At 43.8% G+C, this 69,663-nt stretch overlaps 4 protein-coding genes across 19 annotated transcripts; 1 reads left to right on the plus strand and 3 right to left on the minus strand.

Annotated features, from left to right (window-relative positions):
• Positions 1–8,255: 8,255 nt before the first annotated feature.
• Positions 8,256–13,423, minus strand: SLC35H1 (solute carrier family 35 member H1). Of its 2 annotated transcripts, none has more exons than XM_085242075.1 (9): positions 13,275–13,423; positions 13,053–13,203; positions 11,557–11,620; positions 11,266–11,338; positions 10,922–11,090; positions 10,556–10,639; positions 10,215–10,279; positions 9,287–9,416; positions 8,256–9,151 (listed from the first exon to the last, which is right to left on the minus strand). In XM_085242075.1, exons 1-9 carry the CDS (start codon positions 13,383–13,385, stop codon positions 9,033–9,035), a joined length of 966 nt encoding a protein of 321 aa, XP_085098201.1. In that variant the 5' UTR covers positions 13,386–13,423; the 3' UTR covers positions 8,256–9,032. The 2 variants fall into 2 exon arrangements, with proteins under 2 accessions (XP_085098201.1, XP_085098200.1); XM_085242074.1 differs by having other exon boundaries at positions 10,104–10,279.
• A 77-nt stretch (positions 13,424–13,500) lies between these two features.
• ELMO2 (engulfment and cell motility 2) lies at positions 13,501–32,045 on the minus strand. 14 transcript variants are annotated; one of them, XM_085242071.1, is made up of 25 exons: positions 31,916–32,041; positions 31,134–31,294; positions 30,576–30,691; positions 26,886–26,968; positions 26,178–26,304; positions 25,636–25,676; positions 25,098–25,170; positions 24,716–24,766; positions 23,718–23,899; positions 23,436–23,535; positions 23,059–23,210; positions 22,148–22,226; positions 21,485–21,520; positions 18,796–18,846; positions 18,349–18,471; positions 17,574–17,708; positions 17,098–17,202; positions 16,911–17,019; positions 16,120–16,256; positions 15,653–15,816; positions 15,461–15,573; positions 15,065–15,172; positions 14,641–14,723; positions 14,241–14,318; positions 13,501–13,829 (listed from the first exon to the last, which is right to left on the minus strand). In XM_085242071.1, exons 5-25 carry the CDS (start codon positions 26,253–26,255, stop codon positions 13,629–13,631), a joined length of 2,199 nt encoding a protein of 732 aa, XP_085098197.1. In that variant the 5' UTR covers positions 26,256–26,304; positions 26,886–26,968; positions 30,576–30,691; positions 31,134–31,294; positions 31,916–32,041; the 3' UTR covers positions 13,501–13,628. The 14 variants fall into 14 exon arrangements, with proteins under 14 accessions (XP_085098197.1, XP_085098185.1, XP_085098188.1 ...); XM_085242059.1 differs by having other exon boundaries at positions 15,065–15,178; XM_085242062.1 differs by lacking the exon at positions 30,576–30,691 and having other exon boundaries at positions 15,065–15,178.
• SNRPB (small nuclear ribonucleoprotein polypeptides B and B1) lies at positions 31,942–34,795 on the plus strand. The gene is made up of 7 exons (XM_085242076.1): positions 31,942–32,183; positions 32,276–32,427; positions 33,061–33,172; positions 33,429–33,581; positions 33,961–34,099; positions 34,252–34,377; positions 34,612–34,795. The coding sequence occupies exons 1-7, from the start codon at positions 32,181–32,183 to the stop codon at positions 34,647–34,649; spliced, it is 723 nt and encodes a 240-aa protein (XP_085098202.1). The 5' UTR covers positions 31,942–32,180; the 3' UTR covers positions 34,650–34,795.
• Positions 34,796–35,498: 703 nt separating this feature from the next.
• DDX27 (DEAD-box helicase 27) lies at positions 35,499–41,464 on the minus strand. 2 transcript variants are annotated; one of them, XM_085242057.1, is made up of 21 exons: positions 41,305–41,464; positions 41,088–41,222; positions 40,948–41,007; positions 40,501–40,657; positions 40,117–40,166; positions 39,872–39,958; positions 39,444–39,549; positions 39,180–39,353; positions 38,659–38,809; positions 38,412–38,511; positions 38,159–38,300; positions 37,931–38,084; positions 37,732–37,813; positions 37,481–37,658; positions 37,241–37,347; positions 36,992–37,097; positions 36,792–36,886; positions 36,562–36,688; positions 36,195–36,279; positions 35,943–36,017; positions 35,499–35,680 (listed from the first exon to the last, which is right to left on the minus strand). In XM_085242057.1, exons 1-21 carry the CDS (start codon positions 41,392–41,394, stop codon positions 35,665–35,667), a joined length of 2,277 nt encoding a protein of 758 aa, XP_085098183.1. In that variant the 5' UTR covers positions 41,395–41,464; the 3' UTR covers positions 35,499–35,664. The 2 variants fall into 2 exon arrangements, with proteins under 2 accessions (XP_085098183.1, XP_085098184.1); XM_085242058.1 differs by lacking the exons at positions 35,499–35,680; positions 35,943–36,017; positions 36,195–36,279; positions 36,562–36,688 and adding an exon at positions 36,697–36,732.
• Between the last annotated feature and the right edge of the window lie 28,199 nt (positions 41,465–69,663).

Consider the following 69,663-nt stretch of genomic DNA (forward strand, 5'->3'; position numbering starts at 1 on the left):
GGCAGCAACACTACCAAAGATTAAGGACATGCTGCTCCCAGCCTTTCCACCTCAACAGCCTGTTTAAAAAGTCCTTTGCTAGCAGCAGGGGTTATGCAGGAGGAAATCCCCATGCAGGTCATCCTCAACTCTCCTCTGTTCCTCAGAAGCACTGCACTAATCCCTGTTGCCTGCCTACATGGGAAACCACGGAGACACAGAATCCAATTAGCTTGAAACCCAGCTCTGGCTCCCACACAGCATCTTCCTTCTAATAGAGCTGTGAAGCTGCAGAGATAAATGGTGCATTAGGATTCCAGTGGGATATGACATGCAAGGATGGCTCTGGAACTGCAGCAGCAGCCCAGGGAATGACTGAGACTCCAATGCACCTCCACCAAGCACCTCTCTCTACTATGCATCACACCAGCTCTTCCTCACTTGTCCTGCAGCACCACGTCAGCTGAACCCAGGTGCACACAGTGAAAGCTGAGGACAGAGGCTATGGCCATGCCTGCAGCACTCACTCTCTCCTTTGCACCCACAGTAAATTACCTGCTTTGTAGTTTGCAGCAACAACTTAACAGTATTAATTTATTGTGTCCTGTCTTTAACAAACACCATTATCATATCACCAGCCAGGATTATGCAAATCCGAGGAAAGGAATTATTTCTCTCCCCAAAGTCACCTTGATTTATCAGCTTTAGCCCAAAATGAAACAGAAGTTGTTTTAATAGTTGTTAAACACATGACCACACCCGAGGGGCTGTGAGAACCTCAGGTGACAAAATGCACATCCAGGCCAGGCACAGCCCAGCTGGGTGACCCTCAGTATCCAGAGACAGCTCTGTGCTGACTCCCATAATGTCTGCTCCATCATTTTTTCTTTGCAAGATCCACAGGTGGCAGAAAAAGACACAGGGGCAGTGAGCAAACCTAGGTGCAGCACCATGGCTGCAGGTTGGTGCACTGAACAGTTTGCATTGAGCAGCCATGCTGTGCGGGTTTGCCTGAAAGCAGCACAGAGCTGGGTACAGACTGATGCTTACGGCACGTGTATTTCACACCACAAACAGCCAAGCTGCAAGGAGGAATGAGGAGGAACGGCCACCACAGTCACAGCCCAAGATGTGGGATGCCACACCTCTGCGTGGCACAGCAAAGCCCTGGGATCAAGGCTGCTTCTTGTCTCATGAGAAGTCAGTCTCTTTCCTGCTGCACGTTCAGACTGGTTTCTCCCCCAGCTCCTCACCACCAGTCCTCCTTTCCAGTTGTGTCTGATGTCTTCTGATCATTCCAAACCTTCTTGCGTGCTGCCCCACAGCAGGCCCTGCCTCTGCAGTCCTTGCAGGGCTGGAAGGAAGCTTGGAAAGGGTCTGCATCCTGGCCTTGGGAGTCCCATGAATGAAGCCCTCCCGATGCAGCCAGCCCTGCCCACAGCCCACTGCAGCACCGTCCCTCTCCACAGACATGAATGCCTCGCAGACAGACACTGCTCAGCTGAGCGTAGGGACAAGGGAGACCAGAGGCAGGAAAGCAAGTGCAAAGCTACAGCACAGGAGGGATGCAATGGCAGAGACAGAAACAGGGAAGGCAATTCAATTTTCAGAGGCTGTCCCACCAATTCAACACAGAGATGATAAGAAACCCATTTCCAGCGATAGGCACCCTAATCCCCAGCCATCCTGCATTTCCATTTCTGAGAGGCACTGTTTCCAACAGGGAGGCATTTTCCCATCTAGGTTTGCTAGAAGGGACAGTGCTGGATTAAATAGCAATTTTCCCAGCACTATTTAACTCCTTCTGCACCCACTCTTGCCACTTATGTGAGCACTGGATGTACGTGGCAGTGGGACAGCTGCTGCAGTCCCCTGCAAGAGACACTGGGTGCCTCTCATGGGCTTCTGCCAGAGCACTGCAGCCTGCAGAGACAGAGCAAAGGGTGAGCAGTGCAGCTTAGGTCAATTTATTACTGCTCAAGGTATGGTTCTCAGACAGAACTGTGGGACAGGAATCCTGTAATGAAGCCTACAAAGGCCTTGCTTCCCCCATGGAGCAGGACTCCTCCTCACCACCTGGGATCCATCAGGCTGCTGCACTCCTGAAATGCCAGCACAGTTTATCCCCAGGTGCTTGCAGCCAACCCTCTGTGCTTCCATCACACAGCCCAGTGCTCTCCCTCTGCAGAGACTTTCCACTTTTCCTTCTTTCCTTACATCAGGGCTCCTACCCACAATCTAAATCAGTCCCTCACTGTACTGTTATTTATTGGATCAGAAATGACAAATGGCATCAGAAAGGGGCTGGGCCCAGTGCACAGGGAGTGCTGATGCAGCAGTAGCCAAGGGAGCTGTATGTAAAGGGGAGAGACCCACAACTGGTGACGCGTGGGGCTAAGGGAAGAGCCAAGGACCAAATTCCTCTCACACCTTCACCATTCAAGGTAAGATTTTTAGCAGAAGCTTCTGTAAGAAACATCCACGTGACAAAGAATAGAGATGAGCACTGCGTGAGCTGCGCCTGTTCTCTGTGCTCCTGAGAAGCACACAGCTACACTCCCCATGGAGCCCTGGCTGGTGCCACTGCAGATTTGAGGCACAAGAAACAAACACCAAAAATGCTTCAGCCCTGGGGGAAGAGGAGCACCTGCTGGAAAGACAGAGTAAACATAAGCATTACCACTCCTCCCCCTTGTAATCTCCCAGCTGAGGAGAGTTTGAGCTGCATTCAGCAGTAATCTAAAGCAGGCTCTTTAGTGCAGGTGCCCATTACTGCCTGTTAGTGTAAGCAGCTCTGATAAAGCAATCACCCAGTCCTGCAAAGCTGAGAAGTTTAAGAGCAATTCAGATAGCAGGGATATGTATGCTAGAGGGGGGCTTATAGGACAGTTCTGTGCCCCACCAAAGCCCTTTCAGTGCTGGACAGAATGAGTTCTTGCACTCATGCCCTCTAGCTGTATACCCAACTGCATCTCTCACCATTCTCATCCCTTGTTTTCTGTGTCCTTTTCTGGTCAGACGCCTTCCCCTCCTCTTCTCTGTTTAAAGCCTCCATTTGCTTGCTTTTCCATGGAAGATGTGGCAGTGGGGAAAGCAGCTAAACCAAGGGCCAAGTACCAATGATGCAAACAACAATATATACAATTCCCAGCAAAAACTCACTGTTCTTTGTTCTTTTATTCTCCAGGACCTGCCAACCTGGTGGAACGGGCCCTTGGAAGAACCCCAGTAGGCAGTGACAGTGAGATTGACCCACCTGGGCTAATATCAAGTAGAGGGGAAATCAATCATTCATGGACCACAGAGTCCTTTTTTGCTCTACACAGAGCACTCTGTCTCCTGCACACGCTATTAGTGGGGAAAGCAGAGATGTGGATGGTTGTGGTGAGTGGGATGGCGCTGACGATCCGTTCTGGTGCCCACATTTCTAAAGGGATTTTGAAAAAAACATAAAAAAAATGTAGGATGTACAGAAGAATGACAAATGTGATTTGGAGGCTGGAGAAAACATTTGCCAGAGACAGAATGAAAGAGTTCAGTCTGTTATCTCACCAAAAAAGGGAGCCTGAGAGGTGATTTGATTGTAAGCACTTCACAGAGAGAAAATACTTGGTGTGAAAGAGCTCTTTAACTTTGTGAAGAAAAGAGGCTGGAGCTTGTAGTCAAGCAAGTGCAAATAGGAAACACGGCACTGGGCCACGCTACCAGGGAAGTGCCATCTGCTCTGCCTCCTAGCATCCTCCATCCTGTCATGGGAAATACATCAGCTGAGAGATACTGAGTTCATTACAGGCTAAAGAAGATAATGGCATTTCTCACTTGGAGTTACACAGGGCCCCCGGATAACTGAACAGTCACTTCAGGCCTTAAAATCTATGAAGCTGGCAGCTCGAGGTACAGCAGCACTGTGTGAAGAGGCACTCCACCACCTGCAGGGAGCTCTCTGAGCCACTGGTCTCACCTGCCACCCGGGGACGGACCCAGGATCAGTGCCTACCTCTGCCCAAACCCACAATGGACAGCACTACTACCAGGATGGCTACTGGGATGGCCAGGGTCACCCCTGGTGGGAGCAAGGCTTCCTTTCTGGGGCTGCTGCGGGGACAGGTAACAAGAATATTCCTTCAGGCCCTCCCCCCACACATCCTCCTTTCTCATCACACTGTTCCTACCACCCACACCAAAGCCCATCAGACTGCAGTGCAGAACTGCCTCCCCTCCCTGTGCCAACAGCAGGGGAGTACAGCTGTGGGCTCTGATAAGAGTGTTAACAGGAAGGGCGAGGCTGCCGAGCATCAAAGAATACAGATGTAGGGAAGAACGAGAGCTTCAAGGGGAATCCTGCAGGCTGCACCCTGCACAGGTAGGCGGTCAGATGCTGAGGAGCACTGGCAGATTGAGGACAACTCCCTGGAGGGGAGAATGTTAGCAGTGCACTTGTGTCCAGGAGGCCAAAGACCTGTCCCAGGGCAAAAGCTAAGCTGGGTTTGCAGTTTTCTCTCACAAGAAACAACTCTGGAGGACAGTGTTGGGCAGAAAGAGCATCCAGCTCCATAGAACACGCAGAGGACGAGAAAAAGTTGAGGATCTGCATGTTTTTGAGAGCAGGGAATAGACCCTGCCTGCAGAGCTTATTAGCAAGGCCAACCTGCACCTGTCCCAGAACCTGGACATCTGTCAGCCATGCCAGCGCAGTGACAGCAGTATGCCACATGCTCTTGCCCATCCCTCCTCTTTCAGGCCTGATGCCAATGTCACTGTCCCTGTCTTAACAATTTTGCAAGTCAAGTCCTCCAAAACCACAGCTTTTAAACTCACACTAGCAAAGGGAATCCCTGTGGTATCAGTGCCACAACAGCAGCCTGAAATACCTATCGGGGCAGCCTAGTGCTCTGTCCAGATGCCTCTAGGATTACCCCTGGCTCTCCAGCTCCTCTTATGAAGAGAACCAGGGCATCTCTGGAAACAACACCTTAAATATGAGCCAGCAGCATGCACTGGCATCTTACTTGCTAGCTACACAGCAGGTGATAGGTCAAGGGAAGCAATGATCCACCCGTACCCATATTTTGTAAACCCTATGAAGAATACTGCATCTAACTTCCCCCCAGTACAGGAAAAGACAGAAAAATTGAAGTGAGTTCAGTAGAGAACCAGCAAGGTATTCAGGGATTGGAATATCTGCTCTGGAAGGAAAAGCACAGGGAGCCAGGTTTGTTCAGCCTGGGGAAGAGATGGCTTTGGGGGCCCTCAATGCAATCAGTACCCACACAGAAGCTACCTGAGAAAACAGAACTGGGCTCTTGGCAGTGCTGCTTGGTGAAAGAGTCCAAGAAGTTCCTGCTTGGCTTGGGCTGATCCAGCTCATCTCACAGATGGAGAATGCAAGGCTGCAATACCCAGCACCAACTCCAACACCTTCTCCACAGATTGTTCCACCAAAAACTTTCAACATCTGAAAACAAAGGAGCAGCTCTACATCAGCTTCCACACTTATCACATCCACCAGGCAGGTGGGTCTGCCTCACACAGGCGATGCAGAAACATGACATGAGAAGAATTACTAGGCTGAGATCAGGAGAATGGCTCTTGGCGCATTCATGAGGATGCCTCCAATTAGTGCAATTACAGGCCTTGGCTCCATCTTCCTGCTTGTGATTTTCATTAACAATTGCACGGTCAATTCTGCTACTTTTCACTGGGCAAGCTGCCACAAGGCAGCAGCAGCAGCTCTGCTCCCAGCAAGGTCCTGAGCAGGGCAGGCACCGGGTGCTGCCTCAAGGCCAGGCAGGGCAGCACAGCTCCAGGCAGGCACTCAGACATCCCTCCCTGCTCCTGCCAGAAAGAAGACCACCTGGGAGAGGGAAGCAAAAGCCACCACCACTTTCTTAACTCTCAGACAGCCCTGTTTTTGGCTACATCACCTTTCCTAATGCAAAGACAAACAATTCTGCCCATAAGGCCATTCCCAACCTACCTCTCAGGTAAGCGTGACTGCATGAAAAGGTGTCATTTCCATGCATGGGGTGCAGACTAGGAGCAAAGGTTCTTCACCATCCTTGGAGTGCAGAGACTTGAGGCTGTGAACTTTGTCAAAACCTCAACACCACAGCGCTGAAAGGGAGAGCCTCAGCAATGAAGCAGGGGCAAGAATTTGCCATGGCAAAAACCACAAATGCACATGAGCCCTGACAGTAAGCTTGCTGATGAGACCTTGTTTTCTGGGCAGAGAACTGGAGAGTGCAGAGGGGTTTGCAGGCACGATTTCTCCTTGCCCTCAGGGTGTTTGCTGCATTGAAATACCAGCAGGAAAACAAGCAGCTGTTGCTCAAGTAAAGAGACCTCCTGGGGGGAGGCAGGGAGCGAAAATCAGCGTCCATGTAAACACCTGGCCTTACAGGCAAGGACAGAGCTTATGGAAGGAGTGCAGCACCTCTGAGATCCATTCAGCTTTGCTTCCACTCGTTAATTAGTTCAAACATCATCAATATTCAATCACAGCCCTCTATTTCCTGTGCCTGGCTGTGTGTCAGTGTGTGCAGACCTGCACAGACCTCCCCAGCAGGAACACGTGTGCATGTTCTCCCCACCTCAGGTGCTGGCATACCCATGCTGCCACACACACACAGCTCTCCTCACCACTGCAGTGCTCGTGTGTTCCAGCACGTCCAACCTTCACACTCTCCCATTGGGAAAGAGAGACGAACCAAACTGTGCCACACAATGGCACAAAAGATGGTGACCTCCCACCCTCTCAAGCAGCTCCTGACTTAGGACAGGTGAGAGAAGGGTCTGCACGACCACCTCACTCCTCTCACTGCATCTACCCAAGTCTGCAACAGCTTCAGTGACAACAGGAGACCCTATCTGTGTTCCAAAAGGTATTAGCAGCACATATAACTGGAATAAATGTCAGTGGTGCATTTGTCACCAAGAAGTTGTACCTAGGTCAGAAACGCAAAATGTTGGATGTTGGGCTGCAGGGCATCAACCCCTTCACCTTAAAGAAGAAACTCTGGAAGCAACAGACTGCAGAGCCCTACAGCTCCCAAGAACCTGCACAGGCACAATTAAATTTTATCTTTCAGCACCATATGGGATGCAAATCTTTGTGAACAAAGTCACCTTACCTCAGATTTGCAGGGACCTGAAATCCCAGCCCAAGAGCTACGCAGCAAAAAGAAGCCAAGAGTAGAAAGTTCCAAGGAAAGTGAAAAGTGAAAGGCTAAGAGCAGCTGCAACACTGCTGACAGCCCACGTGCAGAAAGCATCACTGCCCCCCAGTACATAAAAACAGTATTCAGTGCTTCGCAAAAGAAGATGGTGCATACACCTCTCAATAGGGCAAACAGGTGAACCCCGGTGGAAGCACCAGGAGCTCTAACTATTGGAAAATCCAGCCAGTGACAGAACAAACCATTCCCACTCTAGGACATGTCCCACTTGGCACACAGGATCCCCTGGGGTGCTGCCGGGCCACCAGCACTGCTTCAGGAGCTTTACATGAGGTAGCTGCTCCACCTGCTGTCTGCTCTAAAGCAAGGCACCAGGGTCCTTTAGAACACGATGAAAAATGATCAGCATTAACAAAAGTCTTCCTCAAAACCAGATTTTTTTTTTCCCCTCCAGATATGCTCCTGATTAAAGACTCCAAGAAAGGCCTCCTGTCTCAAAGCTACCGAGCAAAATCAATGGAGGGGCAACCAGTCAAGATGTTTCAGGTTCTCAGAGTAGGAGAAATTCACTTAAATGCTCAGCTCCTCTCAAGAGAAAGCCCGCGTCGCTAAACCTTTGGGAAATGTTCTCAAAGTCATTCCCACCCCAAAAACTCTACAAGCTCACACAGCAAACAGAACTGCCAGAGAGGTGAAAATTCTGCCAGGCAAAGAAAATAAAGAGCTGCTGCCCAACCCCACTTCAGGCTCAGCATAAAGGAAGTAGATACTCCTTAAACCCTGCACTATTCCATTTCCCCAGACAAAATTTCTGCTCTCAGACCCAAACCAATGGGGCAGACATAAGTTTCCAACAGTGAAACAAAATACTACATGTTCTTAGGATATAGGTTCTTGTTGCGACATCAAGGTAGACAAATCCTCCTCAGCTGGTACATAGGACCCCTAATCCTAGAGGTCAAGCAACCCGTTGATGAGCAAGTATTTGTCCAAATCAATTGGGCATGCAGTAGAAAGGACGCTGTGGGGTCTAAGAGAAAGTTCAAAAGAGAAATGATCTCTCCTTGCTGAAGCACAGCTACATAATGTGCAGACAGTAGGGAATCAGAAAACTAGTTTATTGAAAATAAAAACCAAACCGCCAAAACCAACCAACCGAACATAAAAAATACTCACATACTTTCTGAAAAGCTTACTGCACAAGCTAGATGCACCCTCTCCCCCCTTGGTTGTAGGGCCAGCAGGACTCCCTGCACCCTCGTTCCTTCTCTGCCCAACATAATTTAGCTGACTCTGATTGGTCCCAAACACCAGCAGGTAGGTAAGTACTCCTCTCTTACATACACACACGAAGGTCACCAGGCACAAAGGCCCTTTCTCACTGGGACGAGTCTTGGGAATTACATGCAATTATCTGCTCCCACAAAGACAGGAGCTCCCATTTGCCAGAACCACAAAACAAGCACAGAAGATGCACCTACCTTCCTCTTTGGAGCTAAAGCCTAAACACCACTAAAACCATCCTGGAACCACTCAGCCTGCAGTCCAGACATGTCCATACTTGATCGGCAGCTCATGGTCTACAATCTCAATATAAAGCCTTCAGGATTCCCTAGAAAGTTTTCTATAGCATTTCCCAGTCTCACCATTTACTTCTGCTGAACTGGGATTCATCTTCCAAGTTTGCTCTCCAGCAAAGGGTATTCCTTGTTTTCTATGCAGCATCCATGGATTCACACTGCAGTACAACTGCAGGACTCTCGCTGGACCCTCGTTCCCCTTTGGAAAGTCAAAGACAGAGAATCTTGGACCTTCTTCCTAGGCAGTTGTCAGACAGACCTGGTAAGAACAGAGCAGGGGACTCTGCTTCATGTTCATTCAGTGTTCTTGTAAGGTTCCAACATCTTCTTCCTCCTCCCCATGTTCAGCGTGGTGCAGCAGCAGCTCCAGGTCAGGCTCAGAGTACGTCTCTTTGTGTAGATTCAGTGTTTTCTCACCTGCGTGCAGACAGCTCATTTACTAACAAGCCAGCTCAACCCTGCTGCTGGCAAGCAGCTGAAATCAGGTGCAGCTCCTGGTGAAACTGCAAGAACGCCTACAGAGAAACACAAAGGTATTTAAAACAGAATCACCTCTGGAATTTACAGCTTTGAGAATGACATGAAGGGAGATTCCTGACAGACAGACAGCAAAGCCAAGCCAGTTCAAGAGACTGAGGCGGTCTCCCAGCAAGTGTGTGGCAAGGAATAAAACACAGATTTCCTGTGAAAAGAAAAAACATGACATGTGGCAGCACAGGACCTGACGTGATGTGAATAAGTTAGTTTGCAGCTCAAGCCTAAATCAAGATGTCAGGCTGCTGATTTCCACCAAGTGTTCTTCCATGTGTAGAAAGTTCTAAAAACAGATTCCAGAATCAGAACGACCTGTCAAACTGGGACTGGGGATTTCACATCCCCTGATTGAACCACTCATCTGATCTGGAAGTTATAGGATTACTACATAACTGAGTTTCACATGTCACCAACTAGCTGAGAAGTACACGCACTGTACTCGTCAAGGAAGGACAGAACACGCCAAACCAGGGTGAGTTACCTCTAACCAGAGGTTTATCCTTATCCAGGTCTGATGCAAGAAAGCGTTCTTCTTAACTCTCCTCCCTCCCACACCATCCACCACTCATGAGGCCCACATGTTCTAGTTTCTCCCAGATCCCACCAAGCTTTGGATCTTAACAGTATTTAATTCCTCTGCCCTTTGCTGTCAGAGCAGCAGGGACCACAAGCCCTCACTGCAGAGACAGCAAGTCAAAGCATCAAGCTCCTGTACAAGGAGAATAAAAATCATAGGAGATGACTTCTGAGGCTGTAAGGAAGTTCCCACCACATTAGGCTCATTAGGGGTGATTTGTACCTGCCCTTTAGTATTAGAACAGGAACCATGCCTTACCTTAAAAATACCAGCAATAGAAAGGGTGAGGCTAGATGTTCTGGAAACCAAGAGGAACTCAGAAAAGCCTAGGCCAAAGGCAAGAATTCCACCCAACAACAGCTTTCCTACCATACAGAACGTCACTCCTGCTTCATGGAAATGGAAGAGCCTCTCTGATACGGACAAAGGCAGGCCTAGGAACAAGAAAGTGAGTAGCAGAGAACCCTTCCCAACCCCCAGAACCCCCCACAAGACTCAGTTGAGCTGCTCACATTCTGGTATTCCCCTTACTTCCACAAGTGTGGCTCTGTGATATTCTACTTCAGTTATATCTTGGTCCTTGTAACTCCAGGACTGCTTTGTAAAGTTCACAGATGTTCACTTCTCCACATGAATCATCTTGAATCAGCTAAGCAAACTCCCAACCGCTCTGTTAAGCTACCCCTGCTTTTCCTAATTAACTCACGCACCCTCAAACACTGCAAACAGAGGGAAGAGCACCAGGAACATGAGTGGCTGCAGGTGAAACATGATATCAATGGGGTTCTGGAGCCCTGCAAGAAGAGAATCAATAATGGATCAGGTAACAACAAGCCAGAGAGTAAAAAGTTCCTCGAGCTATTAGTGCTACATGTAGGTATAAATCTTCTCTGCAATGCCCAGGCTGATGCTGCTGCAGAGGCCAAAGTACCCTTATTACCCACTAACAGATGATCCCCATCCCAGGTTTCAAACGCCGTCCCTTACACAAGAGGTTTTGTCTCTGCAGTAAGTTACAGCCCCCTTATTCCCCACCGTTCGCCAGCACCGCCTCCCAGTTCCTGCTCTTTACGTACCCAGCTCAGCCTTCTGCATAAGGATCTGTGTGAGAGTCCAGCGAACACCCCCAAGGAAAGAGGCACAGAGCACCAGCATGAAGCCCTGGGTGTTGAACTGCGTGGACTTGTAGGTGAACATGAAGAGCCCCCCAGCGATGAGCACAACCACCAGCACCAATGCCACCCTCTGGGTGAGAGCAAACGCAAAATCACTACAAAGCCTCCTAGAGCTGAACAGACAGTTAACTCTTTCAGTCATCCACGCAATAGCATTCCTCCTCTGATTATGTTTCTGTGCGTGTATTTCATGCCTCCCTGTGCCTGAGTTTCAGCCTCCTCAAAGCACTGCACCAACCCCTTACCATTTCCTCCAGCTTGAAGAGCAGTGAAAACAGCAGGATGAAGAGAATGGCAGAGGATTTGGTCATCGTGTAGCTGTAAAGACCAAAATACATTATCGTTATCTTCCAATGCAGTCCTTCCCAGCGAAGCACTACTGGGAAGGAGATCAGTGTTATGCAGCTGCCAGACAGCCCGACGCAGCTCCTGCTTGCCAACCCCCCAGGCCACGTGCAGCTCCAGATGCTGACCCCAATGCAGCACTCCCCAAACCCCACCAGAGGACTCTCAAGGAAGATGAGATTTGTACTCACAGGGAGACGGTGACATACAGGAAGCTCCAGTTACTCAGCCCAATATCCAAGGAAGTTGACAAAGCTGAAGAATCAAAGAAAATGTCCTGAAGTTAATTGTCTTCCACCCCACAAAAGAAAACTCTGCTAACTGACCACAAACATAGAGCACAGCCAGAAAAAAAAGAAAAAGAAAAAAAAAGCTCTTTTCTCACTAACTTTTCAATACCAGCACAGCCTGGATATGCTCAGCTTTGTTTCTATCCTTTTCCCTGTGACTCAAGTTGGAGCCAAAGACTAAGTTCCAATCAGAGAATGCTGCTAATATAATAGAAACACTGGGCTCAAAAGAAGACTGGGAGGAGCAGCTTATTTACCAGGGGCTCATACAGCCATCCAGAGGGATCCTAACAGGCTGGGGAAGTTTACAGACAAAAACTTCATGAAGTTCAACAAGGAGGAGGACAGGGAGCTGCACCTGGGAAGGAACAACCCCAGGCACAGTACGTACAGCAAAAGGCTGAGATTCCCAGGGAAGGTCACAGCTATTCTTAAAAACCATTTCCAGGCATGTGAAAGAGAAGAAAATCAAGTGTAGTAGTCAGCAGAGATTCAGCAAGGGGAAATCCTCCTTGTCCAATCTGATAAGCTTCTATAATGAAATCACTGTCCTGATGGATGAGATGGGAGCAGTGCATACTGTCTTCCCAGACTTCTGACTCCCAGAAAATACTCACGGTGAAGCTCTTGAAGCATGGGCTGGATGGGCAGTCAGCTAGATCAAAAACTGTCCGAACAGCAGGGCCCAGAGGGCAGCAGTAAGTGGTACAGAGTGCGGCTGCGGGGCGGTACTGAGCAGGATACCCCAGGTGTCAATACTGCACCCAGCCCCGCTCAGTATCTTCATGAAAGATTCGGGTGGTGGGGCAAAGTGCACTCAGTAAATCCACGTGAACCCAGGGGGAGCTGCTGATGCACCACCAGAGGGCCAGGCAGTCACCCAGAGGGATCGTGCCAGGCCAGAGAGCTTTGCTCACAAAAACCTAATAAAGTTCACCACGGATAGGGGCAGGTAATCGTACTCGGGAAGGAACAACCCCAGCAGCAGTGGTGCTGGGCCGCCCAGGTGGAGGGCGGCTCTCCAGAAGAAGACCTTAGAGACCCAGCGTGCCCCCCCTTGCTGCGAAGGAAGCCATCCCTGGGCCACGTGTCACCAGCAGGTCAACAGAGGTGATCCTCGCCCTCTGCTCAGCACTGGTGGGGCCGCAGCCCGACGCCGGGCCCCGGGTACAAGGGAAACACGGGCAGGAGCACAGCACAGCCCCACACACAGCTGAACGGAGCGGTACGACTCCCACGAGGAGAGGCCGAGGGCTGGGTCTGTTCAGCGGAGGCTCAGGGAGGTGCTACCGACGTCTAAACACCTCCCCGGCCGGAGGTATTTGCTGTCAGCCCGCACGCAACACAACCACGGCCAAAGCCGCGGGCAGCCCGCGCCGCCCCATCCCCGCCCGTACCTGCGGGCGCGGCCCGGCGGAGCCACTCGGCCCAGGACAGCGTCGGCGGCGGCCGCCCGGAGCGACAGCGCAGCACGGCGCGGCACAGCGCCGACAGCGCGAAGATGAGCAGGAGGTGCAGCAGCGTGGCGAGCAGCGGGAACGGGAAGCTCTGCGGGACCGACAGCCGCCGTCACCGCCGCCGCCCGCCCGCCCGCCGCCCCTCCGCCCGCCGCCCCGCACCTTCATCAGCCACTTGTTGTAGAAGGTGATGCCGATGGAGAAGCCGTAGTAGAGCAGCACCAGCGCCGCCACCAGCGCCGCCCGGCCCAGCGCCGCCGCGCCCGTCCCCATGCGCCCGCCCGGGGCCCCGCGGAGCGCCGCGAGGAGCAGCGCCGGGCCGAGCCGGTGACGACGCGGCGGAGGGCGGGGCCTGAGGCGGGCGGAAGGAAGGAGGCCCGGGAGCCGCTGCCGTGCTATTGGTTATTATTGGAACTCGTACAAAAGTCGCACGGCGGCCGAACGGCGACGTCGGACCGCGCCGCCCCGGGACGGCCGCGCACCGGGAGCTTCCACCGGGCCGGACCGCAGCCCCCGTCAGCCGTAGTGGTACACGAAGTCGTAGCTGCTCGGCTCCTTGGGGATGGGCGGCGGCGCCTCGGGGATCTGGATGTTCTCCAAGTCCAGCAACCGCAGCTTCATCTCCATGCTCAGCAGCGTGTCCAGGTCGCTCCTTGTCAGCTCGCTGGACATGTCCTTCCCCAAGAGAGCGTTAAGCCCATCGATCCAGATACAGTACTGCGGAGAAGAGGACAGTTGACAACTCCAGGCATCACTGATTCCCCTACACAGCTCCAAAACAGGTAACGTGGGGGGCAAACAACTGCAAAACCCAACAGAAAAACAACAAAGCGGAGCGCACAGATTCCAACTAAGTCAGAAACCCAGAGGTGCTAAGTGTGAGCCTAAGGCCTCTACAGGAAGTGACAAGAGCTTCTAATGGGGCCTAATGGCACAAAAAGCAACCAGTAAAGAAGGAGCAAGGGACACCTGCTAGAGTTCAACAACTCTGGACAACACTCAGGCAAAGGGTTTGAGTTGTGTTGTTTTTCCTGTGTGGAGCCAGCAGTTCGATTGGATGGTCCTTGTAGGTCCCTTTCAACTCAAGAATTGCTTTATGATTCTATAGTTAATTGCTGTGCTTCTTACCTCATACTTATTAGGTGCGATGAAGTTTAAGGTCTCATCTGGGTCATATAGAATCGAGAAGGCCAATTCTAACACTTCCTGAATAGAAAAGAATCTCTCACTCATTGATGAAACAAAGCATTGCATTGCTTTCAGAATGCTGACACAAGAACAGCAGTCTTGCTGCAGCTCAGTACACCTTCCTATAGCAGCATTAGTGGCCTACAGAATAAGTGGCATAAAAGCTGACAGCACACTGCAATCATATGGAACAAGTCCAGATATTGTTTTGTTTTTTGTTTTGAAACAGGGCAATGAAAAGTTGCCAACTGAAAAGACCAATTGCTCTTCATGTTTGCTTCTGGCCTTCATATCTCCATAGCTTTAGGTATTATTTATAGGCAAAAAACAGAGCAGTTACCTTGTTCTGTTTCAGTGCACTTTTCTCCTTCATGTGTGGACAATCCTTCCCTGTGACAATGGCTTTGATATCTGCAACTGGAACTAACAGTGGAAAAGTAAAACTCACACAAAGGAAATGCTTATCGGGAAGAGACAGCACTTTGTTTTGTCTTTGCAACTGAGCATTCTTCCTGTTTTCTAACTCATTACTGCAGTTTTCCAAGACATATTACGAGCAGCACATCCCTACAGTTGTCTGTTCTAAGAAATGCCAAGCAACTGACAGAGCTCAAAGGATTTATGCAAGGGTCAAATACGTATCTCATGGTCGTTAGGAGCTTCAGCCACAGTCATCCTTTTTTTCTGGGATGGTACTCCTTAGAGCCACTAGATGGCAACGCACAGAATATTACTGTGTTCCGAGAGTGGTAACTGGGACTTACTTTTTTCCTGCAGTGATTCAAAGGTCACTTCCCCCTGGGCATTATCTTCCAGATCTCCATAGTGTAGCACTTTGTGGTTCAGAGCAAGGCGACAATACCAAAATCTTTCTGGAACTCAGAAAAAGTAGAGCAGGCTGAGCAGCATCATTCACCTGAGGTCTCACAGCCACTGACCAATCCCCTCTACTCCTCCAATTCCTCAGCATTACTTGCTGTTTATGAGGAGATGGCTGTAATCTCAGAAATGTACATCTCTTCTATCCCAAACTACTAGTTGCTACAGACAGATCAGGTTGCCAGCTTCCCTTTCTGGCAACACGCTGCTGACAAGTTAATCCATTAGGTATTTTTTGCCTATAGCTCATGGGAAGAAATGCAATACACACTTCACCTCACCTTGTCTTCTGCGATTTCCAATTTTTCGAAAGCTGCTTCCCTCACAGAGCCTGTTCAGGCGCTGTTGCTTTATCAGCTCCAAGATCTCAGGCTGGATTTTCTCTCTTAGCTCCCTGGCAATCAAACATGGAAGAGTAAGCAGGAACTAGTGACAACAACAGGCACAGGCAGTTGTTCTTGTTAGGCACTTACACAATAGGTGGTGACTGGAAGTCATCCTGGCTCATTCTCTCAGACTGGCGTAGTCGCAGAATCTCAGAATAGCTCAGGCTGCGCAGTTTGCTCTTGAACTGGTCCAAAGAGTTGGGTTTGGAGGGGAGAGCCCGTGTGATCTGTTCCCTTACAACCTGCATAACCTGAAGTAGGCAGGGTGAGAAGTAAGTCACGCTTTTGCTGTTTAATGGCAGCTCAGTGGCATCAAAAAACATAGCCGTGGCCAGGAGTGTCAGCGTACTAGTGGCTTTGAAGATCCAAAACAAAGAATGATCTTAGGTCATACCAAATAAAGATTGGACTATCCTCCTTTACAGTCCACATCAAAACCCTGACATACTCTCCACCCCCAATTCTTTATCCAAGTGTACTTGTCACACAACCAAGGCTGAGTGAACACAACTGTTCTGCAAACAATTCTACAAGAACTCCTCGCTCTGACAGACCTTGTTAAAATCTTCTGCTGTTGCTCTCATTTCTTTCCAGGTCTTGTTCAACAGCTGGATGCAAATGGCAAACAACTCCTCAAATGCACGGTCGTGAGTGAAAAACATGGGGTGATAGTCATTCCGGCCTTCATTAGCTTCAGGAATAAAGAGAAACCACAATCTCGTGACTATACAGAACAAGAGCTAACAGAAGTAACTAAAATCCACCACAGTGACAGAAAGGCAGTGGTGTACAATAGTACTTACTCAAAGAGATAAAGACAGTTCAATGCTTTGTCTCCCCATAGGCAGTCTGTTGGGAATGGCAACTATCCCCAGACTTCATCATGCAAGCCTCTGCAATGGATGTACCCTTTTTGGACTAGTCTCCCCAGATGACTGCTTGCAGTTGTTTCCCATTTTCCTCTAACAGAATTTCTTATAGTTGCTAATTGCTTTAGAATGTTTTTGTTTTTCATTTTTGAGACTGTCACAGCTACTTGACTTTTAAGTTTATGATGGTTTCTAGAATGATTTTCATACAGCATCCTAATGAAACTTCAAAAAGCTGGAGTCTTCCACTTGCTTCAGTTTTTTAACAAGAACCAGAACACATACAACAAATTTTCTTATTTAAATTCAATACTAGTATTATGGGGAAACTGACAATGCAATTCCAAGCCACCCCTATCTTTACAAGGCAGAAAAGAGACCAAAGTACAAATGCTTGAGAATCTTCACCAATCTGTATGTTAACCCAGGAAACATCAGCCCAGCCACTCAGGAGACTGCAGGGTAATGTTACTTACGGAGTTCTCCAACTTGTAGGATCTCACACAGCATCCTGGTAAGCTCAATGGCACTGCGTCCAAAGGGACACTCATGCTTATCTTCTCGACTGCTGTTCTCCAGAACGATCTAAAGGAAGAGGGCAGAAGAAATAGCCAGAAGTGTTGCTGAGGTGCTGCTACTGCAAAGAACAGCAGCTTCACTTACCCTGATATAGGTGTCCTGATGAAACTTGGCCAAGTACAGCATGTTATCCAATGCCAGCATCCCTGGAGGAGTCTGAGTAAAATCCATAGCTGGATTGATGTGATTCTGCAAAGCATGCAGAAATAAACCAAAGAAATTAGCCCAAAGAAGTGTTGTGAGACTCTTTCCCAAATTCATTTTACAACAGCCTGCCTATCAAGTACTCCCTCACATCTAGCCAACAGGTAACCTAGGACTCCTGCTATCTAAACTTTCTAGAAGAGAGGCCAATTCTGAATGCTTCAAGAATAAGTAAATATCTTCAGAGGACGTGCCTAATGAGCCCTTGCACTTATCCAAACAGTGAGTTCATAATAATCTGTTCTGCAAATAGGAATTTAACTGAGCTTCTACAAGTCAGATATAGAAGCATGGTGAAGCAAACAGCTGTTTCTGCTCCTCCCCCCACAACCTCATCCCGCTCTCTAGGTGCATACAGTGAATCCCAGCATCTTGTAGTCCTTGGTATACATGGCTTTGCGTTTTTCTGTTCCACCGCCAGGGATGGTGTTGCTGTCAGACTCTGCATCAAATGCAATTCTTCTCAACTCAAATATGATGTCTCTCTGTGCCTGAGGGATGGAAGGGAAGGAAATGGTAACATGCAAGCAAGCAATAGGGCAGTGTTTTCCCGTAACACACAAACCCAACTCTCTCCAGAGTTCACACAGTGAACACAAGGAGGTGCCAAAGGTCATTGACATTACATAAAATGAGGTAACCCAGTTCAAAATGGCAAGTTTCTGTATAATGGATATTACAATGTGTTCATTTGTGTTATCCTTTAACTGCCCTAGGTTTACTTACAAGCAATCTTTAAGGATTCAGATAATGCTAAGGTACTTCTTGTTTAAGACTGCAATGTATTTAATTAAGTAATGTATGTAATTTAGTAACAGAATTCTTAATAACTGTCCAGCTTCCATGCACACTGCAAAGAAAAGTATCAAAAAGGACATGCCCTCCACTGAAGCAGAGGAATCAGTTTGTCAGCTAGCATCACAATGGTCAGGAAAATACATGTCTTCCAGCAACCAACTGTACCTGTAAAAGCCCCACAGCACACAGCATGTCAGTCATGACCATATGAGAAGCTCAAAGACCACAGTGTGAGCAGCATTCTCACTTTATGTACAGTCTACTGCAAATTCAGTAGAGTAAAGCATCTCAGGAATAAGGCCCCTTCTACTTTCTATCAGCTCTAATAGTGACCTGATCATTGGGATCCATCTTGGTCATCATTCTCTCCTCCAGAAGATTAAATGTCAGGACCTGCAGCACATACAGCTGATGAGCCATTTCTGTTTTAATTGGGCGGTTTCCTCTGATCACATGCTGCAAAAAAAAAAAAAAAAAAAGAGAAGGGATGGAATGAATATAATATAAATGGACAGTGAAGTATGAGCTGCAGGCATTATACCAGGTTGCATCTACATCTCTGCATATGAAGGTTCAACTGTTTAACCTCATATTCCATCAGAAGCATAATGACAATGCTCTCTAACAGCAGGAAGAAGCAGGCTGATAACTCCCTTTTGAACAAGTAGATCCAATTTCACTTTCCTGAAGTGCTGTGAGGGTAGCAGACTTTAAACTGCCCAAGTGAGACTTTTATTAAGAAAACATTAGAAAACGCTCAGCCATTTCAGACATACTCACATTCAGGATGATAGATCTCAGGTGCTTCTGGGCAAATGAATTAGCCATTTCCTGTTGGAGATTCAGAGATGAAATAAAAATGAGTGAAACATAAGCAAGAAGTCCACATCACGCAGAAAGGAGAAAAAGAATGAAGCCTATGAATCGGAGACAGCACTGACAAATGACAAAGTGCTTTCACCACAGACTGTCAATTTAGCATGGGGTCTCACCACAAAGCAAGCAGTTAAGTTGGGATGCAATGGTCATCTTTACCATGGCACAATTCATGGATGGCTCCCATACAAAACATCATTAATGTGGAGGAAGGCACTAAGGTAAATCAAGAATAGAAGAAAATTTAGCTTAACACTGAACATCTAACAGTACTTGGGTATCAGGAGATATGGCTGCAGGGAGCATACTATGGGTTGCCCTGAGAACCTGTGATCTACAAAAGGCTCCTTCAGTAAGTATTCTCCATCTTTCTATACCTAAGTTCATACCCAAGATAACAAGGACCAGAGGACACAGTGTTCAGTTCTCATCCATCTCAAAATGTGCCCTCTAAAATGTACACTGCCTTTTGTTTCAGTTCCTAAAAGGATGTTTAGAAGTCAATTTAAGGACAATCTGAAGAACTGCTCCAGTTTACAAAAATAAAAGATAAATAAATGTCATGTTTAGGGGAGAATTTTCTATTGCTACCTTTACTGTCTGGCTTCCTTCCCCGGAAGAGGAGAGCTTCTCAACCACCAAGCCATGATAACAAACAGTTACAAGTATCTGCTTGCTGTAAGCCTTCAGTTCTGGGACCAACTGCACATACACCTGCAAAAGCCTAACCTGCACTTTCCTTGTGAATTGTGAAGATTCACGTTCTGAAATACTGGCAATCTCATTCCACATGCTAGGAGAACAAAACAAGTGCTAATGTCAAGATGGAATGCTATCAGAAGCTTGCTGATATAAGCAACATCTTTGAGTGAGAAAAATCCATTAATCCATTGGGTGATATACAACCTGGTCCAAAAGGACTACCAGTCTCACATCTCTTCACAGCCCTATGCAATTCATGTGGAGAATTGGAAGCAAATGCAGTTTTAATCAAATACACTCAGAATGTACTATTGATTGAGGAACAAGACTGTTCCTACTGCTCATATCAACCCTGTTGACAGGTTGTAGAAATAGTATGGTAAAATACATGTAATAGCCTCATTCTGAGTCCCTATTATCACTTCTGCTCCAAGCAGAAGCCTGCTAAAACAAGAGTGCTATGCTGACTGATAGCCAAGCTGTAGCAGCTCCAAGTCAAGCAGCACTCATGTTACAACCAAAATAAGCCACTGCTTTTGTGGAGGGTATCTTAAGAAGCAACTAAATGAAGTAGGAAGTGGTTTCAGACTGCCCTCTGAGTCATTATTTTTAACTGTGACTCAGAAGAGGTATTACTCTACTAGAATAAGGGCTGCTGTTAAAATTTTTTCGTGCATGCAATACAAAGAATTCTTACTCAAAAGGAATTAGTTTGCACATGGGAGAAAGTAAGAGGTGACTGAAGCACAGAAACAGTGGGAAGGACAAAGACAATTAAATGATTCTGAACAGTATAGTAAGAAGCATGAGCACGCACACAGCCTGGCCACTGCCAAAGGATCTGTGTTCAGCACAGAGTCCAATAACACCCACTTCACTGCCTGATGGGGTCACAGCATTACCAAATCATTCAGGTAGAAAGTGACCTCTTGAGGTCATCTAGTCCAATCCACCTGGTTCAAGCAGCATCAGCTAGATGAAGCTGCTCAGAACAGTGACCAGTCAGGTTTTTAGTATCTCCATGGACTACACAATCTCTGGGTAACTTGTGGCATTTGACCACTCTTCACAGATAAGTTTTTTTCCACTTATGTTCAGACAGAATTTCCTGGGTTTTAAACTGTGCACATAGTTGCTTGCCCAGTCAGTAGGCACTACTGACAAGAGTTGGTCTCCATCTTCTTTACTCCCTTCCATCAGATATTTATACACGTATAAATATTTATACATCCACCTAAGCCTCCTCCTCTTCAAGCTGAGCAACACCAGGTCACTCAGCCTCTATATGATAGATGCTCCACTCCCTTAATCATCTTCATAGCCCTTCATGGCCTTGTGTATTGTATTCAAGGAAAGAAAAAACTAATACATCTCACAGAATTTTGTCTGCCATGAAACTAACTATCCAGGCTAAATTGCCTACAGAGGAATATGTTCCTCCTCATTTTCACATGTTAAGTGTATCAATTAATTTCAGATGATAATGCAAAATTTAGTGAGGTCATTGTTCCCCTTCTGAAGGGGCTACATGTTCAGCAAAAAAAATGAATTATTTAGGCTTAAGGAGACACAGATTTCTAAAGAACTGTCTCCAGTTTTAAACTTGTTTCATCTGATTAGTTTTATAGTATCAATTTTCAAAGCAAGACTTGTATGATACATCATTAATATCTTGTGCACATGCCAAGTCATGCAGTTTTCTCATGCTACTGAATCTTTTCTCCCCTTCATAATCTGAGTACGTTCCCAAGAGTGCCCCCATCTTTTTCCTTGGTTCATTCACTATCTGAATCTTGTATGCACTGTCTCTAAGATACAAGGAGGCATAACTAGAGAAGAGCTACCATGCCTACGGTTCCGCATGACCAGCCCCCAGCCTTGAGTTACTTACAGTGATGGGCAGGTCTAGCGGGTTAAGCAGCTTGTCCTGATGGCAGAAAGCAAAAAAAGGCACAAAGAGAAGCAGACAAGATTTAGCTCCGAGTCCAGAAAAATAAAAACACAAACAGGGCACTGGAGAAGAAAGGCTTAACACAGCAAAGCTACACAATACAGACATACACACATTTTGCATGTAGTTGAGATGTCACAGGGTTTCTCAGAGCAGGTGCTTCATTTCTCCCATTTGCCATCAGAAATATCCCCATATGACTTCAGAAATGTATTTTTGCTGGCTTTTTTTGTGTGTGTGTGTTAAGTAAGCACATCCAACATCAAGGACACTACCCACGACCTCCCTCTGCCTTCCACTGGTCTCCCATACAGAGTGCAGTTTCTTAAGAAAATTAATGCTGTGCAGATTATTTTCTGTCTCTCAAGGCCTTTCAAATTCATTTCTGAGAATCCTTTACGCACATACGTGTCTCCAGAACAAATGATTATATAGGACAACATTTTCTCTCCATAAGCAGTTGTTTCAGAATGGCATTAAGTTCTTAGCAAGGTCTGAAGCCTGCTTTAGCTAAACAATGCAATTTCTAAGGCACAACAGTCGAGCAGTAAATCTGAAGTAGCTTAGTAAGCATTATTTGGGTTTAACTAAGCAACTACAAACCTGTCTCTTGTCCTCAGGTGCCTTCAGGAAGAGGGCATTGATCAGGGCAATGGCATATGTCTGAATCTCTTGGTTTGAGCTGCAGAAACAATAATGGGAAGATCAATGGAAGAAGAGAACAGGTCCTTTGCCTGTGTGTAAGAACATTTCCTGCTCTTTTGCATTTCAGTGTACAAGCAGGATTCAGGTAATCTACTTTAATGTCATCCAATTTTTCCTGCAGAGCTGCAAAATCTGACAAATTACCAGTAAAATAAAATAGGACAAATCAGTTGGGAGGGACCTACAAAGATCAAGTCTAACTGCCTGATCAGTTCAGGGTTAATAAAAAGTTAAAGTATACTATGGAGGGAATTATCCCAATGCCTCTTGAACACTGACAGGCACAGGGCATCAACCACCTCACTAGGAAGCCTATTCCAGTGACTGATCAGTATATAAATTTTTCCTAATTTCTATACAGCTCCATTATTAAGAAGGTTGTGTGGGCTGAAGCGTAGCAGACCTCTGAGCTTAGCACGACAGTTTCAGCAGAGAAAGGCATCACTATAGCCTAGTGGTAATGCAGTCTGTTATATGGCTACAGCTAGAAACCTTACTAGAGAAGTCCTTTTGTCCTTTTTCTCTCCATGTCAGTGGAAGCCACTGAACACTTTCATCTCTGCCAATGGAACTAATGGGGAAGGATTACTCCAACCCCAGCATTTTGGCTCAACCTAATCATTTTCTTGTTTTCACTGAGTTACAGTAAATTTAAATATTAGAAATCCTCAATTTCAAGTAAGACATCATATCAGAAGTACTTTAAAGATAGCATCTTTATATGTTTTAAAGATAAATGTATTTATTTGCAAATTAACAGAGATTCACAAAATTGATTCAGATCACACCATTGTTTGGTGGGTACTCACACTTGCAGATGAGAAATGAGCTGCCCCACAGTGATCTCTTCTGCTATCTTCTGATACAGAGTCTGACTGTTCAACACCATACTTTCTAGAATGGCTAGGGATCGTTGGAGGATGGAGACATCTACCATAGGCTGACTGACATATCCTGCAATCTAAAACCAGATGAACCATCAGGTCAACAACAGATGCCCACCCAGCAAACCTTGTGGTGAATGAGACAAAGTAAGGGAAATATGACTCAGAAAGCTGAGATGGAACCGTATCGCACTGCGCTATCGGTTCGTATTCAACTTCTAAGAGTCATTTTGCTGGTCCTGGAAGCTGTGTTAAAGCACAAAAAGAAACAGTATCCACTCACCCCCTTTACCCAAACTCACCTGTTTAATGAAGGTTATTGAGACCATGTCCCAGGAGACGATACCATGGTCCATGAGCTCCAAGAAGGCAGTCAAGGTGAAAGCCAACATCTCACTGTAACTAAAAAAAAAAAGTCACCAATACAACAGACAAGTAAGATTTTGTCTCAATTATTATACTAGCATTTGCTATAAAGTTAGCTGCTTAATGTCACTTCAACAAGCAAAATTTGCCTCTACTTGAGGCCCTGTTTTATTAAATCAATACCCCTGTTCCAGAGTTATGGAATACAGGAACCTTACTGGGACAGAAGCTTGGTCCCACTCTCCACAAGCCGTGTCAGCACTGTAATCCCTTCCATGTTGATGAACTCTGTGGCAAAGGTCACATCTGCTGAAAGTTTAGCCAGTTCCTTCATGGCATCGAGTCGGACTTCCATACTGTGTGACTGGATCCTCTCCATTAGCTGGCGAGCTGCCCTAGACTGGGAAGGAGGGATGATGCCATTACAGAGTGGAGACTGAGTCCCGTCAGTATCAACAACATTCTCTGATATATCCACAGACAGGAAAAAGCTAGAGGGATGCAAGTATTTGACAGAGTAAGTAGCAGCAATCACCAGTTGTAAGATGGACTAAGAAAAGGCTGCTTTTGGTGACAGGCAGGCGAGTAAAAAGCATTTACCCTAAACGTGTAAAAGAAAATGTTTTTATTCTTGGTGAGGTGAGTGGAAGTGGATATACAAATCTAGACCAAAAACACTAAAGCAATATGATGTTCAAAAAAGCCCCTCCAATTCAAAGACAAGTACATGCTCATTTTATGTATCCATATGACATTCTCTAAGATTTCCCAAACGTGGTTCTATTACATCTTCCCAAGCATCTCCTGCCCAAGTAACTTCTTCCTGTTCTACACGTTTTAAACTACATGCCATGACAGTTGCCCAAGATGGTTTATGAATTTTTTTTAAAAGGAAGCTACAGCAAATCTGCAAAAGGTGACTACTGAGGTTACAATAACAAGAATTCACTAGGAACAACTCCTAGAGGATCAAGTTTATCTACTGTTTTTCTTTCTACATGATGTTATCAGTACTCTCGCTTTCAGATAGATACCAACTGCACTTGAACTGAGAAAATAAGAGTCAGGTGCTTTACAACATACAAATCTAGGATATGCAATGAAAATGCCTGTTTGGATTTATCCACAGAAAGTTAAGGGCTCTACAGTTCTGGAGGAAAGAGGAAGAAATAGGCAAAGAAGAGCCTATTACACTAGGAGAAAAAGGAGTACTTACTGGGGAGACTGCCAGCTGCAGAATCGTTCCATTCTTGATGTCACAGCGAGTCTGAAAGACAAAAGAAACAAACTACAGAGAAGTGTCTGAAAAGTGATGCAACTGAGTCTACAGTGCACATTTGCATGCAGAAGTAAAGGGGTTCCTATACCATAAACCCTGCTAAGGTTATTGAAATTGAGCCATTGGGACCTTGCACCAACAGGCATGCAAATGGAGAAGTGCAAGGCTTTTCACTGCAATGACACCTTCTCAGTGAGTACTTTTGATAGCAGAGATACTGTCTCTCAAGGATTAGTAACAGTATTGCTCCATGATGCTAGCTCAGGGCATCCTCCACTCTTGCCTGGGACATCAACACGTTGCTGTCTCTCAGACTGACCTGCTCTGTGATGTACAGTTGAGGACCATCGGCATACCGTAATGTGTAGTATTCAGGGTTTGGCAGTGACCACCTGGAAGAGGAAGAATATGTGAGCCTCTTCCTCTCAACTAGGAACAGCAGCTTGATCACAGGTGGGTGGAAAAGAACGTTCAAGCAAAACCTTAGCACGGGTAACTAAATCTCCCAAAGGTAAAAGACTTCTCCTCAGCATGAGGGATTTCAGCCTATTCTAAGTCAGTTCTGTGGAATTCGTCAAGATGTTTGCACTTCCAGAACAGCAAGAAGATTGCCAGGCCTTAAAGATGCTGAGTGGCTTTCACTGACACATCCTGAGAAGTGAAATAAAGATGCAAAGCCTATTTTCTAGAGCTTCTCTTCTTCCCTGACATAAACGGAGGCCCATTCTGTGGCTAGAACTGCAACAGGCAACATGAATGATGCTGGCTGTGCACTGACAATCAGAAGACTTTCCACAGTACCTCAGCAACACCTGTCATGGGGACAAAAGTTTCTGCACAACAGAAACTAGACTTACCCATCACAGACCTCCTTGATGATGGATGCAAGAGGCCTTTTCTAAAATAGAGAGAGAGAGAGAGCTCAGTAGCCATATTATACTCTCAAGCACAAATAAACCATTTCTGTGTTTCTACTGTAGCAGTTGGACAGATCAATACAATGGGAAGGGCGTTACAACAAAGGTACGATAATGGAAGGACCAGCACAATAAAAAGGTGCTATAAAAAAAAAAAAGAAGAAGATTGCACATCCATATCAGAAGATTCCAGGTTCACAGGGGAAGCTTCACCAAAGAGGGACCTCTAGAAAGAGATCCTTCCCCAGTGGCAGTCAGCCCTTAAATGAGGTCTAAGAAAGGTGCAGCCAGGCTCCACCCCTCCCAGTCACACAGCTGAACTGCCTTCACCTCTGCTCCCAGGGCTGAGTGGGTCTTTTCCCCAGATGCAAAATCAGTGGTTTAGACCAGGACTCAGCACTTCCATACCTCTACATTCCAGCATGAAAGTTACAGTGCATGGAAGAAATACCCTTCTACTCCATTTAGTTACAAGATCTCACCTGATCTATTTCCAGCAGCTGGGCATTGGCGCCTGGCCACTCTACAGCTACTTTCACAATGTCTGAAGGTGGTGGCATTGCTCCAGACTCCTGCAGGTGCTTTCACAACAGCATGCAGCCCCTACACCTGTTAGGAGAAAAAAAAAACAGTGAGCAACTCTCTGAAAATGATTTGAATTGTTACATTTCATTTGACATCAAGCTTTGAAAGAAGACCAGCCTTACAGACTGCTGGGCATGTTCAACATAGACAAAACATTTGGTATGTCAGGGACCAAGGCATCATACTAAAACAACAGACTGAAGTTTTATGCCTAACATTAATCCCTAAGGTATATTTCTAAGAGCTTGCTAGAGTACTCACACAAAAAGGAGACTAACACTCTCGTTTAACATCCACTCTACACTGTAAGGTCAGTTTTTAGGACTAGTAAAACAAGAGTTCCCTAGATTTGGCTACTACCAGAATGTGAAAGCAGGGGCATACTGACCAGATAGCCTCCCTCCCATGGGCTGGTGATTACAGATGCTGTTATCACATTTCAAATATCTCAGTCTATTCAAGACACTCCTCTGCAAAGTAACCACAGTTAGCTTTATTCCTCTCCCTTCCTCTAACACCCTAATTTCAAAAGATGAACACCCATTACAGAAGAAAAGACAACTCAACATCTGTTCTGGAAGTCTACCTTTCACTCCTTTATCTACCTTAGAGCATAAGCTTGTGTTCAGGGTTTGGTCCCAGACAGCTGTCAGACACGGTGGTTTGTGCTTCATCTGGCAGTAAGAGGCTGTAAAGAAATGTACTTGTTCAGTTCCTTTTCAACCCCCTCTCATGTGGAGAGACTTGCCCTACTTTCTCCCATAGAGACATGGGGAGAAAGTCACATTGAAGACTGACACTCTCCCGCCAGCAGCTCTCAGATACAACAGCTTCATGCTTCCAGATATGAGATCTGATATGCCAGTCCTGCCCTTAAAGACTCTTCTTTACACTCAATTTCCAGAAAATCCAGAAAGAGCTAAGTAGATAAATTACAAATCCCCAGCTCACACGGCACCTCCTGCTGGGGCAACCCAATTCAGCTTTCCCAGAGAGAAAGAACAGAGGTGAGATGATGCAGAGCAGGGAAGTGTTTCATGCTTAACAAACTTGTCCAACTTCCCTGATCAACTGGGAAAGAAATGCTAAGACAGGCTAAGACCTGAAGGGAAACCAGCCACCTTAGGAGCTTTCCTGATGCAAAGAGAATGACTATAAGAGGAAGAATAGATGAAGGACCTTTCCATGGATCAGCAAAGACTGAGCAGCTGCAGAGGTACATTGCACAGGAAGTTGGTCTACATGACTGGATTGCCCTTGGACACAGTATGGCATGAAATCTGCTGAGTCTACCATAAAAGATGTGCGTGCCTGGCCTGTATAAGATGTTGGCCTAGAGAACCACAAATGATCTCAACAAATAAAGCTTACGTGTCTCCTCCTTCCCTAGCAAGGACTGGTAAAACCTCACAGACACATAACATCTCAGGCACACTAATTTCTCTGCTTCTGCACACATACAAGCCTGCAAGCATCTTCTCACTCTGGTTTACTCAACTTCCTGACTCAGAATTTTAAGATGATGCACAAAACGCAGCTTTTATTTCTCTGGCTCCAAGCCTAGAAAAGAGCTGAGACCTCCTGGGACAACCTTCTGACATCTTCTCTGAACCCAGAAAATGACTGAGACCAAGCAGATGCCATGCAGAAAAGTGGGATTCAAGTCAAATTACCCATAACCCACTCAAGACAGGTTCAGCTTTGCCAGTTTCTCAAAGTGATGTCTCCAGCCTTTCAGATAAGCAGCACTGGATTAGTTTAGAATAAAATCCCCAAAGAGCTGCCCTTGGAAAAGCAACAGACTCAGGGCACCAATCAGGCTAAACATGCATTGAGGACACTGAGAGGAAAACATTTATATAATGATTTCTATTGTTTGTGCAACTGGTTGACTCTAATACGCAATTTCATACAACACCTGATACTTGACTTCTTAATCCTAGAGGAAAGACAATCAAGCTTCATCCCTCTTCAAAATCCACTCTGAATCAATAAATTACCTCTCTCTTAACAAGTCTGTCCTCTGAGAATGCACAACAGGTAAAAAAAAACTCCAACTTGAACAAGGGGAGGTCACACAAAGGAAGACTGCTTAATTACATTAGTATTAGCCGAGAGCTCAATTAGATTAGTATTGCAAAGAAGCCTGTGCAGCCCACAGAGCTAGCTAGGCTCACTTACAAACAGAAAGCACTGAGTTTATGCTGCCTTCTGCAAACACTGTCTCCAAACACCACAAGCACATAGTAATATTCCTGCTTCTTCTCAAACTTTGATTATCCTTGTTCCAGTCTCTCACTCCAAGGAGGGATTTATTCAGGCAATTTACTCTTTGCTAAGAGATACAACATGCAGCACATATGTTTTCAAAGAGCTTATAACCCTAAACTCATACAAAGCTGCTGTTGCTATTTTCAAACCCACTGGAACCAGTAAACTGGACTCTACTCTTTTCTTTTACACTCATTCAGAGGCAAATTTTGTCCAAACTAAATTAAGAATTAAGGGAACACAGTTCTGTTGGGGTTAGTATCATAGCGACCTATGCTACGTCCATTTATCCTCAGTCCCTTCACAAGAGGAAGCTCAATACCTGCTACTTCCAAGGGCAGAAAAGATCTCCCAAGTGTGCCATAATGCACATCAGAAGATCCTAAAAATACAACATCTCTAACATCCAAGTATGCCGTAACAAAACAAGGCAAAACAAGAGGGCCCACCAAAGCAATGAATTCTGTAGCATCGGTCATAAAAACTCTGCACTTATCGGATCATTTTGTCTCAAAGATGAGCCTAATAAAACTGGGAGCCAATCTTTCTTGCTTCCTTTCCCTTAGCCATACACACACAAAAAAAAATCATTCAGACTCTCCTAACTTTTGCAGCAATAGCCCAGAACAGGCATAGCTCATCAACTAATTCTCTAAGCCCATTATGGCAATTACTATCATAGAAGTAGTAGCACAGCACCGTTCAGATTCTCCAGACAAAATGCCAGTTTGCACGACAGCTCCAAATGTGCAGATTGCTATCTATCAGCTACAAGTACAGACAGGCCGTTTGCACATTTCCACTCACCGCTCTCCATGCTGCAACTAAAGCTTGTGATAAACTTCAGAGCCTGAAAAAATCACAAGCATGCAGCATAAGCACACACCATCTCTAACGCTCAGATCGGCTTGCAAGAACACCAGCTAATTACTTTTTCCAAAAATGAACCAGCTAATGGCTAGAAACCATGTCAACCATCCAGCATTCAAAGCACTGCAAATAAACAGTAAAGAGATGAAGCTCAAAGACCGTTAAGAACAGGACCTGCAATGCTTTACTATTACATCCACAATTAATTAGCATGTAATTGCCATCTCTCCCGTCAGCCTCTTACCATACAGTCTTCTGCATACACTTCAGCTTTCATTGTGAGTTGCAACTGAAAGCATCCACATCAGGAGTTTAACTTTAAAGAAAGGCTGTTCCAGAACATGAGGAAATAGAGCATTTCACACGCCAAAGCAGAACTGCCCCCAGATTGCAGCAGGCAGAAGCTCTTACAGCTCTTTACAAAGTTTGGCTCCTCCCTTGTGAAGAACATGATCATTTGAGGACATATTAAAGACACTGATGTTATGGGAAATTCTTCACACAAATTAAATCTCATGTTTCATCTGATGAAATACCACGGGGGCTCACTTGCAGCTCCCACGGACAGCACACAATAGCCACAGCTCCTCTGATATCTCACCAGGAGAGCAGAATCCAACCAAGTCCTATTGCACTACTTTCAACACTACTCAACAAAGTTTTCTGCTGCGTACAAACTCAGAAAATAACAGACTTAGCGAATAAAACACAGCTTCAAGACTATTTCATTCAACAGCAGCACCACAGAGCAGATAACCAAATAAGGAGGAATTAAAAACTCAAGAAGGTAAAAACTCTTCAGTCAGTCCGGGACAAAACAACACCTTGAAGCACCTGCACAGATCAGTGCCTCAGCAGCAGCAGCTCTCCATATAGGAGAATAAAGATTGGACTAAGAATACAAAGAGCACCTCATGGCAGTGTCTTAACAGGAGATGGTCTGATAAGTTCTTCGAAAAGATTTTACTGTGTGTCTGCAGCCACAAGATGACAATGCTAAATGTCAGAAGAGATTTTGCAGCACATCAGTGATGTATCTGATAAAACAACTGTTCAAAAGCTTTTGTGAAGAAGCAGTTGCCACAATTTCACATAATCACTGTGATCAGTTTCTTACTGGTCTCTCACAGCATATTTTATTCAAAAAATCTCACCTAAGCAATTCTCAAGACTTTATGCAGGGAGAAAGTAGCCAAGCTGAAATCCATCAGAAGCAAATTCACTCTGTTTTTACAGAGTGAGGTCCATCATATGAATCAGCAATGCAGGGCTGCAAAGTAAGAAGAAATCAGCAGAGCCACTTATAACACACTATTCAAGAGACTTCTGAGAAGCTGCAAGCTAAAACAAATGGAGTATTTTAAACAGAATTTCCCTATTCACAAACTCAATCTTCTTTTCATCACAGATAGAACAAATTGTGCTGCACGCAGAATAAAAATGAGGAGGATGAAAGAACATTCAATGAAAAAAGAAAAGCTGCCTGGTAGGATCCCTCAGTTAACCAGTGCACGGCCACCACAGCTTCTGAAAACATGAGAGCCAATTCCCAGCGAGCCCCCAGCAGGTGGTAAGGACAGCCCAGGCCAAACGAGGGGAGGTGCCGTTAGCAGAGTGACCAGCTGCAGAGCAGGTCCCTTCCTAACCCAGCAGCAGGAGAGGGCAGCAGTCAGCAGTCTGACCTGAGGGCCACATACAGCCTTCCAGGTTACCTCACACACAGCACAAAGAAACTCAATTCGCTGCAGAAAGCGCTGAACCAGGCGCTCAGATCTCTGCCTCTGGTATCCTAAGGCCAGGGCCTCCTATGGCTGCACAAAGCGGAGCAGGCTGCGGCACCAGGCTCAACGTTCAGCACAGCTGCACGGACTCCCTAGCAAACACAGAAACGTGGTAACAGGCAAAAAGAGAGAAGGCTTTATTATTTTTCATCAGTCGAGCGAGCTGAAAAAGGCTGTAACACCAGTCAGCGACAGCCCGGGGCGGGGCAGACCCCGACCTACGGGGTGAAAGATTCGTTCTGGTGAACCGCCGTCCAAACGTTCAGCCCCGCTCGGCTCCGGCAGCGGTTCGGCCCGGCACGGAGCGGGCTCGCAGCCCCAGGCCGAAGCCTCACGGCGGAACCTCCAGGAGGGGAAGGACCGCGGGCAGAGAGGAAGCGGCGGCGCCGGCAGCCGGCCCAGCCCCCGGGAGCGGCTCCCGGCCCCGCTCACCCGACCCCACCACGGCCACCCTGCACTCCGCCCCCGGCAGCTCCAGCTCCAGCTCCGGCCCCATGCCTCTGCCTCCGGCCGTCCCTCCGCGCGCTGCCATAGAGACCGCGGCCCGGGCCCCGCCCCGCCGAGCCCCGCAGGTGCGGAGCGGCCCCATCAGCGGCGCTGCCGGGTTCCCCCCGCGGACGAACGGAGACTCGCCGGCCCCGGAGCCCCTCCGCCCCCTCGGCGCCGCCCGGCCCGTCCATAAGGACCGGCGCATCCCTCCCTGCGGCGGTTACCGGCGGGGCCCGCAGATAAGCGCCCACATCGACGCCCGCGCCCTGCGAGCTCCGCGCTCCTGCCGACGCCCCGCACCTCCTCAGCCGCGCAGCGCCGCCCCCGCCGGCGGCGGAAACTCGTCCTTTGCGCGGCGGAAGGGGCGGGGCCGGCGGCAGGGATCCGCGTGCGGGCGGGCGGAAGTGGCGGTGCGGTGCGGGGGCACTTCCGGTAGAGCGGGAGGCGTTCGTGTGGCGGCAGCGGGGGACAGCGCCGAGAACCGCAATCATGGTGAGCCGTGCGGGCGCTACCGGGCCGGGTCGGGCCGGGCTGGCTGAGCCGCTGCCCCCGGTAACGCGCGGTGTAACGGCGGTCTCTTACAGACGGTGGGAAAGAGCAGCAAGATGCTGCAGCACATCGACTACCGCATGCGGTGCATCTTGCAGGACGGCCGCGTCTTCATCGGCACCTTCAAGGCCTTCGATAAGCACATGAACCTCATCCTCTGTGACTGCGACGAGTTCCGTAAGATCAAGTGAGTGGCAGCTCCGGGTCGGGCGGAACCCCGGGCGGCTCCGAGCAGCTCCGCCCGCGGTGCCATCGCAGCCCGTTAGGGGTGCTGGGAGAAAAAGAGTCACGGGGATGGTGTTCATCTTCTGTTTGGGCTTCTCAGCGTTCTTAACCTGGGTGGTGGGTAGGTGTTAATTTGTTTTCAAAGCAGATTCTCAGCTATGGAACAGTTAGGCTGTATCTTTCAGTATTGTAAGAGATTTTTTAACGTTCTTAAGATCCTTACTGTAAGAAAGAAGAGGATGTGAGCTCTTCAGTAGGGCCTCTATGATAGGATAAGGGGGATAGTTTCAGTCTAATAGATGGGAGATTTAGATTGGATGTAAGGAAGAAAGTTTTTACAGTGAGGATGGCGAGGCAGCGGCACAGAGATGAGGTGGGTTTCCCTTCCCTGCAGGCACTCGGGTCTGGCTGGGGGTTTGTGAGCACTGATGGAGCTGTGAGTGTCCCTGCACACTGCCGGGGGTTGGAGTTGGTGACCTGTACAGGTCCCTTCCGACTTGACCATTCTATGATTCTGTATTCAGGTACATGTTCGAAGAACAACATGATTTTCTTTTTTCTGCTTTGTAATGTTTTCTTTCTCTTTTCTCACTAGACCTAAGAATTCAAAACAGCCGGAACGGGAAGAAAAACGAGTCCTTGGACTTGTGCTGCTGCGAGGAGAAAACTTGGTGTCTATGACAGTTGAAGGGCCACCTCCAAAAGATGTAAGGAGAATGAGTGCAGAACTAAGGAGAAAAGGAAGTTTGGTAGATGTAGCCTTGCAAGAGATGGCTGTTATGCCATGTTCTAGACTTCCAGGTGCTGTAGTGACTGTTGTAGGCACAGCAAATTCCACTGCAGAAAGTTCATCTGTTCACCACCTCAGATATTGACTGGACAGAAGAGGGCTGTGGGGATTCCTAAAACCTGAGGACTTCTGCTTTGATAAATTTTTGAGTGTGTGTGCATGTCTGTTTTCAGACTGGAATTGCCCGTGTGCCTCTTGCTGGAGCTGCTGGAGGACCCGGAGTTGGGAGAGCAGCAGGAAGGGGAGTACCAGCTGGTGCACCCATGCCCCAGGCTCCAGCAGGATTAGCTGGCCCTGTCAGAGGGGTGGGAGGACCATCCCAACAGGTGAGATACCCATTAAAAAGGACTTGTCTGGTATATTCTGAGGTGCCAGTGTGATGCAAAAAATTGGCAAAGTGAAAAAAATAGTAATCTTAACTTCTGGTACCAAGATGCTTGAGCTTTGGGCTTTTGTTGGTGTGGGCTTTTCTTTTTATTTTGATACCAACCCCACCTAGCTACCCTGGATCTCATGCTGAAAGAAAAGTTTTCCTGAATTCGAGTGGTATTCAGGGAATTGTATTACATGGTTGTAGCATTATTTAAAACATAAAGGGGAGACTGGGATAGTTTTTGGAATTAAGAATATAAGTTTTGGTTATGATAAGTTATTAATATAAACCAATTATACAGTCTTCTGTGAACCTGTTTATGTTGTTTGCAGGTGATGACACCCCAGGGTCGCGGAACGGTTGCAGCTGCTGCTGCAGCAGCCACTGCTAGCATAGCAGGAGCCCCAACTCAATACACACCAGGGCGTGGGGGTCCTCCTCCACCCATGAGCAGAGGAGCCCCTCCTCCAGGTAGGATTTACTGCAGAGTGGAACAGCAAGGAGCCTGCATTATGGGGCCAGATGGGCAGTGGAGAGCTGGGTTTGAGGATTATATTCTGATATACCATTAGGGCCTTTAGCATTCAGCTGAATTTATGTACTTGTTTTTTCTCTGCTTTAAGGAATGATGGGACCTCCTCCAGGCATGAGACCACCTATGGGTCCACCAATGGGAATGCCACCTGGCCGAGGTGCTCCTATGGGAATGCCACCACCAGGCATGAGACCACCACCCCCAGGAATGAGAGGTGAGTGGAAGTTATCCTACCTGCATAGAAGCTATAATGTTAAAAAAACAAACAAACAAACAAAACCAATCCTTGGAGAGTGGTACACTTCAATGGCTCCCTAGCTATGCTAGCTGCCAATAGTGTTGAAAGAGGGGCCCAAAGCCACCTTGTGCACAGGGAAAAGATCTCACAGCTTTATTAGCTTTGTTCCTCTGACCTCTTCAATATTCAACCCTCTTTCTTTATTTCCAGGACCCCCTCCCCCTGGCATGCGTCCACCAAGGCCCTAAGATCCTCTACAACATACCTTGGAACTGTGAAAAGCCTAATAAGGAAACATACTGAGCAGTATCGCTTGTTTGAACTTTGCTATGTATATTTTCTATTTACTGCTTGTAAAATTTGCCCTTTTTAATAAAGTTGGAAAACAATGGTTTATCAGTAGTGTACTTATCTCTTCAGGACTGCACTCATTACATTCTACTTCTGCACTTTGGGTGTGAAGGAAGAGCATGTTTGAAGCCAGAAGAGTTATTCCCATAGACACAGGAGCTAGCTATATTGACTCATATCCTTTTTAGGAATTGAGGGATACTACAGGAATTTTATCAAGTAGCTGATGAAAAATAATTGATATGGAGAATAAAAGAGTAACAACAAGAGATTAACACTGCACAATTAGGGGTTACTAATCAGAATTCTCCCTTTTCTTTGGAGTACAATAAGGACAGTGCTGCTTGTATTATTAATAGTAATCACTGAAGCTCTATATTAAGCTGCTGTTTTTTTAGCTTGCAATAAGCCAACGTGATCTTCATATAGAAGTGCAATGCTCCTAGTAACAAATATTGGTATTCTGGTCTTGCCTTATGCTTGCTTCCTGTTGGTTAGGAGGGACAGTATCCTTTTAGAGGATCAGACTACCCCTTGGAAGGACATCTAGGGTACTCTACTTAGAAACAGATTCTCACCTCTATAAATCCTTTCAACCACATTAAGTAACAAATCACAAGCACAAGAACTAAGCATGAAGAGTGAGAGAAAGAAGGAACTTATCCCAGATCTCACCTGCTTGAGCTGTTCTATAAAAAAAGAATTTTTTCTTTTTTTTTTTTTTAGAAAATTTATTATATTGGCTGAAAATATTTTCACATAGTGTTCAACCAGCTATAAATGAACAATCCAAAGCTATTCTGAGACTTGATGAAGATCTATTCAGGTCCTCCCCGTGTGAAGAAATCCAGGCCCTGGAAAGAAGTCTGAAGTGTCCAGATAGCCCGGATTCCCCACTTGGTAAAACAATTCTTATTTCCTCTTGTACCTGAAAGAGAAGATCCTTGAAATCACATTGCACCAGCCCACCTCAGTGATAAATAAGGAGCAGCACAGTGCTTTCACTAGGCAATGCTCTCTCATGCTAAAATGCAGACGTATGCTACCACACAGCCAGTCTCTGATTTCTCCGAGACCCTGCAGCATCAGATTAAACTGCTGTAGAAGCATCAGATGTCTTAGAGAGGGCCTTTCAACCATTACAGTAAAAAGAAATCAAGAAAAACTTGGAATAGAAAGAGGAGCTATACCTGGACTTGGACTTAAAGTTTCCTCCTTTCCTTCGTTGCGCCATGCCCAAGCGTTTCCGATCCTCAAATGACAGACTGTTACAGAGAGAAAAACAAGGAAGTGTCACATGTACTTCTAGAAAGATACCCTGCTCTGCTATGCCCATAACATAACTAGAACAGATCCTTTTACCCAGTACCCCGCAAACTACTGCTGAGAAAGTTCAGACACTATGGAAGGTCTATGCTAACATACTGCTGCTAAGCCATTACCCTGCACGATACTGCTTCAGAGCCTTCCTGCTTGTGTTGGTAAGCTCTTCATCAAACACAGACACCTTTTTCTTCTGCTTGGGGCCTAATACAAGGAGACAATACAATAGTCAGAACATTGGCTGTAATGAGAAGGTCAGAGCATCATCTTGTTTACTAAAGCCCAGTATTTGTGACCACTACAATTAGCATCACCATCAGGAAAAGCAATGACTCTCCCCTCTGCAACTGTGTGCCCTGGCCAGCGCCAGCGGCCATTCCTTCTAATTTGGTGCTTCCCACTACACAACTTAGTTCATTTCACCCATACGCAACAAAGCAATTGATATAAGGTTTATCAGCTGTGAAATAGAAGTGCTTTCTCCACCTTTTGGTGCTGTTGCTGGTTCCTCTTCTGGCAAAGCTCGGGCCCGCTTCAGTCGCCGATTTCTTTTTGCCAGCCGCTCAGCATACATTTGAGATTTCAAGATTTCAAACTGTGACCTCTCCTCTGGCTAGAAAGTGTAAAAATGTACATTTACAGCAATGAGAGGTTTTGCTGAGGAAAAAATGAGGATAATCCACTCCAGGGTCCCATTTGTCCATAATTATACTCACTGTCATTTGGACTTTTCTCTGTGTGTCCTGCATAAATTTCTTCCTTTTTTTTTTGCCTCGTAATGCTAGGTCAAACTCCTGCAGTGCTTTAGCCACTGGAGAAAGACAGAGGAAATCATGGAATAAAGACCTCTCAAAGGACAGAGCACATTCTACTTGCAGCTACAGAATTTAGCATGCCCAGCAGTGCTACAACTCACATTTTTCTTTCTTCCTCTCCTCACGGGTCTGGAACCAGCTCCGCTCTACGCCCTTGGTTGCAGTCTCCTGTTTTCCTTCCTCCAACTGCTTCTTTGCCTTATTGATCTGAAACAAGTCAGACAAGACGTAAGCTCATGGTTGTCAAGGAATATTTACCAATTTCCCTTCTAAAGTATGCAGGTTAAGCACACTATGGTCATCTCATTCTGCATTATGGACTCCAAGTCAACATCCTATACAAAACTTACCTGGGCCTCTGACTGCTGCATTTCACGTTCCTCACGCTCCAAGCACAGAACTGCATACACATCTTTTTCCAGATTCTCAATCTTTTCTCGGAATTTCAATATGACATCTGAAAAAGATCCAGCGTGAATTATATCAGAAGCAGCCTATTTAATGTCCACTTTAGCATTTAGCATCTCTTTTAGAGTCTCTTCTCTGTACAACAACTTGCCTGTGGCTCTCTTTTTCATCTCTGTGCATACCTTGAGGGAGAATTCTGGCTTTCACTGGTGTTTTGGCAGACTTCACAATCTCCTTAAGCATCTTCCGCTCTTCCTCACCCACGAGTGAAACTGAGCGACCAGCCCTACCTGCTCTTGCTGTTCGACCCACTCGATGAACATAGTGTTTGGTGGTGTTGGGCATGGTAAAATTGATTACCTATTAAATAAAGTGTTAGTAGAGAATTTACATTGAAGGACTTGTTAAAAAGATCAGTGTTGCAAATACTCACTGTTTTAACACCTTCTATGTCAAGTCCTCGCGCAGCCACATCTGTAGCTACCAGAATATCAATCTGCTCATCCTTAAAACGCCTGAACAAAAATAGCAAATATATTCGTTATGAACACAGAGATTCACTTTTTCTCTAGAACTTCCTGCTTTTAACTACTTTGTTTCTTCCCATGATGGCCCAGTAAGCCCAGTAATACCTGAGTGCTTCCAGTCGCTGTGCCTGGGAGAGGTTCCCATGAAGCTCCCCAACCCGCAGACCCATCAACCCAAGCAGGATGTGCATACGATGAGCTTGCTTCTTTGTCTGGGTGAAAAGCATCACGTGATCCGGGAAGGTCCGTGTCAGCAGAGCTGAAACAAAATCCTCTCAGCAGCTTGCTTCACAGTCACCCAACGATCCCATCTTTTCCTTGGTCATTGCTCACCTGACACAATGGCCTCACGGTCTCCCTCTCGGTTGGGTCTGATCCGGATGAATTCCTGCCTCAGGAAAGGGGCAACATCTGTGTTGCTGTTCACAAAAATTCGGGTGGGATTCTTCAGGGAAACAGAAGCCAAATCTTTCACCTATCAGAAAATATTAAAAAAAAAAAGTTCAACACTTTCTGGTGAAAGATTTAATAGACAACCATCTATTCAACCATCTGCCTGAGCATGTTTCCCAGCAGCCTGTTTTACCTCCTCTGTCATTGTGGCAGAGAAAAGCATTGTCTGCCGGTGCTTGGAACATAACCTGATTATTTCCTTCATCTGTTCCTCAAAGTACTCATCCAGCATCCTACACAAGAGAAACACAGCGAGATCATACAACTTTATCTAGTTCTAGCTGAGAACCATTATGTAAGGCAGGGTAACAGAGATTGCCCTGTATCCCGGGAAAAGGAAGCCGCCATCACATCTTTCACCACTGTTCTGTCTAGCCTACCTGTCTGCTTCATCCAAAATGAGCACTTCTACACTGCTCAGGTGGAAAGAGGGACAGTTGTGGAGATGATCAATTAGTCGCCCAGGAGTCGCAATAAGAATGTCCGGCCCAGAGCGCAGAGCTGCTTCCTGAGTCTTCACATCTAGGCCACCTGAAAGAGAGCAAACAGACTGCTGAGTCTGAGCATGATGCAACATAGTACATCTATCCAAATACCCTGAGAAATGGGAAAAAAGCACAGATTAATTACACATTCACAACTGGAAGTGACCTACCTTTTCTTTTTATGGAAAACAACAATAAAACCAACAACCAAAATACCTGCATAGCATTGGAAAATGAGATTCTACCACACCTTCTAGAAGCATGTTTGCAACAACCACAGTGTCCAGTTTTAGAGCACAGCATTTCCAGTTCCAGTTTCATCATCCAACGAGTACTGGGACTCGTTGTCCTCTTCTTCCTCTCTACCAGCAGTTTATAGTGATCTGTGCAATCCACATATGCAACTTCATACTCACCTACAGCAAGGCAGCTTGTGACACTGCTGAACTGTGCCAGCTGTTTTGTGACAGAATGCACTTGAATACCCAGTTCTCGTGTTGGCACAAGAACCAGTACCCTCGTTATTGGGGCCTGACGAGGTTTGTAAATCAGGCGCTCAAGCACAGGCAAGATGAAAGCAGCTGTTTTGCCTACAGAAGAAAAATTAAGAAGAATTACCAAGAATTATGAGTTACTGCAAATACTCTGAATTCTCCACGTCCCATGGCTGAAGCCCTCACCTGTCCCAGTAGCAGCACAAGCACAAATATCCTTCCCCAGAAGACCCACTGGGATACAAGCCTTCTGAATTGGAGTTGGCTGCTTGAAACCAAGAGCTGTGATTGCCTTCAAAGGAGACAAAACAGTTTAATGCTGTCTCTACTCGCTTCTACTGAGGCTACATCTGGAATACTTTCTCCAGCTGTGGGCTCCCCAACACACGTGGAACTACTGGAGCGCTCAATAAGGGCCATAAAAGTGGTAAAGGACTGGACCACCTCCCAAACCAGGAAAGGTTTGAGAGAGCTTACTATCATACCACACCCCACCTCATTTCCTTTTCAGAGAGGTTGCAAAGAGAAGAGCAACGCGACAGCTTTGAGTGGCGGAGAGAGGCTGTCCAACAGCCTTTACAACAATACATGTAATAACTAAACTAGATAAATACCTTAAGCAAAGGTCGGGAAAGATTCATGTCCTGGAATGACAAGCTATCATCATATTGAGAGGCATCTTCAAAAAAGCTTTCTGCTTCCTAGAAACAGCAACAAAAGCAAAACAAGAAAACCACACTTGGCAACACAACATGCAGTCACAGGGCTCTGGTTTGCTCTGTGACCTACAGTTCATTATGCTCTTCCAGAAGTTATACTGACAGGAGAACAATCTGGTGCCATTCTCTCCATCACTTACTTTTTGTCCTCCTTTTTTTGATCTCTTCCTTTCCTTCACTTTAATTGTATCTGCAAAAAATTACAATAGTCATTTTAGTACAACTAAACATATGACAACATATTCTGTGTGCTCTCATTTGGCGTTTTTTGCTTCTAAGAAGTTATTGATGAAAAAACCTCAGAAACAAATATAGACAAGCAGTGGAGTAAAACACCAAGCTAATCTCCTCATTCAAGAACCACCCCACCCAGAAGTACCAGAGCTACCATTCAAAATGAGCTTGACTGATCACAGAGATCTGCAGACAACACAAAGTGAGAAATTCTTGTTCATTCCCACCAAGACTTCATTAGAGACTGCTCTCCAGCAGATCAGTGGCCTGTCCATGTTTGTTCTACGTACCTGCTTTTGTGAAGATAGTTTCATCATCCAACGAGTACTGGGACTCGTTGTCCTCTTCTTCCTCTCTACCAAAGTCCTCACATTCCCTCTTTTCGGACTGATTATCCTCAGTTCCTGCATCGCCATCTTTCACTTTTGCTTGCTTAGCTTCTTTTTCCTGGACAGAAGTACAAAACAAGCCAAGTGGATAAAGTGAAATGGGCAAAGAAATGGGATGGATGATGTGAAATGGATAAAGAAGGAAACTTTACTCCTTGGAGAGCTTTTTTTTGGTTTGTTATGAGCCCACTCACACCCACAGCTTCAATATAAGCGTTAACAGTTCTGCATACAACAAGGCCACGCAGGTGTGGCTGAAAACTGACAGCCGCAGCTCCAGCACCGCGTTCGGAGGGACCAAACTCATTCCAGACCGCGCAGCAATGTGGCACTTGGAGAAAGCCCGACCTGAATCTTCCTTTTCTGCCTCACTTTCTCGATCTTCTCATCCAGCGTGGTAGCCGATCTCTAAGCAGGAAAATAAAGGCGAGGAGATGAGAGGAGACCGGGAGAGCAGGCGGCGATCCGCTCCCGGCCGCAGGGCTCACCTTGCCGCGGAGCTGACGCAGCGCTGCCGCCCAGGCGCCCTCCCCGCCGGCCTCCACCTCGCCGAACACGAAGGCGGAGCTGAAGTCCCCTCTCGCCGCTCCCCGCCGCCCGCAGCCCGGCGCCGGCCGCACCTCCTGCAACGACACCCGTGAGCGACCGAGCCGAGCCGAACCGGCCTCACGTCATCCAACCCAAAGTGAGCCGGCCCGGTCCCACCTCTTCATCCTCAGAATCTCCCGACTCGCGCTCCTCGGGCCCTTCGTCCCCCTCCGCGATGGTTCCCACCAGCCCCAGGCTGCTCAGCATGTCCGGCGCTCCCAGGAGTCCCGCAGCACCGCGTGGCCGCGCAGCAGCGCATGCGCAGTGGGGCGGCACGGGGCGGAGGGAGCGGCTGCTCCGCCCGACCGGGGAGGGAAACTGGAAGCGGCGGCGCTGGGAGGATAGGGGGCTGTCGTTCATACAGCACGTATCTGCTATTTGCAGCTCGTGGGCTCGGAGGAACGATCTGGGGTTTTTCAGTGGCTTGCTCTCAATCCCCCAAATATGTAGATTTTCCCCTTTGGGGGATAGATAGACTTGGAAAAATGGCATTGATACCCAGTAGTCTTCTTAATTGATGGCACAGTTTTGTGCACAACTGCTTTCGTAGAAGGTTGAAATTCAATATCGCACACTCGAATGCTTCGTTCATTCTCAGAGCGATGCTGTGCAGGCATGCAAGCCTTCCTGGCTGATAGGAGCAGCAGCACAGCAAGGATGGGTTTGGGGATGTCAGTGAGGCATGAGGCACAAAACATCTGGAGATGTAATTAAGCCCAATTTGTGTTCCTTCATTTGCTTCTGCTGAAGGGAACTCTCAGCTAACTAGAACTGCCTTTCCTGGCATAACCCTCTCAGATGGGCAACGATTAAGATCTTTTCTTATCAGATCAGTCCTTTTGGGAAACTTTTTTTGCCACTGTCTACATCCCAAAGTAATGATTGGCCAGTGATAACTGCATTTACATCTATAAAACAAAAATAATCTTTAAAAGTGATAAAACCAAGGTGAAAGAAGCTGCTGTTTGGATAGCAGCATAACTGGCAATATCAGTTCACCCAGTACCAGCACTCCAGAGGTCCTGAGAACGTCATCAGTGTCAGAAGCAGTTCTCAGTTGCACCAGCATCCAATTATTTCCCAACCCGCTGTGGTTTATGATTGATATGATCATGTTGATAAAGAGCTGCTTACCACTCCATTGGTAATTGTTCTTCTCTCTCTTGATATTTTGATGGCTGCCCAGCAGATCATTTCATCAAATATTCTGCTTCTTAAAAAGGTGTTGAAGGCTAAGGAGAGCGATTGGCAGTACGTAGTAGTAAGTTAAAGGTCTTGAAGACAAGCAAGGAAGGATTCAGCACGAGAGGAAAAAAAAGATGTCTTTGCAGTTATACAATACACTTTATGGATACGTTGATAGGCTCTTTGTGTTATCCCTTCAGTCTCTGCAGCCACCACACAGCCTCCTTAAAAGTAAACTCCAGGTCTGAAAGGAGCTTTCTGATTTAAACTACTTCTGTAAGTCATAGTCAGCTCTTATCTAATCAAACAGATTAGAGAAATAATTTTACAGTGGATTCAGTCCTTGAGGTGATAGGCTCCCAGTTTATTCTCACTTAAATGGTAAACATTTTACTTTTAAATATGAATACATTTAAAACACCAGCTCAGATCCCTTTCAATTAACAGAATTTCAACTTCACTTCTACAAGTTGCTGCCAACACACAGGATTACTTGTGCTGCAGGTCTGACGGTCTCTGAGGGAGGCAAGGATCTCTCACTCAGTCGATGCAGGCTGAAACCTGAATATTTTGCTTCCTGCGCCCGTTTTAAGCCCCGGGTAGCATCCTGACCGAGGAACCACCAGAGGGCAACGTGTGACCGTGCCTTGTCTGAAGGGACAGCGGCCAAACAGAAAATAAGGCACGAAGTTAAATAGGAAAGGTTTTTACACGACATTTCGAAAGAGTCCTCTTTAGTTTTGAACCGAGTACGCTAGGCCGAGATTTTAGCATCTCCGGCATTTCACTTTGCACAGCAGTTTCTCCGTGTGAGCAAATCTTACATCAACATTCACTTCTCGCCCTGTGAGGATTTTTACAGCAACCTGAAGCGCAGCCAGGAAAAGACCAGGGCTGCAATGAAGGTTTTCCCCTTAAGACCAAATAAGAACTCTTTGGTCCACGGTGTTGTGTTGAACAGACGTACCTTGCTTCCCACTAAACATGAGTCAATTTTCTTGATTAATAATAAAATTAAGAATCAGAAGCCCCCTAAGGAGATAGATAATCCCCACTGCACTGCGGTTATGAGACTGAAAACTCGCTATCTCTGTGCTATACCATTTAGGAATGATCAAATGCCTCTTCCATTACCATTGTGTAGTGATAGCAGCCAACAAGCAACATTTCAGCAGTGCTATTTGCAAGACTGACACAACAAGTTAGAAGATAAAGCCATTCTTCTGTGCTTCCTGATGTAATGTTACACTGAATGGGTGTTATGTCAAAGGAATCGCTACTGTTAAAAATGCAGGATTTAAGACTAAGTACTATATGATGTTCCTAGTTCCTTGAAGCCTTTTTTTCCCCCCACCCCTCTTTTTTTTTTTTTTTTTTTTAATCTACATCCTCAGTATGGACTAGATTTAGCCATATCTCTCAAGAGCTGTGTGGGCAAACAGCAACTTTGTAATTTGTGCTTGTAGCAGCAATGCTGAGTCATGGCCTGAAGCAGTGATGGAGCACCTGGTGGGAAGGCAGGGCCAACCCAGGGGAGCTCAGGTGTAAGCAATGCATCTGAGTGATGGAATGGCTGGAGCCAGGATCCACTCCTTCCCAGCCCTCATTTAAGGCTGGCAGTGGAGGTGAGGGGAATCTTGGTGGAGATTCCTGTATAGTTGTGGTCTTCTGAAGGTAGGCAGCTTCTTTCCTTTTTTCTTCTTTTCTGTGTTTGTGATTGCTGTATTTGTTCTTGATTGCTACAGCCTAGGGTTGTGTTATAAGATTCTATGATTCTCTGCTGCTGTAATTTTTATTGTATTGTAGCATTACTGTGCTCATTCCAACATAGTTCTAAGAAATGTATTTCAGCTGTGCAAGGAACTAACTGGCTGCTCCTCTGTGGTGGCCTGTGCTTGGGATGTGGTGAGTCATTGGTGCTTCTGAAAAAAAAAAAAAATAAATAAAGAAAATAGTTTTCTGCTTATAGCCATTGTGCTCTGACCTCTCCCTTAGCAACTGAAATGTCTTGGTTCTATAGGAGCTAAGAAAAGGTAAAATGGGATGTGGACCTTTCCAAGACCTGCTGTACTGGCAGCAGGCAGCTGCCTTAGGCAGGACGTACTGATGATACACTGTCAGATCTTACTGGCAAGAGGATTAGATGTGCAGTATAAACAGCAAAGAGCTGGTAAGGCTATGGTAGAAGAATGAATTTGCAGGGAGGGGTTGTACTTGAGCCTGATGCGAATGCTTTGGCAGTTCTAATTCTTCAAGCAAAGAGGAGAGTAAGAAGCTTCTTAATGCAGAACTGAAGCAGCGATTCCATGCCAAGCTGAAAAGTGGTTTTGGAGTATAAAGGATTGGTGATTATTTTTATGAGGAGTATGTATGCTATCATTGCATCTAAATTTTGAAGCCTTAAATTTGAGGTAGTGTTAAGATTGTGTCAATGTGATTCTAAGTCAGGAGTCCCTCTGCCTTTTAGTTGTGAGGTCAGCTTTACTTCTTCCTGTAATCATCTCTCTGATTTGGATCAAGTGGCACCTGGATCTAGCATTAAGTCTTTATAGTTTCACTTTTTATACCATACCAACATGTTTGTATAGAGGAAAAAAAATTAAAAATCAGCTCCTGTAAGATTTTTTGAGAGAGAGAGCTAGTGAATAGCATATAGTAAATGTAATAACTAAAGAAGTGCAGTTCTGTGGCTGTGTTGACAAGAGAGCTTGTGTAGAACAGGCCTCTCCCTGGACTGTCTGTTTCATGCTATCAAGCATGAACTTACTTACAGCAAAGCTTCAGGGTGAGTTTGCATGAGGGTTGAGTAAATAGCACAGAAAGGCTGGAAAAGAATTTGAAGTATGGTAATCTTTTAAATATGTTTTAATTTCATTAAGGGTGATGTTTTTACTCTCGTCTTTTGTCATCTTTTGATTTTATATATATATATATATATATATATATATATGACTAAGTACCTAAATTGTTGCTGAATTTGTGAGTTTTGTTCCTTCTCTTATATTTTATTTGCATTTGGTTTCTGTCTGGGTAGAATCAAAACTAATAATGATATACTTGTAAATAACTTGGCTAAGATCTGTTTTGATGTCTCCAGTTCCCTTATAAAATATAATTTTTAGATTAGAATTTATCGTACTCTGCTGTAATTGAGAAGCCTAACTGGTATAATTCAGTGTCCAGAAACCAAACTACATGTGGATAAGCATGGTTTAGCAGAATCAACACTTGCCAATTGTTACACAAAGGAGTATCTCTGTCCAAGTGTGAAACCATGGTAATTTCTGTTAAATTTTGAGTGTGATAATAGCTCAAAATAATGGAGGCATAAACCAGCAAGAGATGTGATTGCTGTTTTAGTCAATTTAGCCGTGGCATGGCAAATTCCATTGATTACTTCCTGAAGGTTTCTTCATCATTTTATAATTTGATGTTACTGTAAAACAGAGTTAGCATTTTAAGTTGTGGTTTGTAAACTGCTGCTGTCAAGTTCATGAATCTGGTTGCCAGCCTTTAACTGGAATGGAAGTACTTCTAGAGAACTGTTTGTCAGCATTCCGACTTCTCTTTTGGCCTTTAAAGAAACTGTTGCATTCTCAACTCTGATGCACAGGGAATTTTTCTTCTATAAACCTTTTTCTTGAGTAATGTCTTCTGGCTTCTTCTATAAGGCTTCCCTGCTCAGCTGGTGGTCTGTTCACAGTTCTCATCTCGTCTCTGTACCTGTCTGTCTTAAGACAGAATTCTCATTGTGTAAAATTTAGTTTGAAGTGGGATGGCAACATTCCTTTTTAATGTCTGTTCTCTCTGTCCCAACATGGCTTGCCTCTGGCTGGAGTTCTTGCATGTCTACAAGGATATTACTAATCCACTTTGAAAGAGAGTGGATATTGTATTATACAGAGATCTAAGTCCTTTGTTCCCAAATGAGTTTAATTTCTATTATTATTCTTGGGGGGGAAAAAAATAGTCTTATGTTTAGCTGTCATAAGAAACTGTAAATAAAAATTCATATCAAGATTAACAGTGAAGTTCTTAGTTCTTTTTGAATGTCACAGGATTTTGGGGGGTAATATGGGAATTAGTAGTAGGATTTTTTTTCCCTTTAGAAAAGAGAGATGAGAAAAGTCAGTAACAATTTTTTTTCTGGTGCTTTAAATTTAGCAAAATGACAGCAAGTCCTAAAGAACTTCCTAACTGGGTATTTAGCCTTGGTCTAGTTGCCTAACTATGGTTATATATTTCTAATGTGATTCTACTTCCTCTTAACCCAGCCTGAGACAGTTTCACTGCATGTTTTACCAAAAGCATCTATTTTTTTTTTCATATCGTATATTTTCTGGAATAACTAAGTTTCTCAGATGTTTCCTATTTGACTGAGAGACACTTTTCTATGTCAAAGAAAGCTGTACATATCCAAGCCTTGAAGATGAGTGTTCCAGCTATTTCTTCCCAAGTAGCACTGGCACTGGTTTATCTGGTTTGTCATAGTAATTGTTGCCTTGGAGGAATAAAAAATAATGCATCAATATTATTGGTCAATTGCAAAACTACAGCAATTTGCATTGGCTGATAATCTGCTTCCAAAAGTGTTGTATGAATCTGCACTTTCAATCTTGGAATAGTAAAGTCAACAGCAATGTTATTTTTCCACTTCTGAATGTATTTTGTATTCTCAATGCAGAAGGCAGTTAACAATGTTTCATAACCATGGGAAGCTGTATCCTGCAGGTGTTATCAAACGCATTAATTAACCTCAGTGAAGTAGCTCAAATGTGCTATTCCTGGTGTGAGTGTGACTAGTTAGTGCTGTGGGTGATGGAGAAGAGTTCCTGATTAGGAAGCCTGTAGGCAACTAAAGGTAGAAGACAACCAAGTATGTTTAAAGGCAATTAAAAACATGGAAAGTGACCAACCTACTTTAGCCAGAAGCTGAGAGATTTTTCTTCATGTTTTAAGAGACTGTTTATTCATAATAGCTAACCCACATGAGTTAGAGAATATAGACCCTTTCTGCAAGAATATTGATTGTGTAAGAAATATTTTGGCACATTCCCTCTTTTAGGGAGTATCCAAAAGAAACAAAGAACCAACTCGATATAAAAACCCGAAGATGGGAAAGTCCAGGTTAATCATGTCTTAAAAACACTGGAAACACAAATCTGTATGAAGAGTGTGTATGAACACTTGGCCACGCACTGTGAGCTTCTGATACTAGGAACGAGTTAACATCTGAGGATTTGATATGGGCTATTAAAGACTGGCCTCAAGAATGTCTCAGTCATCAGTTCTGGATATTGAATCCTGCTCTTCAAGACTTACTTCTATTGTACACAGTGTTCTGCAATGGCATTTATGTGAAGTTTTCAATTAGTATTATTTTGGCTACAGTGGGGAAAGAGAAACAAAGAAATGCTCCCAACTAAAAGTGACTGGGCAATGGTTGCCTCAAAACTGGTGAGGGAATTGATGTTATGCTGTGTGTGTGTCCTTTCTTTTGTGGGGTGACTGGAGATGAGGAGAGCCGGAGGTGGGAGAGCTGTTAGGAAGGAACTGCAATATGCAGAGGAAGGAAGCTGAGAGGATGTTTGTTCCACGTGCAATATGTGATCTGTAAAATACAAGTGAAGACTCACTGATGTGAGATGTGCAAAATGAGAAGCAAGGGTCAAGGTGAGCACTGGAAATCTCCCAATCCTCTGTGGAATTGCAGCTTTCTTTCGTGAGAAAACATCACTCTGCCTTGTGATGCTGGAGAAAAAATACTTTGTGTTTAAGTAACTTAAAGATCTGTAGTGTATCTGTATTTTCTGTTTGAACAGTGGCTGGGCCCATTGAATTCTCGTTAGAAACTTATGAAATGGCAAGAATTGGAAACAGATTCTTCTATATTAGCAGAATTGTGGTAGTGATATTCTGAATATAGAGCTTGGGAATCTTACAGTCAAATAGGTGGGTGTTTAATTGAAGAAATGATGGTTGGGTGAAACAAGAAAGTTAAGCAAAGTTGGATTTATTTCTACATGCTTCCTCTAATGATCTGTTGTTGTTACCTGTGGGATGCTACAGATTGTAGGCTGTCAGTATTTGTGGCGCTCTGGCCTGGATGCTGTAAGTGTTCCATAATTAATTCTGTTTTCAGTGCTGGAATGGAAGTGCAAATAAAGCTGTCAGAAGTGAAGGCTCACAGGACTTGTCGTGCCCTGCCATGCATTTCAAGGATAAGTCTGGTAGGCACCTCTAGTTTGAAATGGAGGTGGTTGGCTTTTATGCTCTGATGGCACTCAGCCTGACTTTAGTGTGACATGTGGAATGTCCTTCTTTCCTGGAGCAGCCAAGGCTATTCCCAGAATGAGCTCCAGCACAAGGAGTTGTTCAGGCTGGGGCAATTGGCTGCTTAAAAGATTTTTTCAAATAAAGCTGAAGCCCTTCAGCATTTTCTGAAGCTGTATTTCTCATAATGGCTTTTTTAAATTGGAAGTAAGGGAGGAGGCAGGAAGGGTGCCCTGCCCTCTCTCAGGTTGTGCTGCTGATTCAGATTTCCACACAATGACAAATTTAACCAGCATTCCTGGCTAATAAGATGTTAGCTTTAGATGTACAATTACAATTTCCTTAAGGCACCAAACGACCGATGCTGCCTTTGAGTCCTCTTTTTTTTTTTTTCCTTCTCATTTTGTCCTGAGAGCAAATGTTGATATTCTGTAATGTAAGGATAAGTACAGAAGTGTTGCTAAATATACCCTGGGACTTGCTTGTGCTATGTTATGATAGTAACCTAGTATGCTATTTGTTGGGATTACTCATGCCTCACAAGAACAGTGTGTGCTTTTACCTATGTTATTGTTATTTTTTCAGCTGCTGCTTTTCATTTAAAATCTCTCTTCAATCATCTGCAGTGTTGCTGCTTTTTATAAAGTAACAAAACACGATGCACTCTTTGATTAATTTAGTTGTTATATGCATAGCTGACAGGCTAATATCTCATCCTATCATACTTAAATAAACATCTTTTCCTCCCATCAATTTCTCATAAATCCTATACTTGTTTTGTATATCCAGAGGAGTCCTTTTGAACCTTGCATTTATTATTTTAAAATATAAGTGTGTGTTTGTAGGGGACAGTGATATATTGGTAAGCCATTTTGGCTTAATTGATTTCACACGAGAGTCATGAGATCTAAACATGCAAACAGACAAATTTTCTCGATTCGTGTCCCACAGAATTGAAATGCAGGAGGACAGATTTCTAGATCGTGGAATTGAGCAACTGTTCTTCTATTTTATGTTGTTGTATACAACTGAATTATAGATTGTTGTCTCAGTGACCTTTGGAAAAATCACAGAACCAAATTGTTTTGGCTTATGAATTGCTATGCAAATGTAATTATGTATGTGTTGTGCATTCATTTTTTTTTTTCCCCTCCAGTTTTAAGTCAACATTATTTACTTTGTTATGCTTCAGGTTAGGCTGCTGGTACTACATTTGGTTCATTAATTCCTTTCTTGCACAACAACATGCAATTCAGTGTTTACTAAGGTTTTACATGCTGTGGCATCTTCCCACAATCCAGACTTCACTTTTTGTAATTGTTAAGGATAAAATAAAGCTGTAAAATAAACCAATTGTGATTAGCTATAAAAATGCTGCTGTGAAAGAATGCAAACAACTATTGACCTCTTCAGTTTCTTTCCCCTTTTTTTTTTTTTAAGACTAAGACAGGAGGAAATAAAAAATCCATATTGTCCTCATGCCAGTTGCTGTACAAGTTGACAAAATATTTAGACAGCTTATTCCCAAGAAAATACACGTGCTAAAAAAATCAGATGGAAGTTGTGATGTATCTGATAATGAACATATACCAAGATCACAAATTGCTGAAGGCATCCAAACAGCTGTCCAGCCAAACAAGCTGCAGCACAGAGATGAGCAATGGGTTGAAACTGCCTGGTGTCCTTCTCTCCAACACCTTCCAACAGCTGAAGCTGCTTGTCCTTTCCCTGTAAACAGCAGGAAATCAAGAAAATTCTGGGTATCACTCATGGCAACTGGAAATTTCTTGATATTGGCTTAATTCTGCTTTGCCTCTTAGAGCTTTTCGAGTTGTTTTTTCAACTGTAAATGAAGAATGACAAAAGCAGTAACTATAGTAATCTAATTGTATTTAATATGAAAGCAAGCTAGTAGATATAGCAGCTGATCTGATTTGTAGAATTTAACTCAATGTAGTTGAATTTGAAGTGTTTTCTATAAATGTGTTGACTGCAGACGTGGTTTTGGTTTGCCCTAGTCCAATGACAGGGATCTACCCCCATGGTGGTTTAACTGCAGGGGAATGGCATAATCCCTTCTGGAATGTCCAATAGGTGCTGGGGTCTGGAGGCAAAGGGAAACACTTCTCTGGTTTTGTTTCTTGAGTATTTTTTCAGTGCAGCCTTTTGCAAGTCCATATTTTCCCCACCATCAAATAAATCTATTTCATGTGGTTTTTTTTTGTTTTTTTTATGAGGTCGTTTGGTTTCAGCTGAAAATCTGTAACACTGCAGCAAAAAAGAAACCAAGCTCCCAAACTTTTTGCTCCATCCGTGTAATTTTTTTAAATTTTTTGGGGGGAGTGAAATTTCAAGTTTGAAAAGTAATGCTGTTCTCCATGTAACAGTATTTGTCTTTTAATACACTCCTAACTGAAACATAAGGCAATCATATTTCTCTTCCCTTTATTTAAAGGGATTGCGGAGGAGGAAAAGTTATAAAATCTGTCAGTTACACACAGGTCTGTTGTCACAGCACCACATTTACCAGATTTGGGAGTTTATCACTTCAATTATGGAACACAATTTTAGTATGTAAAATGTTTTGCTTCCAAGAATGGTAATTTGTGGGGTTTATAATCCAGGGTTTTATACTTCCTCTGAAAATCTTTCCAAATTGTTCTGAAGCTTGATCAGTATTAGTTCAATCAATAAGTATTTTATTAATCTGACACAAACTCCTCATGATAAATCCAGCCAGAATGCTTAAGTTTACATTGTTTTAATTTAATTTTTCTCTTGCTCTATTTCTTCTTGGTTTGAGTTACTGTTTTCTGCTCCAGTTAGGTAACTTTTCAGGCTATTTAGCCACTCTGTCTGGGCTTTCTCTCCTGTGTAAACAAGCACAATACAGCTTGTGGCTTTTGATGTAATAATCTTTTTTCATCAGACACAATGCATCTTCAGCTACCTATGGGATTTCCACTGCCTTAGTGCACAAATGTGTCCAAATATTCTGGTTAGGTTGAAATAAAAGAAAATGGATCAGGGATTTTGACAATTCCGGGGCTGCTGCTGTGTAACACGACATTCAAATGCCATAAATCACAGATCTGTAATGATATCTAACTCCATAGGCCTGAGGTTTAGAGATGCCTCCTGATTTTTTTTTCCCTGTTCTTTAAAAGACAGTTTTTAATTTCATTTAATTTAGAAGAACTTTCAATGGCAGTTTCAATGAGAAGATCAAAGCTCTGCCAATTACAAATTTATTTATGGAGAAAGGCAGTCGTACTCCATTTCTAAGACTTGTTTCATTTGTGTTGGAGTGCCCAAATTTTGTGTTTTTTCTTAAATAATTGAGTTTGGATGTAACTGACAAAGCCCTTCCTGCCAACACATCTTTTTCAGATCTGTTGGGTTTTCACTGAGTCCTTTTGTGTTCTTTCCTGTCCAACCTTCATACTCTGCACTAAGGAGAAAATAGTGTAAATCTCCTTGCACTTGGAAGTATGACAGATGCTGATACAAGGTAGATTCATATTCTCCTTGACACTCTGATAAAGCTAAGGGGAATACGCCTTCCAGTCCTACAAAGGAGACAGTCCTAAGCTTTAAGGTGTGGGCTCAACTGCTTAACTTTAGTGTTTAACTTCAGACTGACAGGACATGGAAAGTCACTCAATGTCACTCAAAAACACATCACTTGTGACACTCATCTCTGTGTTTTGTTGTTTTTTTTTTTTGGTTTCCTAACCAAAACTGCTTATGCTTCTGGATTTTTGTGGTCTGATATGATGAGAAGTCTTTGGCACTGGAGGTAGCTTACATTATGGCTGATCCTCAAGTCTTTCAACTCTTTAGTATAATCTTGATTCTGAGGTGCAGTTGATTGGGATTGTATTTTCAGTGTCAAAGTGAGAGAATGACAGTATTAAGCAAATACCAAGAAAATGAAAATCTGCCTTTGAAAACAAGCAGTGTTTTGCTGCTAGGTTTCTATAGATGTTCCTTTTTCCTTCCTGTTCATTAGCAGGATACTTCAGGCTAGCTCAGCTGAGCTCAGCTGTTCTTTGTCATTTTAATTACCACAATGAAATGGTTGAACTCCCTGTGTGTTTGAGAAGGGGAAAAGATTTTTAATATCCTGTTTAACCTTTCACTACTTCTAATATTTCCCTGCATGGAAGTTAAGTGAAGGCATCTGGCATGTTTCATCTCAGTAAATAATTGTACTTCTCTTTGACGCATTAATTACACAGAAATCATGACTGCTATAAAATTCAGACAGGAAAGAAGCTTCATACCTGATCTTGGGAACTCAGGTTTGCACAAGCAGACTTTCACCTCTTTACTTCTTTGGAAATAAATTAAAATTCACATTGGAAATTGTATCCATTGAATTAATAAAAAAGAGGAATACAAAAAGCCCAGAAGTAGTAGAGTTTTATTTTTCTTCTATGAGCACTGCCCAGTAAGAAATAGACACCAAAAAGTTTATAACTGCTCCTCTAATCTTCTAAGGTCCTGAAATGTAAGGTGAGTGATTTTTCTGTGTGGCTTTGACAAACTGCAAAGAACGAGCCCTTCCTTGGATAGGGCAGTGCCATGTTAACACTGCGGTAGCTCATCCTAAGCAAGGCAGCTGCTTTGCAAAGCGCATTGCTAATGTGTTGATGCAAGCATGGAGGATGTTTTCCTCATCCACCTTAAGGATCAGAGACGTGGCAAATAGCCAGGTTTAGAGAGGTAGTTTGTCTATGTTAACTATCTCAGTTTTCCTTATTACACAATTGGAGAATGTGTCAGTGGTATCCTTGGTTGTGTTACGTACTCAGGTAACGTTGTAATAGAGTACAAATGTTCATATGTAATTGGCACACTTATTTTGTGAAGTTTTACTGTTCAGATTTTATAAACTGACCTCAAGTATCTTTGTTGTATAGAATAAAATGCTAACAGATACATTTCTTTCTACCTGCAGTTGGTCCTTGACTAGAAATTAAAGTGTGCTTAGTTCCATCCAAGTAAGATGGAGCTGTAGCACTCTTGTGTTACTGCAGTTTTAGTCATCAGCCAAAGCACCTTGGGCCTGTGTGGATGTTTTCTATTGTGTAAATTGCAATAGATATTTATAATGGTAAAGAATGACAGCTCCATAAGTAGCTAAATCCTGCCCAAAGATTCAAGCAATTTAAGTTAATTTTCTTCACTGAAAAAAAAAAAAAAAAAAAAGAAACCAAACAAAACACTTCTCTTTGGAAGGCAAAGATGAATGATAGATGTGAGTCATAGGAAGCAGAGATGAAAAATAGGATTAAAAACCATAGTGCATATTGCCAGAATTCTCCTGGGCTGAGTGCCATCAGACAGTTATAAAACACACACTGGCTATTGCCCTGATGTGAAATTGAGCTCAGAGATCAAAGGAAGGCCCCCTATATGTGTGCAGGACATCACAGAGGGTGCTGGACTCATGTCCCAGTGTGGGTCTCTCTTCTTCAGTTGCCCAACTGGACTTCACTGCAGTTTTTTACTGACATGATAAAACACAGAGCTGTCTTGGCCTATGTGCTGACAGCACAGAGATTAAGTTTTATTTCCTGCAAATCTCTCTAAAACAAAACACACACCATAGAACACAGTAATGTAAAGCAGGGAAACAGTGATGTTGTAGGATTTCACAAGGGTAAGATTCATTTTGTTATGCACCTAATAAACTGTGTGGGAAGGGAGGGCAGTGAGGAATAGTGAGTTTAGTGTGTGGAACTCAGAATTCAGTTGCTAAAGCTTTATTCTGAGGACACAAATTTCTTAGCTTGTATTTCATACCTGTGACTGCAGCAAGTTCCTGTCTGCTAAATAGGCTACAAAACGGGCCCCTAACTGTCAGTGGGTTGTAGGGACCTCATGCCATCTGTTTTTATAGGAGTGACTTTTACATGATTCATTTTGAATGATGCGGAGCACTTGGCCAGATGCAGGAAAATTCTTTCCTGTGCTGAATCTCTGTGTAACAGTTGTTTAATACGATCTTAAAGGAGATATGAGAAAATTCTATGCTTCCTGGGTTTATTAAAATATGACATTCTTACTGTGTAAGCTGGGGGTCTGTTAATTTGAAATGTTATTTGCTCAGAGTAGGCAGGATCTGGAAGGCCTTCTTCAGCATGTGATTTTAATGTTTCCAGTTCTAGGTTGTAGACCTCCACCCTGTAAAATTAATTTTCCTTTCTTATTGTTGCCTATCCAATTTGCAGTCCAGTTTGCAATCGAGTGCTTTTCACTTCACTGACCAAAGCCACTCCTGTTTTCTTTGCTTACCCACAAAATCACCTGCTTTATCCATAGCTCCTACTGGACTTTCCCAAGTGGCAGATGGGCAATAAGCACCTACAGCTCAGATTCACTCCCTGCTGTGTATATTCTGACTGGCCTGCTGGTATTTAAGTGTTCCTTTTTACATGCAGAATGAATTTCTGGTCATAGATTCCGGAAATTAATTTTTCCATAGAAACTCAACCACTTCATTACTGATACGGTAAAGCACAGAGCTGTCTCGATCTCTGTGCTGTCAGTGCTGAGGGCTTTGTGAAGTATGAGAGCTGCTTCAAAAGTAATGCTTGTGGTGGTTTCATGGGAACAAGGGGCAGGCATTACTTTTGGAGCAGGCATTGCTTTCCATTGTGTTCATGGTTTCCATGTAACGAAGAAGTCTCAGAATTAAGATGATGCACATCCTAACTTCTCACATAAGCAACTCTTGTAACATATGAACTTTTATCCCTAATGTTTGTATATCCGATAGAGCAGTAATTGGGGGCAGTTCATTTACCAAACATTTTCATATGTGTTCTTGTTTTGCTTTGGTCTTTTAATTCTCATAAAGGATTCTGAAGTTGTCATATAGATGTGCTACACCGTAACTGTTTACTGTGAAGAAACATTTGTATTAGCAATGACTTATTGGCACAGTAACCATCCAAATCTTACTAATTTCCTGTTTCATACCAACGATAACCCTTGGAGTTCTGATTGCACAAATTAAGTAGCTGAGGTTAGGTAAAGAAAACACTCTTAGTTTAGGAACCACACTGCAATAAAAATAAACCTGCTCAAATAGCAGCTTTACTGTGCATCCGTCTCAGCAGGTCGTTGGCCTGATGAATGTAAACATGTTAAATGGACTGATGAAAAAGAAAACCATTTCCAGACAAAATAAAGTTTTCTAGCAAAAACAGCATCACATTAATGAAGATGTGGATTACTTCCAATTCACATTTGCCAGATGGAAACTAACTTGAATATTTTAATTATGAAGAAACTTCTTACACTGATAGCTTCCATTTCAGTTTCACACACTTCTGTTGTATCTGTTGTAGGTTGCATCCTTTTTCCTTAAACTTGCAGGAAGAGGTTTAAAAAAGAAAGAAAGAAAGCTCTGCAGGTCTTCTGTATTTAATTTCAATCAAATTGTGCTATTAGTGGAAAAGTGTGGAAGAAAATAACTTGCCTCCTCGGTATTTACAATGACTCTGTAGTCTTGGTTATAAGAAATGGAATCAGCTTAGACTGAAAAACACCTCTGAGGCCAAAAGCCCCTGTGTTCATCCAACCTGGCAGGATGTCTTGTGCTGAAACCCTATTCTCATCTGCATACGGAACTATAAGAGCGTCCTCCTCTGAATTGACATCAAGAAAATGCATTTAAAAAATAATTGGCATCAGTTCCATTAAAACAGGTTAAGAGGACTGTAGTTCCTGTCCCTTTGACTCGTAACTAAAGTGGTTCATTCTGTTTTGTGGTAGGAAAGGTCCCAGTACCATTGCAGCCAGTTGGGGTTTGCTTTTGGTTTTGATGTGGCACTACCAAACTCTGTTCCCATGTTGTCTGGCAAGTTCTGCATCGTCACTGTAGTTCTGTATGTTATGTCCTTGTTTTTTCCTTGTAAAGTCCTCAGAAGTTTGTAAATTGTTGACTATCAGTAGTTTACTGAGATATTCCACCAGAAAGAGAAAGAATGAAGGCTCAGAACAGCATTAGGTGCTCTGTCATTTACCACTCTTAAAACAGTCAAATACATTGGACAGAATTTGAGTGATTATTTATCTATGGAGAAGTATGCTTGGTTGTTATTAGTTGATGTACAACGAAGGGCTGCATGTTTTAATGGGCTCTTAGTAGTTCACTGAAATGTAAAAGCAACAGTCTTATGATTGTATTTCAAGGTCATTTGTGTGTGTGTATATATATTTATTTAATCAAATCCCTTTCTAGAAGTCATAGAACAGTGAAAACATTTAGACTGGAAGGACTCTTTGGAGGTTATCCAGGCTTCTTGCTTCCAGCTCAAAGGATGGCCATTCTGTGGGTGAAGTTAAATCCAGTTGCTCAGGATGAGTGATATTTTAAAAACCTCCAAGTATGAGAGTTCCACACTTTGTGAGCAGTTTGCTCCAGTACTTCATCAGTTCTGTTCCAAAATTTGTTTCCTTTGTTGCAGCCTTGGATCATTATGTTTTGTACTTTTGCTTTGCATCCCTAAAAACAACTTCTTTGCATCTCCACCCCATAGGCAGAGCAGACTGCAGGTTGCTCACAGCCTTTTCTTAACCCAGCTGCAGAAAGTCACATCCATCAGCCTTTGTTGGTGCAACCTGTGCTCCTGCCCTCTGTGGCAGTGCTATCTGCTCTGCTGCCTCTGGGTTGCCTGTCTCTCTCTTGTAATGAGTGTCCCAAGACTGGATGCAATACTTCAGATCCAGATGCAGTCTCATATGTGCCAAGTAGAAGGGAACAATCATTTTCCTTTGCTGTCTGACTGTGCTGTTTAGCCAGTAAGCATAATTACTGCAAGGGCTTGCTACCAGTTCTGGCTCAGCTCATCTTGAAGCAGGATGCATCCTGCAGAGCTGCTACCAGCCTGATCAGTCCCTGACCTGGTCTCATCTCTGTAATAAGGCCTCATTGCAAATTCCTCACTCAGTTCCTTCTCTACACTTGTTACTGAACTGCTGGTCAACTCTTCTAAAAAGGCTGCTCAAAGAAGACGCTGCCTGGGTGCTGCTGAGGGCCAAATAATCAGTTACACTACTTAATATATTTTCAATCTAGTTTTAGTGATTTATCTACCCATCAGGACATGTCTGGCCTATTGTAGCAGAAATGCTGTCACAGCCTGAAGCAGTGATGGAGCACCTGGTGGGAAGGCAGGGCCAACCCAGGAGAGCACAGGTGTAAGCAATGAGTGATGGAAGGCTGGAGCCAGGATCCACCCCTTCCAGCCCTCATTTAAGGGCTGGCAGTGCAGGTGAGGGATCTTGCTGGAGATCCCTGCAGAACTGAGGCCCTCAGAAGGTAGGCAGCTTCTTTCCTTTATTTCTGTGCTCCCAGTTGTTGTGTGCCTGTTGCTCTGCTGTTGTTGCCGTGCTTTCTGTGGCATTGCACCTAGCAGGTCATAAAGAGTTCAAGCACAGTGTCCAAACAGTGTTCTCCTTTTTGGTGGAATCGTTGTGGTGCAGTGATGTGAAATAAGTTTCCCAAGGTTGTTCAACAGGCCAACGGGCAGAACAGATTGCTGCCACACGTGTGGTCAGTGTAGAGTTTGAGCTCCTGCAGTACAAATGCTGATTCTGATGTGAGGTATTAGAAAGTGGTGGTGTAATTTAGTTGATGCTAATTACATAAAATTACTGTGTGTTAAATGCATTCACTTATCTGTTTAGAAACAAATATCAATGAATGCATTCAAAGCAATCTCTTATTGTAAATGTTCTCAATATATAGCAGCAGGAATATTGATTTTGAATGTAGGCCAGCAGAATGTGTACAGGACTCAAAAAGAGGATGGAATTCTCTGCCGTGTTTTTAATTATTAAAAAAAAAACCCTCACTCTGGAAGTGCAGATCCAGTTCTGTGTCTGGTAAAAAGTTCAGGAGAAGTCCATTGCTGACTCTGGACTGAGTTTATTTATGTTTGTCTTAGACATGTTTATCCTTGGGTGAGCCCAGCAGTGATGGGAATTCCAGATTTTGTGGAATAAAAGGTGAAGGAAGCGTTTCATAACTGAAGAAAGCAAGGCCAGGCAGAGAAGGCCCTACTCACATGCAGTCTTACACCCTGGTACACAGGAGTTCAAATGACCTTTAACATCTTTATCATCTTTGATGTTAAATGAGTACGTTGATTTATTTGGGCTTATTGCTTGGAAGAATAACACTGTGTATTCATGTTACCCGCCGTGAAATCATTTGGTAGAATAATTTAAGTTACCTTCATGTACATATAATGTGATTAAGTGGTAAATGCTTTAGAATTCAAGACATCAGTGAGAGCGACTCAATTTTTGTGTGAATCACTGCATACTTACAGGTATGAGCCATGCTTTGTTGCAGTTTCTACACCACCAGGTGCACAGGGCTTTCAGTTACTCTTTCCAGTGAAGTAGCAAAGAGCTCTGTAGAAAAGTTGAGATGGTGCTAAATGTTGGCTTTGCTTTGAAGGAGGTTAAACACTGGAAATCACACAGGCTAGTTCTTAATTACACCAGGTGCACCTTGCATAGAACATTTGCATTTGTAAGTATTCTGCAGAGTCAGTAGCCAGTTCTTGGTTTAATTTGTGGACACCAACTGTATTTCTGCAGCTTGTAGACGTATGCAGTGTTAACAATCTGGCTCTGTTTCTATTCTTCATTGCAGACAAACTCTGCATCTGGTGATCATTGCACAAAGAGAAAGTTTACACCTAGGATGTTGCTTCTTTCAGTGCCACTACTGTAATTAGGACTTAAAAAAAAAAAAAAATCCATCTAAGAATGAGGATATCAACACTGCAGTAAGGAAGGAAACACCCACTTCGTGAATTACCACTGAGATGAAGCTACTAGAGACCAAAGAGGCCAGTGGACTTGTTGGATTTTCTTCCCAACTTTTTTTTTTCTAGTCCCTAGAGCAATGTTAAAGTGAGTCTGGAGCCATTTGGTAAAGCCCAAATGTTTGCAGATATTGTATATTTGTGCATTTTCTGTGTGTTTGCTGTTACAGTTAGTGCTCCTGCTGCCTCTGTCTGTCTGTAAGAGTTTGCAGATCTCACCAGCAGCAGAGGCGGAGGGGCTGGAAGGAGCAGTTTTCTCAGTGCTGGCAGAAGTAGCTTTTCCTACAGCAGGGAAGAAGACGGGGTTGGGAGATGCCCAGACCCATGTGTTTGCTGTGTCTTCTAACAATGAACTATGCTACTTATGAACAACTTCTGAATTATTGTGAATAACTACCATAAATTGCAGTGATTCATGGAGGATGGTAAATAATTGGGAAGAATGGAACAGTTACACAAGACTGTTGCCTTCTCTAACAATCACGTACCTAAGAAGGAATTATAAAGTCCAAATGTAGAGGATGAAGGATGGTTATTTGGTGAAGCTCAGTGGAGAAAAATGGCTGAAGACCGCTTTGAGATGTTTTAAGTACCTTCTTGTCTAAAAGACTGAGAATAAATGGAAACTCATTAGCAAACATTTTTGTCTGTGATGTTAAGCTTAGGGCTTAGGGAAGGCTTCAAGGTTTTAATACACGTTTCCAGGAACACTGAAAAATAAGAATCAGCAGCATTCTTACACCACAGGTCAGCGATTACAGTCTGCAAAGCAGACAGTGGAAAGCAAGCTTGAGCCAAAGGAGGTCTGTCCTTAACTGTTGCTTTTGGCTTTCTGTTGTTGCAGGCTTAACTGAGAATGCTCAAAATAGTTCCTGGTCCATTGTGTTTCCAAATTCCTTGGTACTCAGGATAACAACTGGGGAGTGGTTAACTGAGGGGAAGGGAGTGCTGGGCTTGGTTGTTTGATTTGGTTTGGATTAGGTTTTTTGATGTTTGTTGTTTCATTTATGCAATCTAAAGTTATTTAGTGTTTCAAATTTACTCCTGGAACTCAAAAACTTCAGTATCGAGCAAGGTGTTCTGCCACATCTTAAATCCAGGGTCTGGACTTCTGAATTCTAATAAAAAGTAACAGACTTAAGGTGAAGAAATTCTTTGATTGCCATGTTTCAAAAAATTGCAGAATACCACAAGTTCATAATAATTCTCTTGTTGAACACGTGTCTGTTAATAACATACTTCTAGATTGAGGAATTTGGGCAGTTTTGATCCATGATGATTCCTGTCACACTCCTACAAACTGCTTTTTCTTTTAGAAGCTTAAGATTTTCCATTCTATTACTGCTCGATGAGTCTCTTTTCTAGGGCAGCATGTGTAACTTGAGAGTTTTGCACTAAACTACACCACAGCTCCTGTTGTCTCTGCTGTTCGTGTAGAACAAGGTAGGAATTCACTATGGAGGCAGTGCGCAAGGTGTTTGAAACACTCAGCTCTGCCTTAATATAACTCCTGAAGGTTTCGGTGGGAACGGCATGCTTGCGTTTGAAGACAGAACTTCGCCTCGTTTCCGTCACCGTTCTTTAATTAAACTCGGATTTCCATTTCCCGACTTCGTTGTCCTTCCAATGGCGGTGCGTTTGCGTGCGGCTGCAGCCGGAGGGCGAGCAGTCAGCCGTGCCGCTAGGTGGCGGTGTTGGGTAGGCTTTGCAGGGCGGTGGCTGGCGGTGCTTTGCATCGATTGGTGAGCATTGATTGTTGTCTTGTTTACATGTCTTTAATGAGCAGCTTGGTTTGTTACCGCCCCGTTACTGATGTCCTTCTGTTGTTGAGGAACAGATTTCTTTTTCCAGGTAATCTGTCGAATTACCCGTGCCTTATGGTGATCGCTGCCTCCTTGGTTTGACGTGGTGTTTTGACGCGGTGCGGTGGGAGCCTAGAGCAGCACTGCTGTCCAGCAGTAATTTCTGTACGTGATATTAAGACCCATCAGTAGGGCCGTAAATGTTAACATATCTTAGAAAAGGAAAATTAGGCAAAAGCCTATATTTATGGTATTCATCTTGTTCTCCTCAGCAGCGTTCAAAGTAGCGCAGATTATATGTAAATTGCTCCGAAAGTAATGCCTCCTATTTATTTCCACAAAAATATCACAGATGCAAAGAGCAAATTAACACCACTTGGTAGACCAAATTCTCAGCTATGAAACACTAATTTTCAATTAATGTTCACCAGTATTAGTTATGCCTTCCTACCAGCAACAAGAACCTGCATGCTGTGCTTGTGCAAATCTGCACCAGCAGAAATGACCACTGTTGCTGTCATCACTGCTGAAATGCACCACCTGCTGCCTCACTGTGCTCACATCCAATATTTGGTCTCCATAAACGTTCAGAAAGCATTGACAAACATTGGTAGGTGCCCTTTCTTCCACGTGGACGAATTCAACTCCACAGTTGTGCCATACACACTTCTGTGTCAGACACCATTCTGTCAGAAGCCCCTCTGCTGCCATCCACCACATGGCAACAAAATGTAATGGAATAGTGGTGGAAGGTTCAATCCCTGGTGCCATGACATCCAACATCCACCTCTGAGGTGGTGGGCCAACACAATAAAATAGCAAACATTACTTTTGGAGCAGCCCTCATATTTATACACTGATAAAACTTGCTTTCTTGCAGCAGAACTCCACAGTGTTAAATCTTGCCAGCATGTCAGCTCTCTCTGGCAGCCTCTACAATCAAAATGTGCTTTATTTTGTTTCTTTATTTGTGAATAAAGAAACTCAAAATCCAGATTGCTGTACAAATGGAATTGTTTTCTTAAATCCTGATTCCTGACTGCTGCTTTTTCCTCTGATCCCTATCTAGGCAACCTGAATTGAAATTTTCTGTGACAAATATTAGTGTGCATGCTTCAGAAAAGGCTATCTATAATTTGGATTTAAAACCTCATCTGCGTGTTTCCAGCTTTTGCTTCCCGTTTATTTTTGCACGTTAAAACTGCAGCTGTTGTGATGCCTTCTCCCAGAGAGTAATGTTCCCATTCTGTATCTCTTAAGATATTTTCATATTTTCCTTGAATTTATCAACTTTTGTATTGTCAATATTGACAAAGGTAATAAATAATGGAGCTATTGTTGCAAGTGCTTTTGTATTTTGAGTTATACTTCAATTTGTGCACCTATTTAGCAAGCAGTAGCTCATTTTCAAGAGACACTGTGGCTCTGTACTGACTTCCCTGAGGTACAGAGTAGAAGCTGAAGGCTGCTTTGTTTCAGAGCTCTGGAGGTAATTGCTTGGTGACAGAGCTTAACATGTTTGAAGTGCCTGAAGGGATGAGCCAATGAACTGCAAAAATTACCAAACTGAATAAGCAAACGGGGCCTGGCCCCGAGCCTACATTTCAAAGAGCCTGTGTGACCTATCAGCTAGTGCTGGGATCTAGCATGGGAATTCCTGTATTACATAACGTGACAAAATTAGGAAGGCGCTCTGTTATCCACTGAGGATACCCACAGGGCATGTTGAGTTATAGAAAGCATATGTGACATGCTAGGAAAATGTGGGAGGGAGGAAAACCAAAGCACCAGCTGGTTTTCTGGATGTGTGTCTGCCAGGTGCTCAGAAATGCAGGCATGGTATGCTGTGTGCATCACGGTGTGATGTGCTCTGTTTGGTGACAGCCTGCGTCCATATGCGTACAGAGGTGGTCCAGGCTGGCACAATGCAGGTGTGGGTAACCCAAAGCTCCATGACATACTGCATATTTTGTTTGCCACTTGTCATAGAGGCTGCTGCTCAGTATTTTCCATCAGGCATCCAGGTTGTGAAATGGCCACATTCAGTCCTTTTAGGAATCCATCAGAGCGTATTCTGGGGAGGAACTGGGCCTGAAGGAAGAAAGAAAGTGAGGTTATCGTTGGCATGAAAGGATAAGGAATTTAAACATCGCAGTGCTCTAAAGAAGTGCTTCCTGAGCTATCAGAGCTTGTAGAATAATTTGCTTGAGCCCCTGGCACCAGCTGTTGTTTCTGTGTTGCATACACAGATTTCTTACACCTATGGGTTGCCAAATGCATAACAGCAGGAATATTCCCAGCACCAGCATAATTAAGAACGTTTACTTTCAAAGAAAGTATTTTATTGAGGTGTCAGATATCTCCTGAGGGGGAAAAAAGATCAGGGTAATAAAGTGTGGATACTTCATTAGTGATGAGGCACTTTTTCTGAGAAAGAACTTGTCAAAGAAAAAAGGGGAAGAGTGAGGATCTTGAACAAAGATAATGTAATTAACAGGCTTGGATTTAAAAAAAAAAAAAAAAAAAAAAAGCTGAATTAAAGACCTTAAACACGTAGAAAATCTTCTTCAGATCTCCCCCACCACAAAAGAAAAAGAAATTTTCTCTAAAATGCAGATATGAGACCCAGGAATGGAGAAGCAACTGCTAGTGCTTGGTTGGAATGATAGCTCACTTTTCTCCCTGTTTTTAATTTAATTACTAATCTCATATAAGATTGAAGTAGAGATAAAAGAAATAAAGCTAAGCACTACAAAACCAAGTAGCTTGTGTCTTCCTTTCTACTGCTGAATACCATGCAAATTTTGGGGGCTGTCTCAAGGCTTCACAGAGATCCCAAAGCACTGATTGAATTATTTGGTATTGATTCTGACATATCAGTTTTCATTGCATTTCTCCAGGAAGCTCTTTCACCTTGAATCAGCGTGCCAACCATTAGCTTGCTCTGTGCCCATCATTCAGAAGCACTCCCACAGTGTGTGTGGTTTAAACGCAGCTAAATCACTGGATGCTGTTACACAACAGGATTGCCTTAGGTAATGTGTGTAGACTTTGAAAGTGATTATAATGCAGTCTAAGTTCTAATATTCCTGTCTAGTGTTTCTTTTTATTATACTCTTTCTGTTTGTCTGAAGTGGAAGAGATTATCTGTACTTTAACATAAATCTTTGGAATATCCTTCTGCATGAAGGTTATGGGACTGAGCCCTTATTTTTCTGTGGAAGAAATAACTTCTGAACCAGTGGCTCCACTGTGTCACTGCTCAGGTTCTCTTACTTCCCTCGTGCTGCTGTGAAGCTGGAATGGGTAGCGTTACTTTCAGTAGTAAAAGAGAAGGCAACAGCCTGAGCTATTGCCAAAAATACCAGAATTAAGAAACTGAGAGGTACAGTTAGCCAACAAAATTATTTTCTTGTAGGGAACAACAGATCTCGCTGAAAAACTAGCCCCAAACCTTTGGCAAGATGAGGATTCCCAAAGCACTGAGAGTTGTGTAACGTAAATGTGGCAGCCTGATGATAGCAATTGTTGCTTTTGATCTCTCAAATTTAGTGATGTGCTCCTTGAGTACGTATTACAGTAACTTGAGATGTAGTCTAAATTTCAGCATTCTTTCTTCTTGTCCTGTTGTAATTTTCTGACCTCGTTTGGACCGGTTCATAAGAAATGTCTGCCCTTCCTGTTAGGCGTAGTTTGTGTGCAGGGGGGAATTCATTGTAGATATTTATTCTCTGTATACCAATAATGAATTATGACAATACTGCAATGGGTTTGAAAGCTCTTTGACCAACGGAGCATTATGACTTTCATATGAAAGACTCCATAGTTATTAATTCAGCATGTTCTTCTGTCATGTCCATGCAGATTGTTGGTGATATCATTGTTAGCAATGCTCATATCTGTAATATTTAATTCTGTGGGCTTGGATTCGCTTTTGTCTCAATTCTCTTGTCGTGAGAAAGTTTTGGCATTTCCAGCACGGAAATGTGTCCTTCCTGAATCCAGAATGTTAACGTTGTTTCAGTTTGTGATCGACTGAGATCCTTTGTGACTTAAAAACAAAAACAAAACAAAACAAAAAACAAACAAACCAAAAAAAACCCACAAAAACAAACTTTTTAAACTTGCAACTTTAAGATTATGACTAATATGTTATTGGTCTTAAATGGCCTCTGAATGTTGATTTGAATCTGTGCTGCATAAAACTGTCTTAATTGTGTTGGGTAGCTTATGCCCATGCATTTTTTATACTCTCTGTTAAGCAAGTTGTGTTTCAATAATTGCATACAATATATAAAAATAAATGAATTGGATTTTTGTGGCACAGCAGGTTTTTAAGGCTCTCTTTTGCAGTGCTGCTGGAGGGACTCCTAGGAACTGCTCTATTTCTGGTGTCAGTATTGTGGTGATGCTGATGTTCAGGACCAGGGCCTGCAAAAGCTCTGAGCTGTTTAACAGCTGTTATCTTACGGTGGGTTTGTGATGTGATTTTCGGAAGTCCCACATCTGTGAGCCTAACTGCAGGGGCAGATACATGCTTAGATCATCATTTAGGTTACGTGAACTCCTTTGGTGTAGAAGCTGACAAAAAAAAAAAAGGAAAGTATTGATTCAGATCTATAAATGACACATGGATATCTCCATGTGAGATCTTTGTTCATCTCAGTCAATATTACAGCTCAAAATAACTAAAAAGAACTATGAATTTCTTATTTAAAAAAATAGCTTTTCTGGCTCTGGTCTGAAACTATTGAAATACCAGGAATTTTGACTTCTGTGGAGTTTTAGTGATCAGGGTAACTCTTTTGAGTCTTCCTTTCATTGAATAGTACCAGGAGTCTCACTGGAGACCGAAGGTTTGTCATATAGTGCCTCTAGGGGTGTCGTGGTACTCAGCAGTAAAACATCTGAATAAAATCATTATTGTTTCTTGAGTGACTAACAGAATGGTTGTACGTGATCTTCCAGAGGGAACTTCCTAAATCACCCCGTGCTATCCTCGCTGCCTTCAGTTCCTGCAGAAGTAGTCAGAGCCAATCAAAACATCTCAGCACGAAGTATCAGAATATATTTTATTTTGCATTAATCCACACAAAGGTAGCTCTTCTCATGTGCTTGTTAACGATTCTCAGTAGATTAATCTACAATCAGGAAGTGTGAAAGAGCAGGAACTTGCGTTTTTATACATTTTAAGACATCAGGCGATGGAAAAATAAAAAAGCACTTTTCTACAGACTTGTTAAATAATTATATAAATTGGCGTTTTTTGTACATAACAGTCTTTCGTAAGTGTTCTTGCTTATTGCTTTCTTCATGAATGTGTTTCTCAGTTATTGGCGTTGTGGCGAGCCTTCTGGTTTTAGGAGGGGCAGGTATTGTTACAAACACTGGTTTTGGTTCAGCTCCAAAGTAAAAATGATTAACCGAGCGTTGGTAGTTACATGTACCATTTTATATATATTTAAATCTGTCTTATTGTAAGAGTTGTTTGTTCTCGATAAAGGGTGGAAAGTGCATCCATGACCTGTAACCTAATCAACCCTTTAGAGTACACAGTGGCAATCGAGTCATGGAAAGAGTATATTTGCGAGGAAAAATCTGTAGAACTCGATGAAATCTTATTGATTTGGTTACAGTGCTTTGTAGGTTTTCTCTAAAACTGCTTTTCACAGACCGGGTCATTAAGATGAGTTTCTGCCACCTTTTTGGCCCGATAGTACGCTTATCACAAGAAGGGTGTTTGCAAGTCTTGTTTGGCAATTAAAAGTAACTAGTGGTCTGTCTACCCTACACTGGTCAGCACTGTAATAATTCCTAAATGAGTTGCCTTGCTGACCCTGCTCCATCTTCTTTGAGGTGCCCCGCTTACGCCTGCAGCCATCACCTTTCCTGGGGGTGAGCTCTGTGTTGTATTCATTCCGATCTGAGGCCTGAGGCTCCAATCATCTGCGGCAGGTCAGGTCAACACCTGCAGTTCCATTTTCTGCAGCATTATGGCACAAATCTTGTTTCTGAGAAGCAATATGTTACTTGAAACGAAGCACTTCAGAAAAAGCAATTTTTAAGAGCAATCAGTCTTACATATCTCCTCATCCATTTAAAGCTGTGTGCAATGCTAGGTAGTTTTCAACGAAGTGAAATCACCCCTTGCACTTCCCTGATTGGAGGTGAACACTCAACGATTCATCTTCTCCTTTATTGTTATCATTGTGCATTAAATATCTCAAAGGTTATCATTTCCTGAAGGAAGAGTTCTTTTAACTTTTTTGGAAAACAAATACTATATGTGTCATCGTAACATTCTCAGAAACTTTTCACCCTTGAGGACAGTTGAGGCTTTAAGTCTTCCAATATTTCCAAATTTCATTTAATTTTATCAGTTATCAGGGAGGTATTCCTTTATTCAAGATGCTAATACAATTGGTACAAAAAAAAAAAAGGCAGCAAAAACGTAGCAGACTGTTCCATTAGTTTCTTTGAAATTCTGTGAGCTCTATCGTTCTTCATGAATCCTTTGTTAGACCTTTGAAAGCTGGTGAGAGTGCTGTTATGAGTTAACATATTTGAAGATTCCTCCTAATTAAAGAAAGAGAGAGAAACTCCCTCTTCAATACGAAAGTCTGTGATGTTTGCAAGATTTTCAGCTGTTGTGACATAGAACGTCAGAGGAATGCCCATAAAGTGCAATTGTATGACAAAATTGGAGGCAGTTTGTTGTGGGGGAAAGAAGCAGTTCCCACAGATGTGAGGAGATTGATATTTGGAATAACAAAACCTTATAAAATGCTCCGCAGTCTTTTTAAAGTTTGCACTCACGGTCTTAGATGAATTACATGATTGGGAAAGACAGTGTAGAAATGGCCAAACAAATTTTAAATCCATTAGCTGGGTAACAGAAGCACAGAAAGACAGTGCATAACATCACGTAAGCCAATTTATTCTTCAGAAAGGTAGTTTTATATGGGTATGTATTTATATATGCAGGGTAAGCTGGCTGACACAGTTGCTGTGGTTAGACCACTTTCAGTACGTGAGCTGGTTAACTTAAAATTAAGGTTAATTCGTCCATCCCTTGACTGAGTGTTGGCAGCACTATAAGCATACTGGGAGAGCAGAATTTAACCCAGAGAAAACCAGAGATTAAATACTGAATAACTGAACATCTGCTTTATGAGTAAATCCAGCACTCAGCAGTTGGTCAGGCTGTAAGTGATCATTCTGCACATCAGCTCTTTGGGGCCAGGGGACTCTCTGAATTTTCTTGGCGTGTTTGCTTATCGTGTTTTAGTTTCCGAAACATTTAGCACCTTTAATTTCTTTAAAATTATTTGCTGTGATTGGATTTGGCCATAAATGTGCTGTGGTAACTCCTGACTGCACCTACAAGCTCCATAGGAGAACATCACATTATCAGCCAAACACCTGAGAAATCTGCATGCAGAAGGAGAAGGTGCAGTGAGGTTTACTTGTTGGTCCTCACTTCTGTGCTGAGGACCAGAGGTGACGTTACCATTCCATGTCGATGACTGACTCAGGTTCCAGTGCAGGCAGCAGCAGTTTTATTTTCAGTAGAACTCAACAACAGAGGCTGCAGACTGTAAGAACAAATATAAGAAATTGCCATCACTGTAACTGTTTTTTCTTTAAGCAACTCTTGAAGTGCTTGTCACTTTAAGGTCTTCAAATACAGTTCTTTTTTCTCAACAGGTAGATAACGATTCTTCTGAAAATAAACATTCTTGCAGTGGCTTTAGATAAAAAAAAAAAAGTACAAGTAAAATATCTCCTTCAGCAGATTACATTTATCACCTCTCCGATCTCTCTTAAAGATGAAAGATGAAATAATATTACTTTAAACTAAGAAGTAAACCCTATATTCTCTTTGAAATATTTGCCAAGGAAGTAATGGGCTTACGTGGCTTTACTTGTGCACTGCTGAATTTTGTTGAGAACAGCAAATTTTAATGAATCATAAAATTAAAAAAAACGAAATCTATATATTTTTGTATGGGTAAAAGAAAGGATTTTTGTGTGAACATACTAAAATTCCAAAGTGATTGTAAGGTATGCACTTAATAGTTCTGGGTGTTGTATTTCAGATGCCATTCCTTACACTGTGAAATGAACAACTCTAATAACTCTGTAATTTGGTTTTATTTTCTTCATAGAGATCATACATGGATCTATAAGGAAAACATCAGATAAAAGCACGGTAGAACAGGCGATTTAAAGGAACAGACATAATTAAAGAAAGCAGGAGTGGTGCAGAGCCTTCAGCTGTAGAATTGGCCTGTACCTTTTGTATTGAACACACGTGATAAACAGATGGCCCTAGAATGATAAAATGTTGAGTTAAATAG

The sequence above is a fragment of the Meleagris gallopavo genome, chromosome 22, assembly GCF_905368555.1.
Source record: "Meleagris gallopavo chromosome 22, MGAL_WU_HG_1.1, whole genome shotgun sequence".
In the NCBI taxonomy this organism is placed as follows: Eukaryota; Metazoa; Chordata; class Aves; order Galliformes; family Phasianidae; genus Meleagris; species Meleagris gallopavo.

Bases quoted from the DNA above. Each gene is read 5' to 3' on its own strand.
- SLC35H1 (XM_085242074.1), bottom strand. From the start codon at position 13,385: ATGGGGACGGGCGCGGCGGCGCTGGGCCGGGCGGCGCTGGTGGCGGCG. The intron at 10,280-10,555 runs GTGCGTGAGTTA...TCTTGTTCCTAG, and splicing joins TCTGTTTGCAGTGTTTGAGG to GCCTGCCTTTGTCCGTATCA. The intron at 9,152-9,286 runs GTGATTCTGTTT...GTCTGCACGCAG, and splicing joins CAAAGCTGTAAATTCCAGAG to GTGAGAAAACACTGAATCTA.
- ELMO2 (XM_085242067.1), bottom strand. From the start codon at position 26,255: ATGCCACCACCTTCAGACATTGTGAAAGTAGCTGTAGAGTGGCCAGGC. The intron at 21,521-22,147 runs GTTTGTAGTTGC...TTCTGCCATCAG, and splicing joins CACCTGAGGACAAGAGACAG to GACAAGCTGCTTAACCCGCT. The intron at 13,830-14,240 runs GTAAGAAGCACA...TCTTCTCCGCAG, and splicing joins TCGCACCTAATAAGTATGAG to TACTGTATCTGGATCGATGG.
- SNRPB (XM_085242076.1), top strand. The intron at 33,173-33,428 runs GTAAGGAGAATG...GTCTGTTTTCAG, and splicing joins AAGGGCCACCTCCAAAAGAT to ACTGGAATTGCCCGTGTGCC. The intron at 33,582-33,960 runs GTGAGATACCCA...TGTTGTTTGCAG, and splicing joins TGGGAGGACCATCCCAACAG to GTGATGACACCCCAGGGTCG.
- DDX27 (XM_085242057.1), bottom strand. From the start codon at position 41,394: ATGCTGAGCAGCCTGGGGCTGGTGGGAACCATCGCGGAGGGGGACGAA. The intron at 41,223-41,304 runs GTGGGACCGGGC...GTGTCGTTGCAG, and splicing joins GAGATTCTGAGGATGAAGAG to GAGGTGCGGCCGGCGCCGGG. The intron at 36,018-36,194 runs GTAATGGCTTAG...TCTCTGTAACAG, and splicing joins CTGAAGCAGTATCGTGCAGG to TCTGTCATTTGAGGATCGGA.